The sequence below is a fragment of the Abrus precatorius genome, unplaced genomic scaffold (assembly GCF_003935025.1).
Source record: "Abrus precatorius isolate BTA unplaced genomic scaffold, Abrus_2018 Scaffold8, whole genome shotgun sequence".
Lineage (NCBI taxonomy): Eukaryota > Viridiplantae > Streptophyta > Magnoliopsida > Fabales > Fabaceae > Abrus > Abrus precatorius.
The window spans coordinates 38,762,970-38,835,058 of record NW_020874428.1 but is presented as its reverse complement, the minus strand read 5'-3'; the positions used below and the strand labels follow the sequence as shown (position 1 = coordinate 38,835,058).

The 72,089-nt window shown below is 30.4% G+C and overlaps 1 protein-coding gene across 1 annotated transcript; it reads right to left on the bottom strand.

Moving 5' to 3' along the window:
• Window positions 1-19,108: 19,108 nt before the first annotated feature.
• LOC113846094 (KH domain-containing protein At5g56140-like) lies at window positions 19,109-28,997 on the bottom strand. The gene is made up of 7 exons (XM_027473988.1): window positions 28,733-28,997; window positions 27,829-27,914; window positions 21,503-21,648; window positions 20,582-20,701; window positions 20,384-20,500; window positions 19,823-19,966; window positions 19,109-19,736 (listed from the first exon to the last, which is right to left on the bottom strand). The coding sequence occupies exons 1-7, from the start codon at window positions 28,843-28,845 to the stop codon at window positions 19,587-19,589; spliced, it is 876 nt and encodes a 291-aa protein (XP_027329789.1). The 5' UTR covers window positions 28,846-28,997; the 3' UTR covers window positions 19,109-19,586.
• Window positions 28,998-72,089: the final 43,092 nt, after the last annotated feature.

Sequence of the window (72,089 nt, the reverse complement as noted above, 5' to 3'; positions counted from 1 at the left end):
ATAATTATATTAATAAAAAATATTTGTACTGATTTTATATTTTTATATATAATATGTGTATTTTAATTTATATTTAGAAACTAATTGTAAGTTCACAAAATAACTAAATTTTTTCATTAGGAAGCACTTTTATTTGTATTTGTAATTGAATGTTATCATAAATATTTTCAAAAGCATTAAAATTTATATTCCAATCTGAAAATTTTGATTAATCATATAGTTAGAATATGAAATTTTAATAAATAAATATAATTTGATATGTTAATATAAAAAATATTTTTATAACATTTTAAATACTAACTTTTATTTTTCTTAGAATTAAAGTCTTTTAATAGTTATAAAGATTTAGACTTCATACTTATAAAATTTTAAAACAAATGATATATATAGAAATTAAATATAACATTTGAACTTAATTCAAAGTTAAAACGTTATATTTTCTTGACTTATTCATTCATTATAATATAAAATTATTAAATATGAAAATAGAACAGTTAAATCATATTCATTTTCATTGTTATGATAGTTAATAATTTTTAATTTATTTTAATTATTATAATTAATTAGTTTTAATTGAAGAATTTTAAATTTATCATCATCATTATAACATTTTATAAAAAAAAATATTGCAACAAAATCATTACGTATAAATATTGTTAATTTTTTAATTTTAAAAATAAAATTTGTCTTCATAATTATTATAATATAAAATATAAATAAAATATTATTTATGTTAATAGGTTATACATAATTATGATATATCAATTCCTATTAAATTATTTTCTAAAAAAATTAAAATAATAGAAAAAGAGAAAAAAAGAGTAGTTAAAATTTTTTAATTAAGATTTAGGTAAAAACTAAAAGAGAAGAATTGTTGTATTTAATATAAAAATTAATCTTTATATTAATTAAATTTACAAATGTTGATATAATATAAAATTAATGAATCACTTATAAGATTTGTCTAAGAACAATGTTTTGTGACATTTTACTTTTTAGATTCTACATAATATTAAAAGTATTTATGCAATACTGCAATAAAAATGATTCAATTTTCTAAACCTTCCATTATTGCCTTTTGTTCATCATTTTTTTACTTCATCCTCCTCAAGTCGCAACCTAAAAGAAAATATCAAATATAAATTACTAATCTAAAAAATTTGAACAATACATTATAAATTTATAATTTATACATTAATTTTCTCTTTCTTTTAAGTAAATTTGGTATTTCCGTGGTTAGAGGATATAGGTGAACAACTTATTGCCAAATTATTTTCTTTTATTTTTACATTTGTATTGTCTAAATTTTCTTCCTTCTCAATTTGAAAATATCAAACAATGAAAATAAAGTTATTCATCATTGTATTATAAACATTATAAATGAAAGTGATGAAACTTCAATTTAATCTTATATATTACTTTCACTATCGACTTCACAATTTTATTTACAGTGAAACTTTATCTTCTAGGACTTTTAAAGCAAGTACTCATTTTTATTTGAACAATATATGAAGTGCCAATAATCTTTAAAAGTTGTGGAGACAACTTTTACACATCACCATCACCTTTAAAAAAATTATCACATAAAAATAATTGTATGTTTTAATATATTTTATTTATATAATCAATTATTTGATTAGATTTTTTAGGAAGTTAGAAATTAACACATTTATTTACAATTTCAGATGTTACAATAAGATCTTTTAACTTTACTTATGCTAATTGTTCAACAACTTCATCAAATAAGACAAATATAGTTGAATCCGTGGAATATTTAACATCAAGCTCAAGACAAAACCTGTAATATATATAAATTAAGGTCATAATATATAATTCAATTTATTTTAATATGAAAATTTAAAAATTAGAATATATAGTGATAAATTAATTACCTTGTCATTGATACTCAACGTCTTTATAACATAATTCACATTTAAAATTTGTAATTGTGAAAGAAACTTTCTTCTTGTAATATGGAAAAGAAATATAATACAAACTATTTTTAAGCATTACATCGTTCACAGTTGTAATACAACCAATTATGACATTTTGAAAATTAATTAAAAAATTAGTTTAAAAATTAAATAAGAAGAACAAAGTATAAGAGAGATTAAATTTATCATATCACTCTTTAATTTTGCCATTGTCAAGATTTCATATATGTTTTTGAAATTTTTTAACTTAGGAAGAATAGTAGATCTTGTATCATCAACATTGTGAGCAATATGCATATTATTAAAATTCCTTCAATAAAGTGATCATGAATAGTTGAAAATATGGTTAAAATAAAAAGTAAAGAATTAGTAATAATTAATGTAACAAAGAGATTTTAAATAATTTTAATACCTGAATGAATCTATAAAATGAGTAACTTCTGGTATGTCAATATTGACATAATTCTTTGTTGATCTTGATGTGAAAATATAAATATTACCTATAATATATACACTCATATTTTTAATAATTAAATATCACATATATTTGCACTTTTGTTTTCTATTCTTTTGTTGTTGAGTTCATATCGTTAAGAAAAGTCCATTTATCTTCGTTGAAACTTTTTGTTCTCTTACAATATCATGGAAAACATAAAAGTAAATAATTACTTGTGATAAATATAAGAAAATAATAATAGATTTGATACAAATTAATCAATTAAAAATAAGATTCAATACATTATATCATTTAAAAATAATACGACTTTATGCTTACTCAAAATAATAAATTAAAATATATAACACAATTTAGTGAAACAAAATAAAAAATATCAAACTTGAAAATACATATACTTACATGGATAGGACATGGTTACAAAATACAAAGAAAAAATATGACAATAAAAAAAAGGTGAGTAAAGTTTCAAAAGTTGTGTAAATATGATTTATATAAGTAGAGAAAAAATCTTTCCTGAAGATATATGAAAAGTTAATAAATAAAAAATTAATATAATAAAAGTTATCTTTTCATTCAAAATTTACTTTAATAATATAATATACAATATAAAACAATAATTCACATTCAAAGTATATTTTAATTTTTGAAATATATATTGAACTATATATTATATTAAACTAATTAATAAAATTATTTAAATATGTAAACTTGTCTTTTCATTAGAAATGTAATTTAAAAATATATAGTATAAACTAATAATTTTACAAATATTTTAATTTTTGAGATATATATTGAACTATATATTATATTAAACTAATTACTAAAATAATTTAAATATGTAAACTTGCCTTTTCATTAGAAATTTAATTTAATAATATATAATATAAACTAATAATTTTACAAATGTATTTTTTTATTCAAATTACATTTTAATATTTGAAGTAAATATTGAAATATAAATTAAATTAAAATAATTAATAAAATAATTTAAATATATAAATATTTTATAAAAAATTAATTTAATAATATATAATATAAAATAATAATTTTATAGGTGTAATTTTTTAATTCAACATATATAATATAATCATAAATTCTAATAAATTCTTCTTAAATATATTTCATAATAAGTATAAATCATATATAAATTTAATTTATAAATTTTAAAAAATGTTGTAGTTAATTTTAATAAATAGATGCAGTTAATATGAGTGACTTTATAGGTTCTGAATTAATTCTTTAAATTCATCAATTCTAATAAAAATTCTTTAAATACAATTCAAAGATAAATAAGTATGAATAAAATATAATTTCAATTCATAAGTTATACGTTGCAAATTTTAATGTATAGAGTAATAAGTGAGTGCACATAAGAGTGACTTTATAGGTTCTGAATTTTAATGCATAGAGTAATAAGTAAATAGAGTCACATATATAAAGATGACTTTATATGTTTGAAAATTTAATGCATAGAATAATAATTAGGTGTAGTCAATTTTACATATACACATATAGAAGATATAGATATAGATTAGTTAGTACTCATGAATGTTTACCAAAAAAAGTTGGATATTTCACATAGAATAAATAATACTATAAAAGAGAGTGAGTTTTTAAGACAAAACTAATTTTCAATATATTTATAAATTTAGTTTTTATAGTAAAACTAATTTATTGTACTACAACATTGCATTAAATTATTGCATTTTAAAAGATTTTAATAATCTTTATTAATTATATTATATGTTATATAAACTTTTATAAAACATTTATTATTTTTTAATTTATTTTTAATAAACAGAGTTAATGATAAAAGTTTAAATTAAAACCTATAAAAATAAATATTAATAATATTAAATAATAATAAACTATTATGTAATAATATTTTAAAAAAATTTAAAATAAATTTAAATATAAAATGATAATAATTAATTTAAAAAAAATATTTTTTTAATGTTTAATCTTAATTATAAGAATTAATGTTAATAAAGAAATATTAGTTGTAAAACATAATTATGAAAAAAAATTTGTTAACTGAAATGGTGAAGGCCTGATAAGGCAATGACATAAAGTAGTGTCTCCATGCATAATATGGATTTGAATGAATAAAAAATACTTTAGTTTCTAAAAGTGAATTTAAAACACTAATTTCGTTAAAAAAATATGGTGAACCAAAAATCAGTTTAACATGCACCTAACTTTTTAAAACCAATTTAAAATTACTTATGGATTGAAATTGCATACTTGGATTTTTTGCCTAACTCTACAAGAAAGAGAGAAGATTCCATTAATGTCAGGTCTGTTATATATATATATATATTCTTTTAAAGATGATGTAGTCATTTAACTATGATTTCTTTATATTGTGAATGCGATGTTGTATGTTGATAATGGTATGAAATGACTTGGATTTATGTATGTGTGAGCTGTAAAGTTCAATAAAGAGCCGTGAGTTGCAGGGTTGTGTAATGGTTTTATTAAATGTGATTAGTAGTGTGGATTATAATCAATCATTAAGTGTGTTATGTATGTAATAACCAAAGGATTATAGCCTCATTCGTGGGAAAGATTGGGAGTTTTGGGTGCAGTGTGTCTCGTTTAGGCGAGGTAGTTCTCACTCAAGCAAAATTGAATCGTGTTGAATTAGACATTCTGGAGTGTTCTCGCTTAAGCGAGATCAGATAGGACTGTCTCAATTGTCCTCTCGCTCAGGCGAGGAGTCGTAGGGAAAATAAGGAGCTTTCTGGATCCATTCTCGCTCAAGCCAGAATGCTACTTGCTCAAGCAAAAAGTTTCTCGCTTAAACAAAAATAACAGAAAATTTGATAGTTCAATTGTCTGGTTTTCTCTCCCAGGCGAGAGCAGGGCTCGCTCAACCGAGAGTTGGCTTACTCAACCAAGAGCGGTGATAAATCCATATTTTATCAATATTTTAGTATAGTTTTTAGTAGTTTTTCAATAGTAGAGTTGGATAATAAAGCTAAAAATCTCAGAAAAATACAAAAATGTCAAAGCTCTTTAAATAGTTTAGTTATTTTAAATTTTGTACAATTTTTCATATAATTTATTGATTAGAATGAAATTTTGTAGAAAAATCTGAACTGGAAGTTAGGAGGTTGATATTCAAAAGAAGAAAATAGAAGAAAGTGTAAAAAATGGACTTAAAGAGTGAAAATTCTGAAAGTTGTCACTATGGGCGCATAAAGTGATAACTCTGGAGTAGATTCAGCAAAATATGGTGAAAGTGTTCACTATTTCTACTCAAAGTAAACACTTTAGAGGCATAATTGAAGAGAAGAGTTGCGCGTAAACACTCTACACACTTAGAGTGAACACACACACTTATTCAAGCTGGGCATTATCACTTTCTTCATATAAAGTGTTCACTACACAGAGTCATGAACCAAAAAGGATTACGCATATTCACTCTATACACTCATAGTGAACACACGGATGCTAAATTCTAGAAAAACACCACAAAGTAATCACTTTCTTCACTAATAGTGATTACTTCAACCAAGGAATGTTATAGAAAGCCTTTTGCGTGATCACTCTATGCACTCATAGTGATTATGCCAAAAAGGCAAAAAACTTAACAGTAGTTATAACATAGAAAATAGCTTTTATCCAAGAGATCTAACAAAATCATCTCAAAACTTCTTCTAATAACATACCAAATCGTTCCAAACATCGTTTAATAGTTAAAGTAAGCTCCCCTTACCTTAGAACAACGATTTACACCAAATCTACTGAATATTACTTGTTTTAAAGCAAGATCCACCGAAGATTTACTTTACAACAAAATTTCTCCTAAAATATCATCAATTATCTATACGAAAGAGAAGAAAAGAAAAGAATCCTAAATCTAACTTTAAACTTATAGAAACTTGCTTCAAATCCTTCAGAATAGATGTAGAATCTCAGATCTGGCGAGAAATCTAAGTTTAGGAAGGTTTAGTATGAGAGAAAATAGTGATATATAGCCTTGGGTCTCTCTAGAACCTTTGAGAAGTGTGAAGAAGTGAAAATTTCGTGCAAGGACCCTTATTTATAGGCAAAAATCCAGGAAAAAAAAATTGGCACTGTTCACACCTCCTAACTGTTCATGTCGAAATTACTGTTCACTTCTTTTTTTTAAAAAAAAAAAACTCATCTAAATCTATTCCAATACTAAATAATCCTTCAATTAACACTTAACAAGTACAAAATATTATAAATTACTGAATAATAAATTACAGGCCTCGCATAGTCTTGTTAATATTAAAATAGTTGCAATTTGATTAGACTAAACCTTCTTTTATCTTTATTATCTTATTTTAATTTTGTCTTTCATTTTTTTATTATTAACTTTTGTGTTTCATTATCTTTCTTTCTTTTTTAAGATTCTTTTCTTTTTATGCAAATGACGTCAAAGTCTTAGAATATTATAGATGTACACCTAGATAAAGTAGTACTTTAGTAGGAGAAGAAAAGATCAAAGACAAAGATTAGAAGAGCAACAATTGTAAGAATTGGTCATAGAAAAGTAATAATAATCATGTTATAAAGAACTATGTTTAACCAAATGCTTAAGAAACACTCTCTAGCATAACAAGGCCACTAACTAAGGTGAATAATTATTAACTAAAGTTCACACTACTAAATATGGTACAATAGAACCAATTTGGAGGTTCCTAGTAGAAGACCTCAACTTCAACATCTAAATATTTTGAAACATTGTGATACCTTGAAACTAAATGAAGTGTCCTCAAATGATATAAGGTCAAATCTTGACTAAATTATCTTCCTCTTTGGTCCATCATTACTTGAGACCTATTATCTCAAGCTTTTCTAGATAAATACTTCCCACCTAACAAGATAGATTGCCTTAGAAAGCATTTAATTACTTTCTCACATAGGAAGGATAAATTACTATTCATGGCTCAAGGTAGAATCAAAGAGCTAGTAAAGTTATGTCCATATCTTAGTGTTGAGAATTAGTAATGATCCATAATTTTACAATGGGTTAAACCACCAAACCAAGCTATCATTTGATGCTTCTATCATGAAGCCTTCACAAGTAAAAGTCTTGATGATGGATACAACTTAATTGAAGCTATAACTCAAAATCACTATCATTGCTCATCAAAGAAGAATGTCCCTTGGAAAATACCAGTGTATAATGTAACACCTAAATTTTTACGTTCCAAAATAACAATAGATTTTACAAAATAGGGAGAATAAACTTTTTCATTTAAATAAAATCCTCATTAAATGTTCCAAATTATGGAAACGGTTACAAGTTCCATTCACCTTTTCACTGAGACAGAGCTGATTATCTTGATTACCTGAAAAATGAATGTAAGGGTGAGTACTCTACACTACTCGTTACACAAACAAACATAGAGTCTCACCTTGCACCTATTTTACATCATTTCTAACACAATTCATAAAATATATTCACAGACAGCAATACTACTCCATTCAATTTAATTCAAACACCGATGCACTCACGGCATCAAACAGTTTACACACACAAAATTAACAAACAATAATCTTGTGCACTCACTACACGCCAGCCACGCTCACGATGGCACTATGATCACATATTTTCACTATGGATGGTCGTCGATTACCCCTGCCTCACGGATATCACGTGTCGCTCAACAAAGGTAGTGGTTAGAGGTTTAATCAGGAAGAGAGTATGTGACCTGTGGTGTACCCGCTCCTACTCTCGGCACCACCACTCCTTCTTTCCCAAGGTATTTTTACCGTCTCCATCTTCCACACCCCTAGTGTATCATTGAACTATTTACAGCACGTTACACCAACGTTAATCACGCCTCATTCACACACATTGCAATATTCATTCTTAGTATATGGCATAAAACCCACAGTCATGCATAATACACGGTACTAGGCCCTCATTTGTTTTACAGTACACGACACAAAGCCTATATTTATTCATATTACACGGCCCTTGGACCCACACTTGTTCACAATATTCATTCAAATATACGACACAAGTGCCCATACGCATTCATAATACTCGGCATATATGCCCTCATTCTATTACACGATATTTATTATATAATCCATATTCATCAGTTTCGGGTAAACACACATTCTTTGATCCACGCACATAATATTCACATTTCACGGCACATGGTCCACATCATATTTCACAACCATTCCCATTAACACATATTTCCTACCTTCTAACTCAGCCGCATCACAACATTCAACGAAATAAATGACTAATCACACATATTGAGGTAGGGTAGAGTCCCTCTTTACCTTAGATTGAAGACCCACACTCGAATTCAACCACGGAAGTGCTCTCTACGTGAATTTTGGCCTAAATGAATGGAAGAACTCCATGAGAATTCAAGGAAACCGAGAAACAGAGAAAAAGGATGAAAAATGAAAACCTTAAGCATTAAAACTTACCTTCAAGCGTTCCCCACACGGATTCAACCTTCAATCTAGCTCTCGAACTGGCTTTAGAGGCAATTTAATTGGTAGAATAGAGTTTTGGGTCAAGAGAATTGAAGAGATTTGGAAGGGAAATAGGGAAATGAAATTCCAATCCCTAAACCCCTTTTTGAAACTCCTCTGGTCGCGACACTCTCGCTATAGGGACACACTCTCAGAGAAAATGGAAACAATCTCAGTCTTATAGCATCTTCACTTACTCCATTCATTCTTATAGTATCACATAACTGCAAAAAATTTGAAATATGCAGATTATGATCCTCAGAAATTCCACAAAAAAATTGGTCTTGTTGCACTAAATGTAGCAAAGCTGGCTTAATTTTAAAATGATTAACTTGAATGGTTGGTCTAACTATGGAAGAGTTATAGCCCTGTATGTTTGGAATTGCATAGTTGATAAATGCAGATTTTACTAATATTTTACCTTAGTTTTTAATACATTTGATATGAAAAACATGATGGAAAAAGCTAGAAAACTCATAAAAATAATAGAATGTTCAATTCATTTCCAAATAGTTTAATTGTTTAGATTTTGTAAATTTTCTATATAAAAAGTACTTATTAGAACCTATTTTGCAGGAAACTCTAAGTTAAGTTCATAAGGTTGGAAGATCAAGAGAAAAAGTAGAAGAAAATAGCAATTTTGGAGACAAAGAACAAGGTTTGGTTAAGCAAGATGTTGGGCGTGATCACTATTTCTTGGAAAAGTAATTGTTCTAGAGCCTAATATTGAAGGTTAACCTGTGCATTATCACTTTTTCTCACAAAAGTGACAACGCCCATGAAGAGTGCTCACTTTTGTTCAAAAGAGTGAGCATTCTAGTGTGCATAATCACTATCGCTGGCAAGAGTAAGCGTTCCATAGAGTTCCTCAACATAGCAATCTGTGCGTGATCACTATCGCTGGCAAGAGTGAGCGTTCCAGTGTGCGTGATCACTATCGCTGGCAAGAGTGAGTGTTCCAGAGAGTTTCCTAGCATAGCAAGATGCGCGTGATCACTTTCATTCACAAAAGTAAACACACGGCCTCTGCGTAGTTACTTTAGTGCAGAAGAGTGATAACGCACGAAAGGCAATGATTATATAAATAAGAAATTAGCTCAGAAACTTTGGATCTTTTCTCATTTTTTCATTTTACACCTTAGGAGAGTTAGAGAGGGAGATTGGGGGTGACTTCCAAGCTTTGGACCTTGAGAAATCAGACTAGAGATTGGACTTATGAAGAAATTCTGCAGCTCCTCTTCTTCTACTCTTTCTTTCTCTTTTTCTTCTATGAATATGTTCTGATTTCTTTTTCTTATGGATTGATGGATTCGATTTTGATATTGTAAATTGATTGTAGATCTGGATTTTAAAATCTTGATTGTATTGAACGTATAATTCTTTCCTTAATGCAATTCTTGAATTTATTATTCAATTGAATTGAACCTAGAGGATTTTCATCAATGGAAGTTGAGTTAATTTCTCATGTCTAAATTGAATGTCAAGGTTATGGATATCTTAGAGATAAGAATTTGTGATCTTGTGATCTTATAATTTCCAATGCCTAATGCAATATTTGATTGATTTACACCTAAAGAATTAGGGTAGTTAATTAAATATTAGGATCATTGAGGCAAGGGATTGTCCTTTGGTTAAATAAGTAAAATTGATCATCAATCAATTAAGGAACTTACTTCAGTTTTGCAATTGATGAAGAGGTGAAATCAATCCTAACTTCATTCACACATTGTTTCATTAATAAAATTCGTAACTCTATTTTGCTGTTATTTTTTGGTTTCTGCACTTTATTGCTTTTGTTTTAAATGCTTCAAAACACTCCAAATTTTGTTTAGCTCAACTAGTTATTGATTTGTGAAGTGGTAATTGATAGAACTAATCCCTGAACACGATACTTGGGACTCAAACTGAATTCTAAATTTTATTACTTGCTACAACTACCTAGTACACTTGCTAGTTAGTGTTCTCTTAGCTTTGTGACAATAGTCTCCTAATGTTCTCATCCTATGTTGCTCTCCCATTTCTATTTCTGGAGTTGACTGTCTTAAAGGTGGAGGTATTCCTTTTAAAATAGGAGTATTCTAAATCTCTGGAGAATGGACAACCTTTAATTCACTATCACTTCCTAAGAAATTTTCTACTCTAGCCTCTCTTCTTAATCTTCTTAAGGTTATGTCTATGTCAGGATCAAAGATCATAGTTGATTTATTTTTATTTTTGCTACGCATATACAATAAAAAAAATAGATATAGCAGAAGAAAATAGAAAATTGCACTAATTTACAGTATATAAATGCAAACTAACTACTTATAACAATACAAAATCAATTAAAAATCAAAATTGCACAAATATAGAATTAACTATTCAACTTATTGCAAACAGATAAATTCTAAATGTAGTCTAAAATTGCAGAAACTTTTAAAGAAACAAATGCTCAATCTAATTACTTTCTTGTTACTACTGATATTGAAAACAAATATTCCCCGGCAACAGCGCCAAAAACTTGTCACACTTCTAAAGAGAAGTAGATTTGACTAGCAAGTGTACTAGTGTTGATATAGCAAATTATAAAAATGATAGAACTGTATTAGAGTCCCAAGTATCGATCTTAGGGAATAAAAGTATTCAATTACCACTTCACAAGGCCACAATTAGTTAAGCTCACGATTTTCAGGAGGAGTTTGAAATTAAAATTGGCAAATGTTGAACTCAGAAGAAAAACAGAACAATTAACATGCAAATGTGTGATTAACAGATGTGAGAAACATAGCTAGGGAGTTATTTAACCAAAACTTCAATGTTGAATTAATAAAGTTCTGAACTTGTTAGTAATTGGAAAGAATGACAATCAGTTTCACGTTGTATTATTCAAAGGTTAATTCCTTAACTTAGTGAACCTAACATTCAATCAAATCACTCTAATTCCTTAGATCTGGTTCAATTCAATGTTGCTTCAAGTGTAAGAAACCAGAAGATTGCAAGATCAAGTTCTCTTATTCCTAAGAAAGCTATAACCTGGTAATTGATTTAGATCTGAGAAACAAATCCAATTTCTATTGATAAGAGTTTCTCTGTAATTAGTTAATCAAATTTCTATTTAATCACTATGTAAAGTGCAGAATCAATCATTCAATCCATTCCAAAACTCAAAAGTCAAATCCAGAATCGATTCAACACATTCGTTTTGAATCCACAATCCCTAACTATGAAGAAATTACGCAACCATTACAGCAGAGAAAGAAAAAAAAAGAGAAGAGGAGAAAGAACGCAGAAAAGTCATCTTCAATCGATCTTCAATTTGATTCCTCTAGGTTGAAGCTCGATGTTCATCCCCAATCTCTCTCTCAGACTCTCTCCACACTAGAAAATTAAGTGGAAATGAAAAATGAACAAAAAATCCAAAAATCTGAGCGGTTTTGCAATTTATAAGTTTTTCCACCTTCTGCGCGTTATCACTTTTCTTCACAAGAGTAGCCACGCAGAAACTTATATGGTGTTCTGGAAGACTGGAATAATCACTTTTATTCATAAAAGTGGTAATGCTAGAAGTCGAGTTGTGCGCGTGTTCAATTTTATGAGTAAAAGTGGCCACGTGTAAGTTGCAAAGCTGAAGGTCTTTCTGGAACATTCACTTTTGTTGGCGAGAGTGATCATGTGCTACTCGCTTTGTATGGATCTTCTCTGGAACATCCACTTTCACCAGCGAAAGTGGTAACGTGCTATTATGCTGAGTTTGAAGTCCTCTTGAAAGGCTCATTTTGTCAGCAAAAGTGGCAACGCCCATCATGCAATGTTTGGAACTTCTCTGGAACGCTTACTTTCACCAGCAAAAGTGACAACGCGCATTGTGTTCTTCTAAGAAACTCTCTGGAACACTCACTTTCACTGACAATAGTGATCATGCCCAGCTCAAACTCCATAAATCTTGTTCTTTGAGTCCAGACTTGCTACTTTTCCTCTATCTTTCTATTGATCTTCCATCTTTATGAACTTTGCTCAGAATTTTCTACAAAAACATGCTTGAATTATTAATTTCTATACAGAAAATATACAAATGCTAAAATAACTATGTATTTAAAGAAAACCTTCAATTATTCTATTTTTATAAGTTTTTCTACTTTTTCCAACATATTTTCCTTATCAAATGGATTAAAACTATATTAAAATAATAGTAAAAATATGGATTCATCATGCCCCGACTTCCCACAGTTACTGTACATAATTCGCGGCTGTGGGCAGTCCTTCACCATGTGTGGCCTGTCACACTTGAAACATTTGATCGGTCCTCTGAAAGAACCTGATCTCGAGCCACTCCCACTACTCTTCTCTTGAGACGAACTTCCTCTTGACTGTGAATTGCTCAAGGCCGAATATGGCCCCTTAGAAAATCTAGGGGTCTCCTATCTTGTCTCACTGGGCCAGCTCCCCTAGTGTCCACTCTCTTCCCCTTGAGTTAGCTTCGAAGATTCTGCTTTTGCTTACCAGGGTGGGCAAGTTCGTCAACTAGAACACACTAACTGCAGCTCAGATGTCTAGCCTCAGCTCGTGCTTAAACTGAGCACACAAGTCCTCCTCACCATCCCCATGCTGATAGTGAGGTCAATACTTCATCAACTCTTGGAACTTTGCTGCATATTCCTCCACTATCATGCTTCCTTGCTTCAGCTTAAGGAATTCATAGGCTTTCTGCTTTTTCAGATCCTGGGGAAAGTAATTCCCTAGGAAAATCGCTTTGAAGGTCTCCCACTGGATGTAGCCACCCTCTTGTGGCAATGTCTAACCGACAAATCTCCACCAGTCTTCCGCTTCTCTACACAATAAGTAAGTGGCATAAGCGACCTTGTGCTCCTCACGGCACCCCATAGCGTTGAAGACCTTCTCTACATCCGCCACCCAGCTCTGGGCTCCCTCAGGGTTAAACCCTCCTTCAAACTTTGGGGGATCGTGCCTAGTAAAGGCAGACAACCCTCGGTATGGGATCCCAGAGGCCTCCAGCATTTGAGCTATGCACTTCATGGGATCATTGGTGCCTCTAGTCCATCTACCTCTACCAGCCATGTTTAATCTAAGCTAATCACAAATCAGCAAACCACATTCTGACACATTAAATCAATTTATACATTTATAATTCAAGTAAGCAAAACAATCGACACTTAACTTGGATGTTTCAACTTGATACCCCAGTCCGGTTTGAATGAACTGCTCTGATACCAAAATTGTAACACATAAATTTTTATCCAAAATAACAATAGATTTCACAAAATAGGGAGAATAAACTTTTTCATTTAAATAAAATCCACATTAAATGTTTTAAATTATGGAAAGGATTACAAGTTCATATCAAATAACTACTATAGGACCTATTCAAATACAACAGTTTCAAAATAATATTTTAAGTCCTATAGCAGTTCCATCCACCCCTTCACTGAGACCGGTGTTGATCGTCTTGATTACCTGAAAAATGAATGTAAAGGTGAGTATTCTGCACTACTCATTACACAAACAAACATAGAGTCTCACATTGCACCTATTTTACATCATTTCTAACACAATTCATAAAATATATTAACAGGCAGCAATACTACTCCGTTCAATTTAATTCAAACACCGATGCACTCACGACATCAAACAGTTTACACACACAAAATTAACAAATAATAATCTCGTATACTCACTATATGTCAGTCACGCTTACGGTGGCACTGTGATCACATATTTTCACTATGGATAGTCGCCGATTACTCCTATCTCACGGATATCACGTGGGCAGTCACAAGTCGCTCAGCAAAGGTAGTGGTCAGAGGTCTAGTCAGGAAGAAAGTGTAAGTGTGTGACCAGTGGTGTACCTGCTTCCATTGTCGGTATCACCACCATTTCCTCTTCCCCAAGGTATTTTTACCGTCCTCATCTTCCACATCCTTAGTGTATCATTGAACTATTTACAGCATGTTACACCGACATTAATCACGCCTCATTCACACACATTGCAATATTCATTCTTAGTATATGGCATAAAGCCCACAGTCATGCATAATACACGATACTAGGCCCTCATTTGTTTTACAGTACACGACACAAAGCCTATATTTATTCATATTACACGGCGCTTGGACCCACACTTGTTCACAATATTCATTCAAATATACGGCACAAGTGCCCATACCCATTCACAATACTCGGCATATATGCCCTCATTCTATTACACGACATTTATTATATAATCCACATTCATCAGTTTCGAGTAAACACACATTCTTTCATCCACACACATAATATTCACATTTCACGGCACATGGTCCACATCATATTTCACAACCATTCCCATTAACACATATTTCCTACCTTCTAACTCAGCCGCATCACAACATTCAACGAAATAAATGACTAATCACACATATTGAGGTAGGGTAGAGTCCTCCTTTACCTTGAATTGAAGACCTACACTCGAATTCAACCACGGAAGTGCTCTCTACACGAATTTCGGCCTAAATGCATGGAAGAACTTCATGAGAATTCAAGGAAACCGAGAAACAGAGAAAGGGAATGAAAAATGAAAACCTTAACCATTAAAACTCACCTTCAAGCATTCCTCACACGGATTCAACCTTCAATCTAGCTCCCGAACGGCTTTGGAGGCAATTTAATCGGTAGAATAGAGTTTTTGATTGAGAGAATCGAAGAGATTTGGAAGAGAAATAGGGAAATGAAATTCCAATCCCTAAACCCCTTTTTAAAACTCCTCTGGTCGCGACACTCTCGCTACAGCGATAATCTCTCATTGCAGCAACGCCTCTTGTCCCTACAGCGAAAATCTTAGACGAATTTGCAACCTAATTTCTGCAGAATCTCGCTACAGTGAGACTGCACCCAGAAATGTACCACAAACTGTTCCTTTGTCGCTACAGCGAGACACTCTCGCTAGCAACAAAGCGACAGTTTCACACCTTCCTCCCAGGGCCCTCTCGTATAGTGAGACATATCTCCCTGCAACGAGAACACTCTGCACCAGAACACGTAGCCAAAAATTCAGTTCAATCCCAATCATCTACAATTATAAATACACTACACAGAAAAGTCAACCTAAATACTTATATTAATCAACTATATTACAAAATTCGGGACATTACATATGATGTTGATACTCTCACTCTTACAGTTGCAAAGGTTGATGCCTTGTAGCATATACTACTAACAACTTTGTAGGATTTGTGGTGTAGAAAATGTGGCTATAACTTGCCAATTAAGTATTGATATTTATCATAGTCTAGAAGTAGGACAAGTTAATGTTATGAATGACTTTTTGAATGCTTTCAATTCTAGTTATAAGAATTAACCTAATGTCGTTATAGAGACAAATGGAATTAGAGTAGAGAAATTTTAGACTTCCTCTAGGATTTTATCAACCTAAAAATTGCATACTAGAAAGCATGATGGAGATGTTTGTTGCAAGCCAAATAAAGCAAAATGAGAAATTTGAATAAACAGGACAAATTTTATGTGAAGTCATTCTACAATTGGCATCTATAATAGACCTTTTAGTCACACACAGCAAGATGTTAGAGATTTAGATAACACAAGTTAATGCTTCTTCTAAACTACTTGACATGTTTCTTAGACAATATGAGACCAACCTTATTAAGCATTGCAATGAAGTCATATTAAGAAGTGGTAAATAGTCGATTCTCCAAAAGCAATATATGAAGTATAAGTGAAAAAAGAGGTAGAGAACATTAATATGTCATCAAAACATGATGAGAATGAACAAGGATTTAAAGAAAAGAGTGAAGAACATATATACACTCCACCAAAAGCATACAAGTCACTAATATAATTTCTTTGAAGGTTGACCCAAGATAAGTTATATTAGTATTTTGATAAGTTCCTAAATATGCTTGAGAAGCTCTACATCAATGTGTCATTCTTTAAAGTCTTAAAATAGATGTCTACATACTCTAAGTTCTTGAAGGACATCGTGTTCAACAAAAGAAAAATAGAAGTGAGATAGTGTCACCAACTAAAGAGTGTAGTGCAATTATTCATAATAAACTACCTCTAAAACTTAAGGATTCAAATAATTTTTTGATCATTGTTGAATTTATAATTATGAACTTTGACAATGTTTTATGTAACCTTAGAGTTAGTGTCAACTTAATGTCTTTCTCTTTGTATAAGAAGCTGAATATAGGTTAATTAAACCCACCACAATTTTCTTGCAATTGAGAGATCATTCTGTCAAATATTTCATGAGTATTTTGAAAGATGTTTTCATCAAAATAGAAAAATTATTCATTTTTATTGATATTGTGGTCTTAGAGATGGAGGAAGGCACTCAAACTCCCATCATTTTAAATAAACCTTTCTTAGTTACAAGAGCCATTATTGATATAAAAGAATGACAAGCTTTCTTTTACTGTTAGTAATGAAAGCATTGATTTTAATTTATCTTGTTCTATTAAACATTCTTCTATTGAGAATTCTTGTTACAAGGTTGATCTATTGCATCAAGTGGTGGAATAATAAGCTCCAAAATGCTTGGTTGAAGACCTACTTAATTTGGTTTTTATTGGTATTAATCCAAAAGATGACCTTGATGATAAAGTTGCTTAGTATGCTTATTTATCGGAGATAACTTTGCAAATTTCACCTAAGCATGCCGAGGTTGATAATAGAACATGGGTCAAAGGGATATGATTAGAGAGAGGAAAACACATTACAAGAATCTTTTTTATCTAAAATTTCAACCATTTTGAACCAAATTAAACATCTAAACTACTATGTCCAAGATGATTTTGTAGAGAGAAGTATTGAATGGTTGTGTTTTTCTCCACACTTATGCTTCAACTCTCAATGCAAAGACTAAATCTCAATGAAAAATTCATGCATGACTTTGGCTTAGAAAGGACCATAGTCATGGTCCCCCATATACTATAAAGCAATGGAGTAAGGTTATAAGAACATTTAAAGTTAATGGCTAAAGGTTGAAATATTATAATAAAAATTTGTGAAAAAAATGAATGCTTTGTAATTTTATTAATCTTGTTATGGTTTATTTACTTACAAGGGTCAAACTTAAGATCTTAAATAATTACTTTGTGTGAGACAACTCATGACTTAATTATTTTTATTTGAATCATTTTAAATTTTTATTTTTATTTTAGTTTATTACTCTTAATTTCAATTATGTTGGCACATGAATTTAGAGAATGTCCTATTTAACTTTTAAAACAAAAAATTATAAATAATAGAAATAAAGAAGCATCAATAAGATTCATTGATAGCATGAGTAATTTACCCTAAAAATAATTGCATTTGCCTTTTTATTACATTTATGTCATGTATCTTTTATTTTTATTTTATTTGCATTATTATTTTAAGATTGTTTTCATGTATATTTTGCTACCACTAGGTAATAAACATTAGATAGACCAATTGATGTAATAAACCTTATGCATTTTTAATTGGTTTACTATTTCTTCACTATAAATCTAATTTTGTGATTTTTTATTTAGAAAAATACTCACTTTTAGAAAATTAAAATAAATAATTGATGAAATTAAATTTAGAAATAAAAATTGTATACTTTATAAATATTGAAAATAAAAAAATTATGAATAATCAAGTGCAGCTTCTAGATCAAAGAATTGCAGAAAAAAAATATTCAGTAAATCAGTCAAACTATTTTAAACCAAATTGGTTATTAAGAGGTTATTTGGAATGAGAATTTGAAAGAAAAAGGAGAACAGATTTTTTATTTTAAATAAATATATTTAAAATTAATAGTTTATTTAAAACAAAAAATATAAATCAATATATCAACTTAAACTTATTACATTAGTCATACATTTATCATCATCATAAATTATTTTTCATTTTTCAATATAAAATTAAAAGAATATACTCTCATTTGTTTTACTTCAAAATTTAAATACTCCTTTGAGACTAGGAAAATGTGCAAACCGCTAGAAGTAGAACACTATTTGTTTCTCTTTGATGATAATTGTCTCTAAGCTAGTACACTTCGGCGTTTACACACTTGGTTAATAAGTCAAGGAATTGGCTTTTGTTTTAATAATGTTTTGAATTTGATAAATGCTACCTATAGAAAGCCCAAGTAAATTATTAAGGAATTAAACTGGTGTTTGCATTAGTTTCAGGCATGTGCCAATTTTTGCTTGAGCGCAAGCAAAAGTCTAAACTTGGGGATAAAAGAATCACGTAAAGGAACGACACCTCAGACTTGTATGAAAACTATTTGATCCCCCAAAAAAGGCATTTTCACAAATTTATAATCTACATTAGATACTACAAAATGTCACCCATACACGCATTGAAGTAGATATAATCTGCCTCACAATCTGGGCACAAACCATAACATATCCTCACAGAATTCCAAAACCATATCAAAACTGTCATTGCAAGCTTAAATATAACCCATAATATAGACAGGTTTGGTGAATATCTAACCAAACCTCCTAACCAACACAAAAAAGCAAATTCACCAAACTCAATTGGGACTTTTACTACGTGCTACCACCTTCTTTAAACCTCCACCAAACTCAATGTAAACACACTGCACATAGAACAAGTTAGAACTGGCACTATGGTGCCAGTGCCCCGATGGCAGTTTAGGGCATTCGTTGACAGCATCACCTGTGACATGGTAGGTGCTGTTGTAGAAAATTAACACAAGCTCCAAAAGCCTTCTTACCCTTTAGAACTATTTACCCCCTGGTCTTGGCCCTCTTCATACCAAGGCTGTTATGGAAGGGTGAAACAGAACCAGACATAGGAGAACCCTCCTCGCGAAGAGTTCCATTGAGCATAGCCAGCTCTCGAAGCTGCTGCTTCTTGTAGAAATCCTGAGATTCATCCTGAAACATTAAACATCAAACAATTAGAACAATATCCCTATAAAGTCCACTACCAATCTCAATTAATAGAATTCACAAGAACATACCACCGGCTTGAGCAAATCTTCAAGTATTTCTCGTGCCTGCATCAAGCGAGCATCTACTATTTCAACAGGTAATTCTGCCTCAACTAAAATGTGGAGGGGTTCATTCAGATGCTCATACCCAGGTTTCCCTCTCATCAACTCCTCCTACAAATATATTAGAACTTGTTCACTAGAACTCCGCAACTATCCAATTAAAATCTACAGAACATTACACAATGGATTTACTAGGCTGGTTGGTCATCAGACCATGGAAAGATATAACTACAACATTTACTGGACATACATTCAGACAATCCAGGGTGCTATACCAATTAATCAAATCATTTTTGTAAAGATCAATGGAACATGACAAGAACCTCAAGAAAGTCATGGATATCTGGATAAAATATATGGGGATATATTAACCAGATGTTGGAGTACAAACACAATGATTTGACATATGGAAAATCAAGATAAAATTATCTTCTCAATGGATTTCAAATTTTCAACATCTTTGAACTGTAATTTAATCTGGTACAAATGATCACGCTAATGGCTACAATAGACGATGTTTATTCTTACCTTAGTTGGATCCTTAATGCTACCTCGGCCCCTGATCAAGACACGACATTCAGTACTTGCTTCTACACGCTTTAAAGAGTTCCCTCTAGGGCCTAGGAGACGACCAACAAAGTTATACTGCAATAAACCAATGCCAATATTAGATCCTGCTATTAAGAAAATTTTGGTATCTTGGAGCAGAGACACGATCTTCCATACATTAGGATATGTATCCACAGGTATATCCACTCTGACTGTCTTTTTAACAATAAGACCAGACGAGCTGCCTTGTGGACTCAGCCAGTTTTGGGTAGATGAAGACTGTAACAAGCCTGGCATCTGCATGTTTAATTCCAACATCAATTACAAGAGATAGGGGGCGTCTATTTACAGGCATGCAGATGAAATTATTGTTGTATCTGAGGCCACCGGGAGATCACCAAAAGGGACTAGTCACTACACTAGCTGCTTAAAATTCAAAATAAGTTGATAACACAGAGAAAAATTACCACATGCAGAGAGTACCTATCAACAGCCATACAAAATGCACATGTCCTGACTATGACAAATAAGGAGGATCAGTGTGCAAGAAAATGATGTGCTAAATGAAGTTTGGAATTGCAATTTAACTCAAACCATGAAGGGATTAGGATAATTAACAAGTAACAACCAATTTTGGTAACTTAGCTAAGAAGTTTATTCCTCAAACCTCATAAAACTTACTGTTTCACTTTCCTCGTAATAGGCAAACACCTAAGTGGCTAGTATTAGCATTCTACCATGTAACAGAATCAAGATTCACATGCTAATATATTCAGATTTATCTAGCTGTGACTATTCATCACATCTGTGATTTGGTAGAAAACTGTAAAGGCAGTTAAGTATTGACATCTGATTTATCTTGATACAAAAGGATGAGATCCACTAGCAGGATTATGGAAACAGAAGTTAAGCTATAGATTAATTGTCAGAGCTTGATGTTAGGTTTGCACTACCTGTCACAAACAATTAGATCTACAATCACTAGAACAAATGTCATGAGTGTTAGCATGAGATGTAAAATTGAGTCAGAAATACTTCTAAAATACAGAATTAGATGGAAATGAATTAATAAGTTATGTTAATGGTTAGTATCCGTACTTCTGATTGAAATCGTGATGCCCATCCGTTCACATCGGCACCTCCATTTGAAAATATTCCTCCAGTAGCCAGGGGGCTAGGATGTTCAAGCCCACTTTGACCTAAAACTGATGCATTCCCCAACAGCGTGGTTACACGCAAAATTTCTGCTCCAAAAATGTCAATTTTCAAGAATAAGATGTACCAGTCAGCATTTGTTAACATGTTAGCAGTCACTACATAATCGATGCAACACGGATGTTTGCTGAGTCAGTAAAATCTAATACTACCCTTATGACACATGTTCCACCTTTTAATTGTAGTACTCTGAATAGTAAGGGAAAAAAATGCAATAAGTGTCATCTAATCTAATACTTAAAGAAAAAGATAACACACACACACACATATCTATATAAAACTTTTTTAAGTCATTTAGAAAAACACTGAAACAGGTACCTTCAACAAAACCAAACATTTAGTTTCAAAACATCTTTCAAAACTGAATGATATCTAAGAGCTTGTTTTACATGGAAACATTTCAAGAGCTTAAACAATTATTTTTGTAAGCACACACCTTTAGAATAACATGAAGTAGCAATCACATATACCAGCTGGAAAATTTTCTTTTTGTTGCTTGCTCATAGGAAAACAATTATTAATAACAAATAAAATCCTAGAACCTATACAAACAAACTAAATTCTACCAAAACCAAAATAGCAGAACCCTCTATCCCATTCAGATAAGAAAAAGAGTAATGGCATCTAATTTTGTCAATTCCTTAACAAGTAATACATCAACTTAAGAAACAAACCTTACACTAAATTAATAAGCATTTTAAAATATTGATTTGCAAATTATCAAAGCAATAATAAACATCTGATCCAATTTGGGTTCATTCGGAAGTTGAAGGGGAAGGACAGGAAGAAATGAAGAAAATGATGGGGGAGGAAAGGAAAGAGTATTTGAGGTTAAGTAATAAATTTTATTCCATTTGTGGATGTTTAAAATCTGTGAAATTAAAGAAACTCAAATGCTCATAGAAATTTAATAGGCGAGGATTTTGTCAGCTTGCATGATAATCTCTGTTTGCTCTCCACATTTTAGAAACTCCAGAAAAATAACATTTTCTTAAATCCTTCTCCTTTTTTCTCAAACCTCCTCTATCTCATAATGATAGAAACAGATCATTTGTTATGAGATGAATGAGAAGGTTTGTCATGATGTTTAAGAGCCTCAATTCATGCACCTGATGAATCACTCCAGAAGAATTTAACCAAATTTTTGCTTTAAATTACTTTCAATTGAGATCGAAAAACCAACACAGATTTCCTGCCACTGGTTTTGCTCATACTCAATTATTAAAAGTTATTTGACTTTCATAAAACTAAGCGTTATGAGATGAATGGTAAGGATATTAGGTCTGTTAAGGCCCTTTACAAGGCTATTAGGAGCAAATAAGCAGTCTTTCAATCAATTGAACCAAGAGTTCAGATTGGAAGATTTAAAGGGTTATTAACCTAGAGTCCCAGTACAAATGTTATTCCACTTAAAATCTTTACCCTTTCTAACTAATTACATTCTGTTGTAGTTGGTATCACCGTTTCCACTAAGGCAACTACAAGTTCACACGTTTCACTTCAAGAGCTAAAAAGCTATCTGTTACAATTCCACGAAGAATGCCTCACAAGAGAAGACAGAAAGAACAGATCAAGAAGAGAGGGATAGAGGAGAGAAAAAAACAAGATATCTCTGTTGAAGAATAAGAACAAGGACAAAACTCCACCGTGGTGGCCCCTTTCACAACCCATGGCTAGGCTCAGTACAACACATCCACTGTACAACATACCCCACTATTTAATCTGTACCCACCGTCAATCCAACCGCTGCAAGCTCTGCCTTACTAACTGACTGACTACTGGTCAGTTGCCTAACTACTACTAACTACTTTTCTCATCTGTTCCTTCTTGAATGCACCTTCCAGTACCCTCTCTTTATTGCACTGGGGCCTAACCCCATCCAAACCTACACCCCCCACCACCCCCCCCCCAATGAAAAAGAGAAGGGAAATAGGTTTAACAGCTGACCTCACAGAATTAGACCTGTCAATATTTTCATCAAATCCTTCACATGAACTCTTCCATACCATTGCTTCCTATGCTTGCTACATTCTAATGTCTTTCCACAATTCTCCAATCTCAACAAACTTAAAAAGGTTTATTAACAAATCCATATATTAATGAGTAAATATATTCACATATGTACATATAAGTGCACAATACTCTTCACAATTTAGTGTAACATGAGAATATACAGTCATCCTTTTTATTACCTTTGTAGCATAGTAAACATAATATGTATTTACAGATTTTCATATATAATTAACACTAGTACAAGTCTACCACAACACTCAAGCCAAGTGAAATTCAATAGTTGGCTTTCACACTATTTGCTGGTATAAAATCTTACAGCTCTCAGAATAACCAATTTTATCAATGGCCATGGCATACAAACAAAAACTGCCATACAATTATGGTGGATGCCATGGCGGCTTATGGCAGAAACATGGCGGTCATAATAAAGTAGTATAACATATATATCATATCTACAAAAATAAATTAAAAAAAAAAAGCACTACAATATATAGAAAAACACTACAGGTCCCATTTTACTGGGCAATGTGGAAAAAAGGATAATACCATGGCTGGAAAATGATGGAAAAGAGAACACAGCCTTTGGAGAAGATGCAGACTGAGTGAGAAACAGAGGACTGTTTGAAGAAGAAAAACAAAGGACCAAACGAAGCAAAATAGACAAAGAAAAACAGGCCCCTCCATCACAGTCCCGGAAAACAGCCAGAAAGAAAGTCTTCTCCGGCAAAAATGGTGAAGTAGAAGATGTTGGCTTCAGAGAGAAGGAAGAAAAACAGAGCACGAGAGAGAATAGGTATAGTACCCTGTAGAAGGACGCTTGCTCGAGAAGAGAAGGAAAATTTTTTCAGTGGGACAAGAAGTCCATTTTGCCCTTAAAAAAGGCCCAAACAACACTGTAGCAGGGCAGAATCATACTCTCGCTCCCTTTCTTTCTCCATCAAGCTTCAAAAACGAGCACCCACACCAAAAATTCATCTGTGATTAGGGCACAACCTCCACAACAAAAAGAACACTCCACAACAGCAAGTATTTTGCAGTCAACCACTGCTCCACACCAGTGCGACAGTGGCCCTATTGATAAGTATGCTTTAGGGTTCTTGGGTCACTTTGGACCAGGTTGGGTTAGAGGCCCATTTCAATTTTTTCCTCAATAACTAACATTTTCCGCCATGGCCGCAAGGCACATAATGGCTGCCATGGTACCACCATTATAATCCCGCCATTTTCCACCATGCTTGTAGTGGTTTGGGCGACAACCCCACCAACATCTGCCATGGCGCTGCTAGCTATTATTTGACAACACTGAGAATAACTTTTAACATTAAACAGAAAAGTTTCAAACTTCAACTGACCAACAAACACTTGGATTTGCTTCCCAAATTGTGTCCAAACCATATGACAAAACTGGAATAAAAATTTATATACTTTTGATTAATCTTCCATCAAGAAAAGACCAGTTACTTGAGTGCAGTCATCAATGGAAGAAACTGACCATTTGCTACTAGAAATGCTAGACATAGAGGCTGGGCCCCATACATCAGGATGAGTAAGATCAAAAGTGACACGATGGTGCTTAAACAAGTGAGCAACAAACATCAAAACAAGGGATTCAACCAACTTTTTGGAAAATAAAGATCAAACCATAGAGATCAATAGTGTAAAGGGGGGGGGGGGTGGTTATAAAAGACACTTATGCTGATGCCAAACTTGGGCACCAGAAGCTTTTGCAGTCAAATGATGACTGGAAATTGACCACACCACACTAGAACCATCTTCATCACACATGGGAAGGAGATAGTACAAACCCCCACCCCCCAATGCTCTGTAGCAACTCTAATAGTCCTCCCCATGGCAAGGTCCTAAAAGAAAAAATGAACGTGAAAGAAGGTTACAGTATGATTTAAATCTCAGGTATGTTGTTGGATAGAAACGAAGTTGATGGAAAGCTGGGGTCTTGAGGAACATGCACAAAATTGGTTAGTGGTGCGGAGCAATGTATATTAATGTCTCCACAACCTGCAACTGATGTACAAGTGCCATTAACCATTGCTGTGGTACGATTACCAGAAGGAGCTTGAAAAGATGAAAACTAAGGTCAAATGGTCAGTCACACCAGAGTCCATCCCCCATGAATTTTTAGAAACAGTAAATGAAGCCCTAAGGGATGAAAACAAAATCTCTTATTAGTCATGAATACAAGTACCAAAAGGCTTACCAAGGGTTTGAAGGTGCTCCATTTCCTCATTGCTAAGAGCTTCATGTTCATTTCTCACCTTTACAAGACTAGTTTAAGTATGATGCAATCTTCAGAATCCTCCTGCACAACTCAGATCCGGTCTTTCCATTGGAGTTGAAAGCATGTTGCTTCCATTTAAGCTGCTTTCTTACAATGAGTGCAGCAAAGATTATCTTTGTTAAGCCTAGAGGAGAAAGAGTTACATAGTTTGGTAGTCTTCCTTGTGGCCAAGGCAGACCTATTGAAGAATTTTTCACCAAGCATTACAGCTTTATGGATTTCTTCCACACAAACTGTGTAAAACACCTCGGAGAGTGGTAGTAGCTTCTCCTTGCCCAAAGTTTGAACCTATACAGGATCATGTTCAGGATTCAGTGTCCTTACTACCCTCCGCCTTCAGATTTTGCTACTGAGCCAACTTGAACCATGAGCCATCCAAGGTTCCATAGTAATTAGTGTTTAAAAAATTTTAGCCTTCAAGGTCCGGTGCTAAGGAATAAGGATACAATTGACTTTTAACTTGGGTGCCATTTTCTTCTCAATCTTCTCACCAAACAAACGAGAAAATAACTTGCCATTTTTTCCTCTTTCTCTCAAACCAAACACCATCAACTAAACACTTTTTCTCTCCTTTGTTTTCTCTTCTATTTAATTTCTCTTCTCTCCATTTTCTTTCCTCTCATTTCATCTCCATTGCAATACAGAGGCTTAGGGTTTGTGAGAGAGAGACTTAGGATTTAAATAGTGAACTATCACAATGGATGCAGCTTGAGCTATGACCCATAAAAACAGAGAAAGCTGCGGGTAAATAAAATGGGACAAGAACCAAGCGGAATGGTAGCCGAGAAAATGGCACATGGAGCTCACATGCCAGCTAAGGAAAAGGCATGTGTGGGCACATGTAGAGGATTCCAGCAAAAAGGCTTCAGGGGCGGGCCTGTCCAGCAGTTCTGATGCAGTATGAGCCTATGAGGAGAGGAGAGGTTCTGGAGATCATGTGGCAAAAGGGACTGAGCATGAGCACACAATGAAAGCATGCAAATGGATAAGGAAGTTGTAACAATGGCTAGGGTTGGCTCACTATGAAAGCTGGGTACTCAAAACGAGTCAGCAATGAAGGTCAAGTTAGCAGAAACAGAGACTCACAAAACAAGAGCTTTAATACCATGTTGGGAGGTAAATTTCTAAATATTATTTGATAATTTGAAATAATAAATGGGCACTGCATTGTATACCTTAAGAAAGACAATTACTTTCATAATATAAGCTAAAATTATGGTAACTATCAATATTTCTTAATTTACAATAATTACAGTATGTTACAAGTTACACATTATAGTATGAATCTACCAAAACACATTTCATGACATGTCTGCATATAATACAATTCATGTTGAAAACAAATTGACACATACTTGATTAAATTGGGTGCAAGGAAGAATACATTTTTTTGTGCTTCCTTACATGCAACACAAGTCCAATAACATTATTAGTTTTCTTGGGATTATAAACCATCAAGACACAAACGACTACTTGTTTGAAAGTAATTATACAGTTTCTTGAAATTAAAATCCAGTCCAATACCATTTGAAAAATTAAAATGAAAAATATTTGAACTGATTTATTGATATTTGATACAAACTTGTTCCAATTTTCTTTTAAAGCAAAAGTGTTGAGCCCTGTAAAATACCTTGTATTGAACTTACATAAATAATTTAATCATGAAAAAATAAGAGCATCAGCAAATCATCAAATACGTCTGCGTTAAGACATGACAAATTTAACAGGTAATTGATTAATTAACTTCACAATTTGATAGATGCTTTGATATCCATAGATAACTAGGGAATAGGAGGAAAGCAATCTGATTTTGTCGTACAGAAAATTGAAGCATGGGGGGAGATGGAGAAGTAGGAACTTAAAGTTTATTTTAACCACTAGTTTGGGAAACGAATCTAACCTTGGTTTAACAATCGATAGCTGTGAGGAAGCACAGCCATGAAAGGACTAAGCTTGTGACGTTCTCCCAATAACTCTGTCAGATATCTGAAAATAAAAGCAACAAACCACACATTGAGAGCAGGACATTGTAGCCATTAGTAAACAGTAGTCACAAAAAGCAAATGTACATCATAATAAAATTATCAAGGGTCCATATTTACCCGTTTATTTTAAATTTAGTAAACCAAAACAAAAATTATGAAAAGAAAAAAAAAACAAAGACAAGGAAGGTGGACCATGAATTTAAGCAAAACAAAAATTATGACCAAAAAAAAAAAAAACAGACAAGGAAGGTGGGTGTGTGAGAGTCCTTTCACACATGATCAATTAGCAATAATGAAGTAAGGCCATCTCTCAAAGTAAAGCACTGAACAACAAGATCACCTCATTCCCACAAAGATCAGGCTGATAAAAGCCAATCAGAGAACATTCAAGTATTCAACACACAACCAAATCCATCATCCACCAAAACCCTCTCCCACATTTTTCACTCACACCAATTTCGTATCATCAAGGATCTGCTCTTCCGATCAAGTCCACTCAAGCGTCAGATCAGGTCACAAAAATAACCATCCCACCAATCAAACACGAAATCCAACTACACAACAAGCATATTAAGTAAACACACTGTAACCCTTCGACTATTCAAAAAAACAAAACACAAAAGCCCTATCTCCCCCTTCCTAAAAGAAAAACCCTCATTCCACATCCAAAGCATCGAATCAATCCATAGATGTTAAATAACAACACAGGATCACGAAAATTAAGTAAAAAAAATAAAAGAAGAATCTTTAAAAGCATTAATGAAAATAAATGGCAATAAGTGAAGATCCAACAGAGAGAAAGGGAGAGAGTATATATACTTGTCCTGTTCAACGAGAGCAGTGGAGCGAAGACCGGAGAGGTGAGGAGAGGGAGGCGCTGACGGCGACGGCGGAAAAGCCATGTACCTGCCGGCGCCGGAGGATGACATCATCGATCTCTCTCGGCCACGGCCTCTACTAACAACAACTACCCTTTCTTTCTGATGGGAATCACTGAATCGAGAGGGTGTGGAGAGAGACAGAGAGGGTTGTGTTGTATCGTGAAGGTTTGTTAGTGAGAGAAAGAAGGGTAAGAAGTAGTAAAGAGTGTAAGTTTTAGAGAGAGAGAAAGAGTGTTATGCGAGTGATGGAGATGGGTCCCACACAGGTAGACGTGCTGTCCCTCTAATTCAGCCAGCCACACCCTTCGTCGGTGGCATTATTACTACACACTTTTTTCTCTTTTTTCTAAGTCTATTTAATCATATATCACTTTTAATGTGTTCAAAAATATACAATAAAACTCTATACACAGTAAGTTTTGATAAATTTTAGAAAATTTAATGAATTAAAAATCATAAATATTTTGTATTTTAAATATATTTCCAAATTGAATAAAAAATAATAAATAATAATTTTTTATTAAATATAGCATAATTTTTTTTTATTTATTTATTTAGATAAAAAATTACATCAACTAAATAATTTAGTGATTTTTTTAAAATTATTTAGTAAACTTTCTAATTCATCCTTTGTTAGTAATTTTATTTGCTTCTAGAATATTTAATTAGTGTAAATATAATTTTGATAAAAGCAAAAAAGTATTTAAAAAGTTATTTTATATGAAGTAATAAATAAGAAAAAATTTATCTTTATTCAAAAATATTTACGGTATAGATTCATTGAATCTTCCAACTTTTAATAAAAAATTATTATATATAAATTATTATCATATATTTAAATTTAGACAATAAAAATAATAAATTATTTTGTTAATCAGTTTTAATTGATAAACAAAAGAACATATTTAAAGTCTTAAAGAATTATCAGGATCGGTGGTGTTACGATCCGGTTAAAATTAAGAATCTGATTCAAGACCATTTTAAATGTATTTTTACTCTCTTGATAAAAATAGCTTTCAATCTCATATTTCTTTTAATAAAATTGATAAAGTTTATTTGGATAATATTAATAAAGTTATCTCTTTAGAAGAAATTAAAATTACTTTATTTAGCATGAAAAACTACAAATATCCTGATTTAGAAGAATTGTATGTCTTATTTTTTTAAATTCAAATAAAATATTCTTTATCATCATATATTTAAATTTATAAATGAGGTTTGTTAATCTTTCTATAATTGCTAATGTAAACTATACTATTTTAATCTTCATTCCTAAAGGTTAAAATCTTGAAAATATTTTTTAATATAGACTATTTTTTTTATACAATGTTATTTATAAAATTATCAATAAAAATCAATGTAGTTTTGTCCCTAATAATCAAAGAATTGATAATATAATTATTTTTCAATAATTGATCCATTCCTTTGATAATATAAAAAGGAAAATTAAATACATAATTTTAAAACTTGATCTAAATAAAGCTTAGCTAGAGATTCACTAGAGAAACTTAGGTTTTAGAAAATTTTGGACTAACTTTGTTATTGAATATATCTCTTCCTTTTCTTTTCAAATTAATTATAATAGTGAGATAGTTTTCTTCCTTCTAAGGGTATTCGTCAAAGAGACTTTCTATCTTTCTATATTTTTATTTTTTGTTTAGAAAGGTTAGTTCATTATATTTAGTTTATGATTAATAATGGTGAGTGACACCTTTTAACTCTGGAAAGGAAGATTGAGATTTCACACATTTTTTATACACATAATCTTTTTCTAGTTACATAAGCTTCCAGGGATCAAATTAAAATTATTCAATCCATGATGAACCTTTTGTGTAAGGTTTCTAGCCAACAGATAAATTATGATAAATTCTCAACTTTTTTTTTTAATACTAGCTTAGATGCAATGAAGTTATTTAGTTGTTCTTTCTTTTTTTTTTCTTTTTTTTTTGCCTCATTGATGATAAAAAAAATACATATTAAAAATAACTTTTTACAAATTAATTTGTATATTTAAGATACTTTTTAAAATATTTTTATAAGAAATACTTATTAGTGATTTTTTAGTTAAACTATATAAAAAGAAAATTGTTAACTAATATCTTAAAAATATTGATTAAAGAATTATTAAATATTAAATTTTATTATAAAATCATGTTAAAATGAGAATAGGTGTATTCTTATAATTTTTAACATAATACTTTTATACTCTATTCCTTATATTAGCATTTTTATAAAAAAATATTTTTAAATTTATTAATCATTAAATTTATACTTTTATTTATCATTTAGTTAATAAAAAACTCATATATCACACATATAAAAATATTTTTTTGTTTTTTTATTTTTATACATTCTTCTATATCATGTAATATATATCATATATATATATATATATAATTATTTTTTATTTTAATATATTTTAACATATTTTTTAATAAATTAATAATTTTTAATTTTTAATTAATATACTTAAAATAATAAAAAATTATAATATATACACTTCTAATACAATTTTTTATGTATTTTAGTATAAATTTTAATAAAAACATATTATTTTAAATTTTGCTAACTATGTCAGTCCCACAAAAGCTTTAAAGGTAGAAGAACATTTAGATGACTCTCACAAAATAGAATATGAGAATAAAATTGATAAAGAAATATCACCCATTACTAAATGATTCAAGTTGGTGTGAAAGAAAGGACAATTAATAAAATCATATTAGAAACCTTGTCAAAGGAGGAGTTTCAAATGAACCTCTTTACAAATTTTGATATAAACTCTATTTTTGTAACATTTTTGAGAAGTTTGAAGGATAAAAAATAAATAAAACTTTTCTTGTAAGTTAGCTATTTCTTTAAAAGTTTTGAGAAGCTCTCTTATTTGATTTTTTAAAATTTTGAAAAGATAAGTTGTTTTTAACTTACAAGAGAAGTTTTATTTATTTTTTATATTAAATTTTTTTATAAAGATTTTTTTATAAGTTAACTCAAATAAAGGAATACTATGCTACAAATGCAAAAATCTAGAAGTATTAAAGTTGATTATCCAAACCTAAGAAAGGAGAAAAGTGATGTTGGAAAAATAAAAAAGCAAAGATGATCAATATTGAAAGACCTAGATAACACTTCTTTTAATAGTGAGAGTGGAGAATTTGAGAAAGCATATCTTCTTATTGATAGTTAGAAATGTATAGTTAGACAATAAGGTAAATATTAAACAATTTTAATTAGAACACTCTTATGAGCTTCTTTAAAAGATCCAAAGGCTTTTATTTTTAAATACAATGAGCTTTAAAGGAAATATAAACACTTATCTTCAAATCACAAGTTTAAAGATAATGAAATTGAAAAATAATAACAATGATATTTTAATAAAACAAGCTTCCCAAAAATAAAGATCCCTTTCTATAAAATAATCATATGATGAAATCATATGCTTAAAGTCATTATACTTCTAAAAAAAGGTTGATGAGATTACAAAGGATCTTGCAAATTTTTTTTCAATAAAAATGCTAATTTAGACAAAAATTTAAATAATCAAAGGTATTTCAACTACCAAAATAAAAAAAGGATTTAACAAAAATAAGAAGTTTCCTATAGAGATCATAATTCTTATTACCTGTTATATACTTCAACGGTAGATTTTTTTTTTAATTGTTATTAATTTTTTTTAGAAACATATTTTGAATAAAATTACAATCAAAATATTGAATTAAAAGAAAGTTTTAATTTTCTTAAAGAAGTGAAAAAGAGTTTTTTTTTTTTTTTTTTACTTATACACGTGTAGTAACTTAAAAAAGTTCTTGTTTAATTTATAGAAAAATCTAAAATACTTATAAGCTAGTAGAAAATTTGAATATTAAATCATTACTCTTTTTCTTTTATTGAGGTAAGGAAATAAATCAAAAGAATCCAAGTGTACAATATAGTCATTCAACCACTAACTCTATCTACGTTATAAGTACATAACAAAATAACAATTTAATAAAATAAACAAGAATTTTGTTAACTTCAACTCTTAAAAATAAGTTTAAGCATTTACTGATAAAAAAAATTTATAAAAAAAGTACACAATTATTATATTGAAGTTATAAAAATATAATAAATACATATTTTTCTAATAAAAATTTATTAAAAAATTAATGTTATTTTTAAAAATGTCACCACACATTTTATTAAGTCAATTACTTATTAATCAATGTAAAAGCCTATTGAAAAAAAAAATTTATACTAAAAAAAAGTAAGTTGTCAGTGTTAATATTGCTTTAATTCTAATGCTTTAATTAGTTAGAAAAAAATGACATGCTTGCATATATACATTAAATTTAAATATTGAAACAATGTACAAAAATATTTTAAAATAAGATTGAAATATAATTTTTCATAAATTACTACATCTTTTTGTATGCTTTTTCTTTAATAATACTAATAAATAAATAAATAAATAAAAATAGAGTCAATGTAGACTCTTTAAAATTTGACACTAAATAAAAAATTTATCAAAATACTTATATCAATCAATTGAATACATCTTTATACATACTCTTTATTTTAATTTAGTAACAAGAAAAATTAAAATAAAAAGTCATATAGTAAGTAAAAGTTGATACCAAATAACATAACTACTAAAATTTTATAACTTCAAATATCAAGTTAAAATTTAAAATATTATTAAGAGGTTGAAATCAATTGCTTATTATTACATCTAAAAGTTGCATAAGAATATTAAGTGGTTCTTGAATTTAATTAAAAAAAAAAACTATAAGTTCTTTTTAGAAATATGATCATACAAAAGGTTATAGACTACATTTAATGTTGTTTCTTTATATTCTACAAAAATTGTCAATTGATAATATTTCATGGTAATATTCTTACATTAAAGATTTTAAAGCATGATAATTAATACATAAATTTAAGTATCAAAATTTCTACAATTATATAAATTTAATATCATAATAATTAAACCAAACTTTATATTTTTATTTATTTATTTATTAGTTTAGCAACTTATTCAAAATTAGTTAACTTTTATTATAATTTTTTTTTTTGCATGTTGAGATTACAAATCATATTTTTTCTAAAAAAAACACACTACACAAGTGTTTCTACACTATGTTATAATCTAAGAAAATTTTCTACAAACCTTAAGAAAATTTGCCTTGACATATATTTACATTCTATTCCTTTATACTATTTTTTTTCTTATAAAACTTTTCCTGTTTAGAAAAAATTAATGAATGTTGAAATTTGATGTGAAGCAATTTTTTAAATTTAAATTAAAACTTTTACTTAAATAGATACTTTGTATTCTAATGACAAATTTATTGACTAAAACTTTGCTCATTTTTCCTCTAATTTGTAAACTTCAACACAATTATGCCAAATAATTTTATAAACTATTAAATGTTATTTTATTTATAATTTATATATGTAAATTAGATAAACATCACATTAATGGATCATAAAATGATTTACATAACATAAGTCAATTTTATTATTATTCATATAATTTTTTCTTTAACAAAAATAGAATTTTTTTTATATAAAATTGTCATATAAGATTATCTCTTTTAGTGCCAATAGACATATAAATTTCTACAAGATTAATTAAATGATTATGATATAATATTTCCTTTTCAAAATATGATAAAAAAAAAACAGATCTCTTTTTTAAAATATGATAAAAAAAAATAGACTTGGTACAAAAACATAGGATATACCTATATGAAGCATATATCAAAGCTTTTTAAATTTGATCTTCTTAAAGAATTACAAAAGATTTTTATTGAAAATGATTTATTTGTAAAGCATATTTAAAAGGAAAATAAATGAAAACAACTTTTAAAAAGTAAAAATTGTCTTCACTTCTAGATTTCTTAAATTATTACACATAAATTTATTTAATTTTATCAGTATTCAAAGTCTGATAAGTATAATGTAAGCTTGTTGATGACTATATTAAACTAACTTAGGCATATTACTTTGCTTGTAAAGATGAATAATTTAAGATATTTAACATCTTTTATGCAAAGATACATAATAAACAATAATTTTTTATTCTTGCAAATTCAAAAGTTGAGTCAAATAAGATAAAACTTCTAAAAATTTAATGCTTTTATCTATAACAAAATATAAGAATATAGATGAATTTTTAAAGATAATGAATGAATCATAGCCAATGAAGAAGAACTAAACTAATTTACAAGGATTGGTGTATGCAGTTTGGTTCCTAAACATGAAGGAAAATTCATTATAAGAACAAAATAATATTTTCAAATTAGAAGTAACAAAAATTCTTCTAGTATATGTAACACAACATTGTATAAATGATATAAATGAGTAAATATATCTATTTATCTATATCTATATCTATATCTATCTATATTTATATGTAAAATTATCTACACCTACTTATTATCCCATGCATTAAATTTTGAAGCGTATAAATTCATCTCTATATATGTGACTCTATTTACTTATTACTCTATGCATTAAAATTCGAAACTTATAAAGTCATTTTTACGTGCACCCACTTATTACTTTATGCATTAAAATTTGAAACGTATAACTTATAAATTGAAATTATATTTTATTTATATTTATTTATCTTTAAATTGTATTTAAAGAATTTTTATTAGAATTGATGAATGTATGTAAAGAATTAATTCAGAACCTATAAAGTTACTCATATTAACTGCATCTAATTATTACTCTATATGTAAAATTGACTACACCTACTTATTACCCTATGCATTAAATTTTGAAATATATAAAGTCATCTCTATATATGTGACTCTATTTACTTATTACTCTATGTATTAAAATTCAGAATTTGTAAAGTCACTCTTATGTGCACCCTTATTACTTTATGTATTAAAATTTAAAACATATAACTTATGAATTGAAATTATATTTTATTCATACTTATTTATCTTTAATTGTATTTAAAGAATTTTTATTAGAATTGATGAATTGTATTTAAAGAATTAATTCAGAACCTATAAAGTCACTCATATTAACTGCATCTAATTATTACTCTATATTTATATGTAAAATTGACTACACCTACTTATTACCCCATGCATTAAATTTTGAAGCGTATAAAGTCATCTCTATATATGTGACTCCATTTACTTATTACTCTATGCATTAAAATTCGGAACTTATAAAGTTACTTTTACATGCACCCACTTATTACTTTATGCGTTAAAATTTGAAACGTATAACTTATGAATTGAAATTATATTGTATTTATACTTATTTATCTTTAAATTGTATTTAAAGAATTTTTATTAGAATTAATGAATTATATTTAATGAATTAATTCAAAACCTATAAAGTCACTCATATTAACTGCATCTAAGTATTACTCTCTATATTAAAATTCAAAACGTAAAACTTACCGATTGAAATTATATTTTATTCATACTTATTATCTTTGAATTGTATTTAAAGAATCTTTATTAGATTTGATGAATTGTATTTAAGTTTTTTTTATTAGAATTGATAGTTATATTATGTTACAAATAGCAACATAAATATTTATACTATTAATTGCCTTAAATTATCATTTTTTAAAATTAACTACAATCTTTTTCAAATTTTATGAATTAAAATTATATTTGATTCATACTTATTACGAAATACATTTAAGAAGAATTTATTAGAATTTATGGTTATATTATATATGTTAAATTAAAAAATTAAACTTATAATATTATTACTTTATATTATATAATTAAATTAAATTTTTCATAAATTTTTTACATATTTAAATTATTTTATTAACTAGTTTAATTTAATTTAATTTATATTTCAATTTTACTTCAAATACTAAAATATAATTTAAATAAAAAATACATTTATAAAATTATTACTTTATATTATATATTATTAAATTAAATTTCTAATGAAAAGGTAAGTTTACATATTTAAATTAATTTAGTAATTTATTTAATATAATATATAGTTCAATATATATCTCAAAAATTAAAATATTTATAAAATTATTAGTTTATATTATATATTATTAAATTACATTTCTAATGAAAAGGTAAGTTTATATATTTAAATGATTTGGTGTTGTTTCATCGTCTGCAACAACGTCAAATAGATCTGATTTGAGAACTTAGATATCTAATTTCCGATCTCTATAACCGTATTATCACTTTGGAATTATCACTTAGAATAGATCAGAATTATCACTTTGGAATTGGAGTTTAAATCGCCAAGCTAGTTATCAAGTTCGGGTTATGTATTACGAATTACGAGGGAAGAGCTGAAGAAGGAAACATTGGTTTTCAAATTATGGGGATGACTCTGTCTTTTTCTCTACGCGTGAATTCTGATGCATAATCATAAATTGTGTTACCAATTTTCTTGTTTTGGTTCGTCAATTTAAATCTTTCATCGAAGGACCCAATTGTCTTGTTTCTTTTTTCTTAATTTGAAATGCAAAAAAGAAGTTGGAGAATTTAATGGTGGAACAGAGGTCTAGAGGAAAGGGTAAATTTGGTGGACATATTGAAAAAGTTCTCAACAATTCCACATCTTACTTTTTTACAAATTTTTCACTTGTTACTAGTGTCTCAGCCTTGTGGCGGGTATTTCAATGGTGGGCGAAGGTGGTTGATGTTTTCATACCTCAAAAGCGTGATAAACTAGGACGTCACTTTGGTTTTGTGCGTTTTGTGGATGTGGCAGATGCCAAGAGTTTGGAGGCTAAGCTTAGATCTATTGTCCTTGGCAAAATGCGCTTGTCTATCAACTTAACAAGGCATGCAAGGGAGAAAACTGTGGGTACAAAGGTGTCTGCGGAGGGCAGTGAAATGAGACACTCTTTTGTCACAGGAGCTACAAAGACATCAGGGAATACGTATGCGGACAACCTTAAAGCACCTCGTCTAGTTGAGACACACATAGGGCAGAAGTGGGTGGAAAAGAAGAAACCTTAGGCTCACCTTGAGTTTGAGGTGGATGAGGGGGCGAATTGAGGAGTGTAGAGGTGCTATGGTCGGACGCCTTCATAGAAAACATGATCTGAAAAATATGCGAGGGGCTCTCCTGCAAGAAGGTATGTTGGATATTAATCTCACGATCATGGGTGATAATATGGTGTTTGTGGAATCTGATGCGGGGGAGATTTAGAGGATACAGTATCACTCAACAAATTGTGGTGGGAGAAATGGATCTATGATCTACGAGAGTGGCATCCAAGTATGGTAGCTGCACGAAGGGTGACTTGGGTACGCTGTTATGGGGTCCCTTTGCATGCTTGGAGTGAATTATTCTTCTGTAAGTTAGTTTCCTCGCTTGGTGATTTTATCCAGATAGACCAAGTCACTACAGAAAGACGACGATTGGATTATGAGAGGATACAATTAGGTACTACCATTGTTGAGCTTATCAAGCAAAACATGACAGTGAAAGTCAATGGTTATTTTTACTCAATAGTCATGCTTGAAGAGCATGCCTGTGACGTAGTAGCCGTAATAGAGGAAGGCGTGGCTAACTCTTCTGAGGACGACAATGACTTATCTGAGGTTGGTTCAATAGAGTTGGAAGCATTGAATAACTATTCTAGTGAGGAGGAGTGTGTGCTGCAAGGTGATATCAGAAGTAAGGGTGTTTGGTTGAATTCTGTGATTAGGGGTGAAGTGTCAGCAAAAAAGTGCTTAGTGGATGAGGGTTTAGGGGCTGGTGGTGTGGATGTTATGGGTCTGATGGTGGATATCTGTGATGCTGTGAATGAGCCTTCTGAAAATGTGAAGAAGGGAGTCCCAATAACAAGAGTTGGGTTGAATTTATCAAACCCGTTTAGATTAGATGCATTGATTTGAAAAAATTCAAAATTACGGGATATGAAGACAATTGGGATAGCGCAAGTCGACCCTTTTCAATCCAAAATTGAGAAAGAGAGTGTCAATGTGCGTGCATCCCTTTGGAGGGCAAGCTTTATGAAAGGTAGTTGACGTAATGAAGGAGGGAAGAGACATATGAGTGCAGTTTCCATAGCACCCCTCCAAAAAACATTAGGAATCACAATAAAGAAGCGTCAATGCCATCGCAACTTAGAAGAGAAGTATCGCTAACTAATGAAATCTCAGCTAATGCTTCCAAGAGCTCCTACAACTTGCATCCTTCCAATCCGTCAGTGGAGGTAGGGGAGCGAATGGCTGCTACAGATTGTGATGATGAGGTAATGGCGTTGAGGTTACTAGACATTGGCAAGAAGGTTGGTTTGGTTGTAAATGGGAACGATGAGCAGGTTCAAGAAAAATTAATTGAGATAGAGGTATGTGATAGAATGATTGCGAAAGAACATGAGGTTTGCTTTGATTCTAAATGAAGATTGGCTCATTTAATTGTCAAGGGCTGGGGAGCAAGGTAAAGCAAAAGAAGGTGTGTGAGATTGTTCGCTCTGAAGGTCTGGAGTTCTTAGCTATTCAAGAAACTAAACTTGAGACATGTAATAGTAATTTATGTGCGCGTCTGTGGAGTTCTGTGGATTTTGATTGGTGTGCCTTGCCCACCATTGGAAGAAGTAGGGGTATGCTTTCACTTTAGGATACTTCCAAAGGTAAAATATTTTTCTCCTTTTTTAGTACTGGATTCTTGGGTGTTTGCTTGCAGGTATTGGCTATTGGAAACCTATGTGTTGTGGTGAATGTCTATGCATCATGTAGACTAAGTGAGAAAAGAAAGTTATGGGATGATTTGCTCATGACAAGAAGGGGTTTTGGCAAATTTATATGGTGTATATTGGGTGACTTCAATGCTATGAGAAGGGTGAAAGAGAGGAAGGGTTGTCAGACAGACCATGGTATCTCTGAAATGAATGGCTTCAATAGGAAATGGAACTTGTAGATCTTCCACTTGTGGGTAAAAAATTTACATGGATAAAAGAGGATGCTTCTATGATGAGCAGGCTGGATAGAGTCCTTGTTTCTAGTTCTTGACTTGATTACTGGGGAGATGATTTCATTCAGGTTCTAAGCAGATATATGTATGATCATTGTCCCATTATTCTTAAGCACAAAGTGGTTAATTGGGGTCTAAAGCCGTTTCGATTTAACAATTATTGGTTGACTCATAAAGGAGTTATGGAGGTGGTGGAGGAAGCGTGGAAAAGAGATATTACCCTTCCATGGGCTGCCCAGAGAGCTAGCCAGAGGTTGAGGAATGTTAAGATTGCATTGAAAAAAATGGAATATTAAGGTATTTGAAAATGTTGATAAGGTGATCTTTGATTTGACAATTGAGTTGAGCTTGATTGATGATAAAAATTCTGTGATGGAACTTTTCGATGTGAAGAATGAGCGTCAACAGATATTGGTGGGTGATATTTGGAAGGCTAGCAAGAATAGGGAGAGTCTCATAGCCCAAAAAGCTCGGGTGAGATGGGGGAAGAAGGATGATTTAAATACAAAGTTCTTTCATTTGTATATTAATGGGAGGAGGCAACGAAATAATATACATGCACTTCAAATTAGGGAGAGATGTGTCGAAGAGGTTGATGAGATTAAAGTAGGTGTGGTGTCTTATTTTGCGGCTCATTTTAGTAGTAGAGGTTGACTTTGACCTACTATTGATGTTAATGATTTACCGAGAGTCTCTGTTCTACAGAATGAGGGGTTCGCTAATGCTTTTTCAGAGGAGGAAGTGAGAAAGATGATTTTGGAGTATGAGGGGGATAAAAGTCTGGGGCCTGATGGTTTCAATTTTGTGTTCTTTAAGAGGTTTTGGGGAGTGATCAAGGAAGAAGTGATGGGTATACTTACTAAATTTTGTAGAAATGGGAAACTACCTAGGTCTTTGTTATCTTACTTTGTAGCACTTGTGCCAAAAGTGTCTTGCCCACAACAAATATATGATTTTTGGCCTATCTCATTACTGGGTTGTCTTTATAAGATTGTTTCCAAGCTTTTGGCAAATAGGTTGAAAGGGGTTTTGGATTCAATAATTCCAGAAGAACAATTAGCCTTTATCCCAGAAAGGAACATGTTAGATAGTGTGCTTGTGGCTAATGAAGCAGTTGATTATTTCCGGAGGTATAACAAGAGGTGTTTTGTGTTAAAGCTTGATTATGAGAAGACTTCTGATTCAGTGGAGTTGGGATATCTTTTGTTTATGTTACGTAGCTTTGGATTTTTAGAAAAATGGGTCAGTTGGATGGAAGCTTGTGTGTGTGGGGTAGCCTATCAGCTTTGATTAATGGTTGTCCTACATTGGAGGTTCATATTGAGTAGGGCCTAAAACAAGGGATCCTCTTGCCCCTTTTCTTTTTCTTTTAGTAGCGGAAGGGTTAGGAGTTCTTATGAGAAAGGTAGTGGCTTGTGGGTTGTTCTCTAGTGTGACGATTGGGGTAGGGGAACTGGATATTTCTTTGCTGCAGTTTGCAGATGACATATTGATTATGGGAGAGGCTTCGGTTCAAAACTTGTGGACTTTGAAAGCAGTATTGCGTAGCTTTGAATTAATGTCAGGTATGAAAATTAACTTTCATAAAAGTTGTGTATTGGAGATTAACACTGGTGATGACTTTGAAAACTTGACTGTAGAGTTCCTAGATTGTAAGATTGGTAATTTCCCATTAAAGTATCTCGGCTTACAGTTAGGTATTAACCCGAGAAAGCCTAGTGCATGGAAGGGTGTGTTAGAGGCTCTTAAAAAGAGGTTAGCGTCATGGAAGCATAGGTATTTATCGATTGGAGGCAGGGTGACTTTGATTAATGTCGTTGTTAATTCTATGCCATTGCACGCGTTATCCTTTTTTAAGGTGCCGAAGTTGGTGATAAAGGAGATTTTCACTATCCAATGGAATTTTTTATGGAGGGTGTTAAGGATGGATCTAAAATTTCCTGGGTGAAATGGGAAATGGTATGTAGACCACAGAAGAATAGTGGCTTGGGCATTAGGAATGTGCAGTGGTTTAACTGGGCGTTTCGTGGTAAATGGTTGTGGCGAGGTGTTAATTGTTCTAGTTCATTGTGGGTGCAGGTGTTGAAATCTAGGTATGGAAGATTAGCTTCTTCTATTCAGCATTCTTCAGTCCACAACAAATGTTCTTTGTGGTAGCGTGATTTGCTGGAGGTTATTAATCAAGGAAATTCATGGCTGGATAAGAAGTTTGATAGGAGTGCGGGTGCAGGTTTACACACTCTTTTTTGGAGAGATAAGTGGGTAAGCGGGGTGCGATTGTGTGAAGCATTTTCGCGATTGTTTGCGGTGGCGAGAAATGCTGAATCATGTGTATTGGAGAATGGTCTTCATGATGGCACTAGGTGGGTTTGGGATGTTATTTAGCGAAAAGGACTCTTTCAACATAAGATCTCAAGCTTTAATCTTTTGTTGGAGTTTGTGGATGGGGTTTCTATTAAGTTACTACAAGAAGATAAATGGCTATGGAGGGCAGATTTTTCAGGTTGTTATTCAGTGCAATATGCGTATTCATGACTATTTAAACTTTTTGGTGGTCCTAATAGTGTAGATCAGTGTACGGCAGATGCCTTGCAAAGGCTATGGAGAGGAAAGGTTCCTCTTAAGTGTATGGTATTTTCTTGGTAATTGTTGTTGAATGCACTTTCTTGTAAAGGTTTGCTAATTGATCGTGGTGTTCAAATTGATGATATAACTTGTTGCTTCTGTCATGGTTTAGAGAAACTTCCAACTCATTTATTTTTAATGTGCTCAGTTTTATCTCAAATCTAGTACTTTATTGCGCATTAGCTTGGATTCTCGCTGGTTTTGCCTTCAGATTTATCGACTCACTTGCTTTCTTAGGTTTGTGTTGGCTGTAGTAAAAGAGAAGGGATATGCTTATTAATTGTTTGGGTAAGTACAATGTGGTATTTGTGGTTATATAGAAATAGAATTGTGTTTTTCAATGGTATTTTGGATGAGAAGGAAGTCCTAAATTCTATTATTGTAAGGTCCTAGAAATGACTATCACTTGTTAGTAAGGGAGAAGCTATTTTATTAGCTGATTAGTATTTGAACCCACAAAATTGCATCTGTCTTAACTTTGTATAAATATATATTTGCTTTTTATTTCTATGAGTAAGTAAAATTTTTTTTTTGTGTATATGGATTTTGAGTTCTCCTTTAACTCTCTCTAATAATATATGTTTTGCCTATAAAAAAAAATATATTTAACTGATTTTATTAATTAGTTTAATATAATATATAGTTCCACATATATTTCAAAAATAAAAATATACGTTAATGTGAATTATTGTTTTATATTATATATTATATTATTAAAGTAAATTTCGAATAAAATGATAACTTTTATTATATTAATTTTTTATTTTCTGACTTTTCATATATTTTAAGGAAGGACTTTTTCTGTACTTATATAAGTCATATTTACACAACTTTTGAAAACTTGCTCATCATTCTTTCTGTTGTCATATTTTTTCTTTGTATTTTGCAACCATGTTAGCAGTCAAGAATTACATATCCCCGTAAGTATATGTGTTTTCAAGTTTGATATTTTTTATTTTGTTTCACTAAGCTATGTTATATATTTTAATTTATTTGTTTGAATAAGCATAAAGTATTATTTTTAAATTATATAATGTATTGAATCTTATTTTTAATTGATTAATCTGTATCAAATCTTTTATTATTTTCTTATATTCATCACAAGTAATTATTTACTTTTATATTTTCTATGATGTTGTAAGAGAACAACAAGTTCCAATGAAGATAAATGATTTTTTCTTAACGATCTAAATTTAACAATAGATGAATAGAAAATAAAAGTGCAAATATCACGACTGTGATATTTAATTACAAAAAATATGAACGTATGTATTATAAGTAATATTTATATTTCTACATCAAGATCAACAAAGAATTATGTCAATATTGACATACCAAAAGTTACTCATTTTATAGATTCATTCAGGTATTGAAATTATTTAAAATCTCTTTGTTACGTTACGTTAATTATTACTAATTCTTTACTTTTTATTTTAACCACATTTTCAATGATTCATTATCACTTTGTTGAAGGAATTTTAATAATATGCATATTGCTCACAATGTTGATAATACAAGATCTACTATTTTTCCTAAGTTAGAAAATTTTAAAAACATATATGAAATCTTGACAATGGCAAAATCAAAGAGTGATATGGTAAATTTAATGTCTCTTATATTTTGTTCTTCTTATTTAATTTTTAAACTAATTTTTTAATTAATTTTCAGAATGCCATAATTGGTTGTATTATAATTGTGAACGATGTAATGTTTAAAAATGGTTGGTATTATATTTCTTGCCTCCATTGCAAAAAAAAGTTTCTTTCACAGCTACACATTTTAAATGTGAATCATGTTATAAAGACATAGAGTATCCAATGACAAAGTAATTAATTTATTACTATGTATTCTAATTTTTAGATTTTCATATTAAAATAAATTAAATTATATATTATTACCTTAATTTATATACATTACAGGTTTTGTCTTAAGTTTGATGTTAAAGATTTCACATATTCAACTATATTTGTCTTATTTGATGAAGTTGTTGAACAATTAGCACAAGTAAAGTTAACAAATCTTATTACAACATCTGAAATTGTAAGCAAATGTGTTAATTTCTAACTTCCTAAAAAATCTATCAAATAATTGATTATATAAATAAAATATATTAAAACAGATAACTATTTTTATGTAATAATTTTTGTAAAGGTAACAGTGAAGTGTTAAAGTTACCTCCATAACTTTTAAAGATTATTAACATTTCACATATTGTTCAAATAAAAATGAGTACTTACTTTGAAAGTCGTGAAAGACAAAATTTCACTGCAAATAAAATTGTGAAACCGATATTGAAGATAATATAGAAAATTAAATTGAAGTATTATTACTTTCTTTTATAATATTATAATACAATGATGAATACTTTATTTTTATTGTTTAATATTTACATATTGAGAAGGAAGAAGGTTTAGACAATATAAATGCAAAAACAAAAGAAAATGATTTGGCAATAAGTTGTTCACCTATATTCTAACTATGGAAACATCAAATTTACCAAAAAGAAGGAGAAAATTAATGTATAAATTATAAATTTATAATGCATTATTCAAATTTTTTAAATTAGTAATTTATATTTGATATTTTCTTTTAGGTTGTAACTTGAGGAAGACGAAGCAAAAAATTGTGAACAAAAGGCAATAATGGAAGATTTAGAAGATTGAACTATTTTTATTATAGTATTGTATAAATACTTTTAACATTGTGTAGAGTCTGAAAAATAAAATGTCACCAAACATTTAAGTCTTTTATAAAATAATTTTGTTATTTTATTATATATATGTCTCTTATTTTATTATTATCTATATTATGTATTGACTTTGTTCTTAGACAAATCTTCTATGTAATTCATAAATTTTATATTATATCAAAATATGTAAATTTAATTAATATAAAGATTAATTTTTATATTAAATACAACAATTCTTCTTTTAGTTTCTACCTAGGTCTTAATTGAAAATTTTTAACCACTCTTTTTTTCTCTTCTTTTAGAAAATAATTTAATAGAAATTGATATATCAAAATTATGTATAACCTATTTACATAAACATTATTTTATTTATATTTTATATTATAATAATTATGATGATAAATTTATTTTTTTTAAATTAAAAAATTAACAATATTCATACTTAATGATTTTGTTGCAATATTTTTTTTTATAAAATGCTATAATGATGATGATAAATTTAAAATTCTTCAATTAAAACTAATTAATTATAATAATTGAAATAAATTAAAATTATTAAATATCATAACAATGAAAATAAATATGATTTAACCGTTTTCTTTTCATATTTGATATTTTTATATCATAATGAATGAATAAGTAAAGAAAATATATCATTTTAAATCTGAATTAAGTTCAAATGTTATATTTAATTTCTATATATATCATTTATTTCAAAATTTTATGAGTATGAAGTCTAAATCTTTACAACTATTAAAAGACTTTAAATCCAAGAAAAATAGAAGTTAGTATTTAAAATGTTATAAAAATATTTTTTATATTAACATATCAAATTATATTTATTTATTAGAATTTCATATTTTAACTTATGATTATTTAAAATTTTCAGATTAGAATATAAATTCTAATACTTTTAAAAATTTGTATGATAGCATTCAATTACAAACGCAAAAGAGAGTGCTTCTTAATAGAAAAATTTAGTCATTTTGTGAATTTACAATTAGTTTTTAAAATATAAATCAAAATACAGATATTATACATAAAAATATGAAATCAGTACAAATATTTTTTTATTAATATAATTATTTATTATATTATATATTCTTAAAATTATATTTTTTAATTAAAACAATTAAATCAGGTTCACTAAATATTAACTTCTTTTTGTAGAATTAGATAATGTATGAGAGAGATAGACAAAAAAATATATCTAAAAATAAAAATAAAATCTCTAATTTACTATATATACATCAAAATGGTTAGAACAGATCTATTTTTTTAATGACAATATAATATTTTAATATATTTATATCAAAGTTATATTTATATATTTTTAAAATATTAGAGACTTAATAGTAATATATTTTTTTTGTACTTATTTTTAGTTCAATCCATATGTTTCCTTTTATATAGCATTTTAAATTTATCTTTTAAATTTTATTTAAATTAATATTTGTTCTTTTAATAAAATTTTTAAAATATTATTTCATTATTAAATTAGTTTATAGATATATTTATTTTTATTAATTCTTAAATAAAATAATAAATAATAAACAAATTGTATTAATTATTTTTAAAAATTAAAAAATAAATATATAAGAAAAATTAATAAATTTATTATTTTAATTTTATGATCCAAATAACATAATTTTATTATAGTTAATTAGTTATTAAATAAAATTAATTTATTTATAACGTCAATCAATATTAATTCTTTTAAGTTATAAAAAATATAAAATAATTTAATCATTTGAAAAATAACTCAATTCTATATTTTTTTTATCAAAAAATAAACTTCTAAATTCACTATATATATTACATTATAATTAATTTTTATTTACAATATTTTTTATGGTAATTTTATTTTTATATATAAAAAATTTAATATATTTTTATTTTTAAATATTAACATATAGTTTTGTGTATATTGATATTCGAAGCAGATTTTTAAAATTTTATACATTAGTTGAATAAATACTTTTTTTTATATATATTAGTCTGATGAGTTATTTTTAAAAAATATGATATCATGTTTTAATAATTATATAGTAAAATTTTATTAATAATTTTAAATTATTATTATAAATAGATAGTTTATCATATAAATTTAATTCAACAAATATATAAATAAAAAATTATAAGGCCTTTTATTTAAATTTTATAATGTATATTAACAAATTTATTTATTTAATAATTTATTGTTATAATTATTTATTTAAAATTTTATAATAATAAATGATATATATCATGAAATAATACAAATTTTATTTTTACATTTTAAAAATAAGATATTTGTACGCTCTTTTATTTTATGCTAAGAAATACTAAAATATACATATTTTAAATAATAATTATTTTGAAAAATAAATTTTTTTATTATATTTATATATTTTTTATATTTAAAGTATATATTTTATATTTTAAAATAAATTAATTTAATAAAAAAACAAATGGTGCAACGCACGGGCATATTTTTTAGTATTATATGTAAAATGAACTCCTAATGTTATAGGTTCCTCTAAACTAAAATATGTCTACTATTAGTATGTTAGACTTCACTCTTTTCTCGTGAAAATTAGATTTGTAAAGAATAAGAAGTGTAAGTGGAAAAGGTTCACATGAGTTAATCTTGTCCATTACCTAATCTTAAATTTTGACTAGACCTATTTTTTAGACATTCACTCATTCTAAACTTAAAGAAACCTAGTGATTTATAGGTTCAATTAAGGTTGGGTCTAAGAAAAATGTGGCAAGAAGGAAGAAAACAAAGAAGAAGATGAGACATCGAGGTTGAAAGCTTTACAATTATCTTCTCATAGCTTTTAGAGATTGATATCCAATAAATCCTTAAAAGTTTAGGAAAAGATCAATGGCAAGCAGGTAGTAGTATTTGTAAATTTGGAGAGTCATAACAAATTTTATTTATCTTAAGTTAGTAGAACAATTATAACTGCAAGTGAAGAAGATCCATGGGTTTAGGGTTTAGGTTAGAAATAGAATGATAGAGGAAAGATGCAGAATTTTCATAAATGTGGAATTAGCGATGCAAGGACTACATATTGTTAAAATTTTGTTTATCTTAGAGTTGGAAAAGCTAGAGGTAGTGTTGAGAGTGGATTGGTTATAATGTTTAGGTTCATTTAGGGATAACTACTAAGATAATGACAACTACATGGAGAGAAAATAGGTGTTAAAAGAAAATAAATGGAGACCCAACCCTCTCCAGGACCATAACTTCTTGGAAGAGAGCATTGAAAGCATTACAAGCTAAAGGAGAAGGGTACTTAGTCACCCCAGTAACAGAAGGATCTAAGAAGAAGAGTCATTCAAAGGTCTCAACAAGAACCTAGAACTTGTTGGAAGAATTCAAATATATTTTTCAGTGGCCAAATAGTTACAGTCATTTAAAGGAACAGGACCATGTGATCGTCTTTAAGGAAGGATACAAAATTCATCATCTAAGACTTACAAGTATCATTATTATGCAATAAAGTGAGATTGAGAAGACTATAAATGAAATATTGTAGACAAGAATTATCAAATCGAATACAAGTTTCTTCTGTAGTTCTGCTATATTAGTGAAAAAGAAAGACACAAGTAAAGATTTTATGTAGATTACAAGACTTTAAACTGAATTACTATACTTGATAAATTTTCCATCCTTATCATTGATGAGTTGCTGGATAAATTAAGAGATGCTACAATTTTTTCCAAATTGAATTTGAAATTTGGTGAAACAGATTAGGATAAGAAATGAGGATATCTACAAAACAACATTTAAGACTTATAAGGGGCATTATGAGTTCCTTGTCATGCCTTTTGGGCTCACTAATGCTCCCTCCACTTTTTAAGCTGTCATAAACATGATGCTAAGGCCTTTCCTTAGAATATTTGTTTTTGTATTTTTTAATAACATCCTCATTTATTGCCCCAATCAAGAGATCTATTAGACCTATCTTCAATATATTTTTGAGGTGTTAGGATGGGAACTAATAAGCTATACGTCAACAAGAAAAAAAATTTATTTTGAATAAGATTGGCTTGAATACTTGGGTTATATAATATTAGGAGATGGTGTTGCAGCAGACCGTAATAAAGTGAAAGATGTGCTAGATTGGCCAACTTCCACAAATTTATGATGTTCGAGAGCTAGATTTTCATGGGTAACGAGATATTATAGGAGGTTTATGGAGAATTATGGAAAGATGACCTTTAAATCAACAATTGAAGAAAGATAATTTTACTTGGGGGAAAGAAGGCTCAATTAGCTTTTGAAAAGCTTAAACAAGTCACAGGCACTTAACCAATATTAGTTGTTCCCTCCTTCAACAAGCCATTTGTCAAAAAGGTAGATGCTTCAAGAAAGAAGATTGAAGTAGTCTTGATGTAAGAAAGGAGACCAATAGCTTTTATGAGACAAGTCCTCGTGGAGAAGGCAAAAAATAAGTCATTTTATGAAAGGGAGTAAATAACTATTGTACTTACTGTCCAAAAATAGCGACATTGCCTTTTGGGAATTATTATGCATACAAATTAGTGATCTTTGAAGTATTTGCTGGATTAGAGAGTTGTGGGGATAAACAGAACAAATGGTTAGCAAAACTTCTTAATTTAGATTCTATCAAGTATATAGTTGGGACAAAAAATAGAGTAGCCAACACTTTGTCCAGGAAGCTGCAATATATAACAGTTTTGACCATTTTACTATAGCATGTGGAAGTAACTAGAGTCATCTCTCAAGGATCACCAAAGCAATTTATCAAATTAGAGTGTAGGATGAAATGATTTAATAAATGAATAGAACAAAGTCTAAAACACAAGAAATTAATCAATCAATTAAAACACCTAATTTAAGAATAAGAGGAAAGTAACAACATTCATTTATTAATCCAAAATTAATGATATTTTAATTTGGTGGTTAAAACTTGAATTTAAATGAAACATCAATCCAAACTAAGTGATCACATGAAGACCTTCGTGAATTTGATTAACACAAAATCAATTAAAACATAGAAACCTTAAGAATTTAATCAAAATGTGTTAATTTTTTGTACCACTTAATTACTCTTAATATCTTAAAATTGATTCATACACTTCAACCAAATAATGTTGAATCAATCACTTTTCAAATATAATTAGAATGATTATATTCAATTCATGAAATTAAATAGATTAAAGAGAAGAGAAAAAAAATTGAAATTGAAAACAAACATTGCAAACCGATTCTCAAGAATGTTGCATTTCCTTCTTCCTTGAATTAGATAACGAAACTACTCTTCTATAAGTGGAAGAGCATGAAAATTCAAAGTTGAGGGAATATGAAAGAATATACACAAAGAAAATGAAACTAAATCTATCAATATGTCTATGTTTGCCATTTCGTTCTCTTCTTTTTATAGGTTCAAAATTTAAAAATAGAGTAATAAAAATCCTAAAAATCCTTATCCTAATCCTAATGATAAGTATTGTCTAAAAAATTAGATTACATTAAATTTGAAATTTAAAAAGATATCATACTTTAAGGAAAGAAATATCTTAAATGATAATCACCTAATATTCTAGAATAAATTTGTAACTTGCTTCTTTATTTTAGCCATGACTCTGCATCTGTTTGGCTTAATGATTTGAAGATGAATTAAAATCATGGATGTTATGTTTTAAGCGACATTAGAATGAGTCCAATCGATAATTATGGACCAAGATATTATCCAAAGACTACACACTAGTTAAAATTCGCTTTTGCCTTTGGCTTTTCCAGTTTAAGCCCAAATTCTAGCTATGAATGTTAAGATTTAGCCTATGATTTCTTCGTAAGAGTTGTAAGTCCATCTCTTGACTTTTCTACAAATCAAGAATCACATTAAAATGATGTCTAGAGCTCAATTAGAACCCAAATACTAAATAATGTCAAATTTGTGATATGTTGAAATAATTGAATTAAGACCTATCCAAGATTCAAATAGCAAAAGTGATCCAAATCAATTCAATTATGCAAAATATACCAAATATATATATATATAACAGTGTAGGTTTATGGAAGGATCCTGATTAATAGATATGGGAATTTCAGATCTAAAATGAGATCTAGAAGAAAATGATCTCCTTGCAGAAGTAAAATCAGATCGACTGCTATAAGCATCAATCCTAAAGGAGAATGAATTTCTCCTGTCAAAAGTTATCTCAACTTTCCCAGAATTATCCTGAGAAATATCTTGAATTTGAGAGGCGAGTCTAAGAAGACAAGGCGAAGCCAGGGCTTGTCAGCTGTCCAGCCGATAAACCATGGTTACAAAAATTTCAACATAAATATAAAATATAAAATCCAGATCCAGGAGAACATAGTTATAAACAATAAACAATTATATTCCTACTTCCTCATCAGGCTCTGATACCAGAATTCCCTTGACCATATTGTGAGACACCCTTTGATTTAGCCATTAGAGAGAAAATCTAGAGAGAAGTGCTCTAAGATACTATCTTTGTAAGCTTTTCTCCTGGTTTTAATAAAATCTTGTTTCTGTATATTTTTCTCTTTTCTCTCTCTCAGCTGGTTCTGTTCGGACTATCGTCGTCCAACTTTCTTCCCTTCTCCCTCTACTAGATTTGTGCTGGTTCTACCGCCGTTCTAGTTTCTTATGTTTTAAATTTACATTTTTACATTTTGTATTTTTATATTTCTGCATTTATCATTTAGTAGTCCTGCTACTACCTACTTTCCTTTCTGTTAATATTTTCTGTTCTTGATCCACCAAGGGAATTCTAGTATCTGAGCCTGATGGGGAAGTAGAATATAACTGTTGATTGTTTATAACTATGTTATCTTGGATCTGGATTTTATATTTTATATTTATGTTGAAATTTCTGTAATCATGGTTTATCGGCTGGACAGCTGACAGGCCCTTCGTGTGTGAACGTTATTAGTCATCCCTATCTGTAACAATGCCACGAACTAATGGTCCAGAAATACTGCATAGTTCCTTAATTTTCAGAATATGTTTTTACTGGAAGTATAACAGTTCTTAGTTCTTTTGAATAGGGCTACAGCAGTAAGACCCATGAGGATATGAAGGGCAGTAAGGCTGATTCGACGATGCTATATTCAAAAGAAATAAAGAACATAAGATGCTGGTGGCTATAGTAAAAACAATTCAGATTATTGTTTCTGTAAAAAAAAAAAAAGTCCACAAGTAACCAGATCTAGTTGAAAAAGTTATAAATGATTAACATATATATTTTTATGGAACCAAATGAAGGTGATGAATCAGATATATTTTTATGATTTCTCATCTCTTTCGCTCTTTTTCCCATATATCTTTCCGTTCTGGTTCTAGCTCCTCCTCCTCCTCTCCAACCAAAAATTCACTTTTCAATGACCAGGAGAGACAATCTTCTAAAATCACACCCAAGCATAATCTCTTTGACCAAGAAGTTTGCTTCAAAGAGATTAACCAAAGTATGGATGACTAGACTATTCCAGAAATCCCTCAGGATAAATTATTTGTTCCTGAAGAACAATCCAATAAAAATAGTTCTGATTACATTATCAAGACTGTCGAAAACAATATCCCTTTCGGTAAAGACATAGGAGAAGAATTCCATCTCTTGTCTAAATCCTCCATCAATGACCACAAAAGAAAATATAAGTATCTCCAAATAGGATGTATTCAGGTTGTTATCAAACCATTAATAGACATAGGCATAGATGTTGCTGTCTTAATGTGTCTTAGGGATGTTCGTCACAATAAATTTGATGATTCCCTTATAGGAACAGTAGAAACTAGTCTCAGCCAAGGCCTGATCTACTTTAACTGTTTCCCTAACAAACGGTAAGTCTTTTAAATGTTCATATCCTTGACTCTCTATTTCTTAATATTTGCTTTCATGGTTTAGACATGAAAAAAGGATCTATCCTCGCAGCTTTAATCTATAGGATTCAATATAAGATCATGAACTCTTGTGCTTCTAGAGTCCTTCTTAAACCACAGAAAGGTGAGACTACTTTGTTTATCACTGATGTGACAAAGGCTAATGTCTCTTTACCTAAAATTATTAAGTGGGATGAGGTTACTCTCCCTAAAAAATGGGTTATGGATAAGGCTTCGCCTTGTCTTCCTAGACCCGCCCCTCAAATTCAAGATATTTCTCAGGATAATTCTGGAAAAGTTGAGATAACTTTTGACAGGAGAAACTCATTCTCCTCTAGGATTGATGCTTATAGCAGTCAATCTGATTTTACTTCTGCAAGGAGATCATTTTCTTCTAAATCTCATTTCAGATATGAAATTCCCAGATCTATTAATCATGATCCTTCTATAAACCTACAAGGTTTAGATACTTCTTCTAGGATTTCTAGAACTATTTACCGAACATCTGATAAAGAAGAAGAGAATCAGAGTATCCAATCTCCAACTTATTCCTCCTTTAATGAGTCTTATGATGTTTATCTCATAAATTCATTATTGATAAAGAAACCCTTAGGAAAGATTTCTACTATGAGAAATGGAGATCCCAAAGAGAGTGGTTCTTTCAAAATTACAAGGGTAGAAATAGATTTGATATCCAAGAGAAATTTTATAAATTTCTTGAAAAAGTTGAGAGAAATATTCCATTTTTTGATTGGTTTCATGTTTATACCATTCCAAATAATATTAATTATCCCTGGCAAGAGGATATTATTAGTACTTCCTCTACTAATGTTATCTCCTGGCAAATCAAAGATGGACATATTGTTTAGAGTGAACTGCCTCCAACAACTCAATACCAGTTACCAACCTTGAAAGATAAGAGTGGTAATCCAGTAATTGCTACTCCTTTTAAAGCCAGAAATTTTGATGAACCTATCAATCCCAGCGATATCCAAGGGTTAATGGAACAGGCCAATTATACCAATAAATACCTTCAAGTTTTAGGACACAAGATCTCTGCTAATCCAGCCAAATCTAAAGAGGAAGAAATAGCCTCTTCCTCTCAGGCTCAATTAGAAAAACCTCTTTTTAAACCTTTTAAGATTAATGACAAAGCTAAACAAAAAATCTTAGAGCTTAGGTAGAAAGAAAATTCCAAAGCTATTGAGGATAATCAGAATAAGCTAATTAGTAAAATTACTAGTATGCTCACTACTGTCCCTGATACACCCCAAACCTCTGAAGAGTCTAGTGTCAGACCAAAGACTAGGTCTCTTTCCAAGACTGTTAATGTCATTTCTAAAACTGATTCGGAACAATGTTCTGAAACAGATACTGTTTTAGCAGTTAATCCAGTTTATACAAATAGTAAAAACTGGAAAACCTCTTCTAAACTTTATTATAATAGAGCTACTGCACCTGATTTAGTTTTAGAAGAGAGTCATAACAATCCCATTCAAAGTTTCAATGCTAATGGAATCTATATTTGGAATAGACATTCAAGAATTGGGACTGATACTGTAGAGAATAGTTCCTGTGATAAACTGGAATTGTAGCAACAATATTTTATTTTCCTATATAAGGAGTCCTCGACCATATTGTAAGACACCCTTTGATTTAGCCATTAGAGAGAAAATCTAGAGAGAAGTGCTCTAAGATACTATCTTTAAAAGCTTACAAAGATAGTATCTCAGAGCACTTCTCTCTAGATTTTCTCTCTAATGGCTAAATCAAAGTGTAACATCCTTATTTTTAATTAACATAATAACAGTATAAAATTAGAGAAAATTCTGAATAACAGAAATTTAAATAAGAAAAAAACTTGAATAATAAAACATTAGCCTTTAAAATTGATTAAGAGAACATCAAATAATATGGTCATATTTGTTTTCATAATGTACAGTAGATATCAGTACCTCCAAATATACATAAGAGTTATCAAAATACATTAGGACCATTCATATACATTTTCAAATATTCAAAATAGTACTAGTCCTAATGAGCAGTTTGCCCACCAATGACTAAGTGGCACTAGTATTCCCCATGCCAACCTTCTATCATCGCTAGGTCTTTAGAATCTAGCTCGTCATTTGAGCTAAGGTACAGATCACCCGGATCGGCGGTGACCTGAGTACCCGTAATCTACTGGATCATCCATCGCGATGGTATTCTGGAATGGTTGTGATCATGGTACGTGACCAGATACGTTACTGCTGCTGGAGTTCTCTTAGTGGCAGAAAAGATATAAATTACAAAGGGTATGATGGATTCGATGCACAGACAAATCAAAAGGGATGCTAAAAGCTAACTTCAACTCCATCATAACTACCTCACTAGGTACCTCACTATCATAAACAAAAATTTTAAAGTAACTAAGTCTCTGGAACTCGCCAAATACATCATTTACATTATTTATTACTGAATAATCTACTACTCTCATTCCCTCTATGGGTGTTGTCATCTGGATTCCCTGAAATGGTTACATAAGTATGAGTCTCTATATTCATTACCAAGCATAAATACACAGAGAATTCAATAATACAGATAAAACATTCAACATGCATCATATAACAATTCAGTTATGAATCCAAATTATGTTTATCTCTATTTATCCTTTCGATACTCATTTCCATATTCAATTCCATTCTCAATTACACTATCATTTTCACTGCCCCTGGGATCCCTCGAGGTCTTCCTTAGCATAGATAGTCACTGGATAGCCACAGCTACACGGATATAACATGTGCCGACCTGACCCCTTTTAGCAAAAGTATGGTCAAGAGTATTAGTCAGAAAATAAGTGTGAGGCCTATTGTACTCCTACTCTCATTTGTGTTGCGCAATTCAAGAGGAGCATCCACCACCCTCATTTCTCCAAGACTTCTCAGTCTTCTCCATCTTTCGCACTCCCAGTATACCTATGAACTATCTATACTCGTCTTTATCATATTCCCTTTATCTATATTTTTCCATTTCATCTCTATATTTTCCATTCTCTGTTTACTAATATTTTATTTACACTTTTATCTCTTTATTTTACTCTAGTTTCATTATTATATCATACATCATTCAATTATTGCCAAGAGTTAGTCCTCTCGGACTTAGTCCACCACATACATGCATATACACTCAAATCAATGATCATACACTTCATCAAACACTACAAAACATGCTTCAAACATAACAAAAACACGTTCTCATCCAAAATACACTCAAAATCATGCATTTCATCACAACCTTTTCATGAATACAAACATAACAATTTATTGGTAAGAAAATAGAGCTCTCCTTACCTTGAAATAAAGGTTTAGTAAAGGGTTTTTGATGATTCTTACTCAAAACGTGAGGTTCTTTCTAAATATCACAAGAGACCTCATTTAGAGAAGGAGAATCAAGAAAATAACAAAAAGAATGGAGAACTAAGCTTCAAAAACTTACCAAAGAGTAAGAAAGTGATCTTTGAGACTTTGATCGGAGAAAAGTTGGGGTTTTTCAAGGATTTGCTGAGAAAATGAGGAGAAAAGTAAGAGAGAACGCATGGGAGTCCTGACTTGGATTATAATCCAAGTTTCTTAACTTGGAAACCCTTAAATACTCCTCAACTTTTGACATTCTCACTATAACGAGCCAATTCTCGCTACAACGAGTAATTTTTGCTACGACGAGACATTCTCTCACTATAGCGAAAAAATCAGACAAAATTGCACTTTGTTGTCTGTCATTCTAGCTACAGCGAGAAGATCCTTGCTACAACGAGAGAGCACGAGAATGCCTGATTTTGATGCTGATTTCTCGCTACAGCAAGACATATCTCACCACAGCGAGACACATCTCGCTACAGCAAAAAATCCTGCAACTCATCCATCTAAAACTTTCTTAATTTCAAGTAACATGCATTAATAACTCACATCAAGTATAAAATTAATAATTAATAAAGTATGGATGTTACGCAAAGGGTGCCTCAATATGGTCGATGACTCTTTATATAGGAAAATAAAATACTGTTTCTACAGTTCCGATTTATTACAGGAACTATTCTCTACAGTATCAATCACAATTCTTGAATGTCTATTCCAAAACAATCGTCTTCATTTTGGTCGGCTTCTTTAGTGTTTATTTTAAAATTTTGCTTTGTAGAAGATTCTGCTTCATCCTAACTCTGAAGGAGAAAGAGAACATCTTTTAGATTTTGTTTCATTTTTTCTTTGGAGTCACAACCTAACAAGAAGGCTGCAATCTTGGACTTCTGATTCAAGAATTGGAATGTTGCTGGATCAGATGGTTTTAATAATTTTGGATTATTTCCAAAAAATTCAGCAACTCCTGGTGGTTTTGTTTTGGGAGGAAGAATCAGTCTTTTTCAAAGATTCTTTGGGAGTTCCAGATTGCTGAGTTGATGACTCAATACTTTGGATTGTCTTTTGAGTAGATGACTCAATGGGGTAGATGACCCAGAAGATGTTGAATCGGCAGATGCAGATTTTGATTTTGATTTATTTAGAGTCAGGGCAAGCCTAACTCTCCCTTTATTGTATGTGTTACCCCTGGATAGGGTTATCGCCTTCCTAGGCATGCTATTTATCCTGTAAGAATTCATAAGTGAGATAATCAGGAAGAGAATTAGATGTGCCATTGAGATATTCAATATCAAAATAAAAAACACTTAAAATTGCTTGCCATCTAGCAAAGATTTGTTTAGAGGCAAGGTTTTTAACATTTTTTCGCAAAATTTCTTTAGTAGACTTACAGTCTACCCTCATAAGAAATTTTTGGTTTAGTAAATCAGATTGAAATTTTGAAATGCATAAAATAATTGCCAAAACTTCTTTTTTAATAGTTGAATAATTCTGTTGTGCAGAATTCCAATGTTTCAAAGTATATGCAATGATATGTTTATGAGATTTAACTCTTTGTTTGAGAATGCCACCATAAACTATGTCAGAGGCATCAGTTTCAACAATTTTGAAAGCTTGAGGAATGGGAAGGTAGAGACAATTTATCTCTTTAACTTTGGTTTTGATTTCCCTAACCACATTGGTATGAATATCGGTCCAGGAAGGAGGATTCTTTTTAAGCCGATCATGCAAGGACTTAACAATATTATTAATATGAGGAATAAAATCTCATACATAATTGAGACATCCTAAAAACCTTTGTAATTGGGTTTTATCAAGGATTCTATCAGGAAACTTATTAGCAAAATCAATAGATCTGGAAAATATTGTGACGAAGGAATCTAATATTAGTTTGGAAAAGATTGATTTTTGACTTGGATATAGCAAGGCCATTCTGTTTGACAACATTAATAAAAACATTTATATGTTTGAAATGCTGATCAATAGAATGAGAAAAAAATTAATACATCATCAATGTAGACAATGACAAATTTGGAATAAGGATTGAATATTTCATTCATAATCTTCTGGAATTCAGAAGGAGCATTTTTGAGACCAAAGGGCATTACATTCCATTCGTATTGCCCAAAAGGAACAGTGAAAGCAGTTTTGTACCTATCTTCTTCACAGATTTGGATTTGCCAAAATCCAGATTTTATATCAAATTTTGAAAAGATTTTGGCAAAGTTAAGTCAGTTAAGAATATCTTTTTTGTTGGGAATAGGGTATCTAATCCATTGAAGAGCTTGGTTAAGAGGTTTATAATTTATAACTAATCTAGGAGTACCTCTTTCTAATTCTGCCTATTTGTTAACATAAAAGGTAGAGCCAGACCGGGGGCTCTTACTTCTCCTAATAAGTTTTTTGTCTAAGAGATCTTTAATCTCTTTTTGACAATATTGAAGGAGTTCCTCATTCATCTGAATGGGCCTTGCTTTAGTAGGAATTTGACTTTCTTTAAAGTCTGGCTCATAAGAAAGACTTACAATATGTTTTTTCCTGTTCCAAAATGCATTTGAGAGGTCAGAACAGATAGAAGATTGAATAAACTTTGAAAGAGATTGAATTTTTTTTGAAGTGATGAATTCTTCAGTTGCTTGTCAATATTAGCAAAAGAAACTTCTTCTTTTAGGAAATTAATTTGATTAATCTTATTCTGAATAAGATTAATATTTCTGGTAAAAGGTTTACTGAAAAATTTAAAAGTTATCTGCTTACCTAGGTGATAAGTAGAAATTCCTTTTTTTGAAATTTGAAGAGAGAAAAGAGCTTTAATAAAAGGAGTTCCCAAAATGACTTCATTTTTCATATTTTTAACAAGGAGAAAGTTTGTTTCAATCTTAAAACCTTAATTTTCAATAACCGCTTTAGATAATTTGTAATTAATCTTAATCCTCGAACCACTAGCAGTGCTGAGTTTTTCAAAAGTTTTTTTAAAATATTTAGTAGGAATTAGTCCTTCTAAAATACAGTTTGAATCAGCACCTGTGTCAAAGAGGGCTAAAGTATCAAGAACAAAATCCTCAACAATGATTTTGGTATTTATGTAAAATTTTTGAATTTTGACTTTATTGATCAAATTCATAAAAATTTCTTCTGGATCCTCAGAATCAATTTTCTTTTTAGAATCATTCTTTTCAAGAGTTTTTTCTTCCGCAACCTCAGACTCATTGTCATTTTCTAGTTGTGAAAGAATGACTTGATGAATTTGTTGTTGTTCTTTGATCTCACTAATCTCCTTTTTGAGATTATTAATCTGAATTTGAAGATCTTGAATAGTAGTTGGTTTAATACTAGAATTGTTTTCTAGTCTTTTGAAAATACTTATAATATCAAATTTATTCGTACCAAATATTTCTTTTGGTTTTTGTTTTATTTCTAAAACATCTTTAAATTTACTAAGAAATTCTTTTCTTTCTTGAGGATCAGAAATAGAATTAATTGCTTCAAAAAGAAGATCTTGTTCTTTTGTTAAAACATTGATTTCAGGGGTTTCATCACTATCAGAGGAGGAAACTTGATTGTCTTGCTGGATCTGATTAATATTTTCATTGGTTTCTTTAGCAGAATCTTCATCATAAGATTCAATAAGAAGATTATTAATCTGATCCTCAATCGAAGGATTAAGATTAAGATTGCTAATCTTTTTCTTGAGCCTACAGTATTTACTGATATGGCCACGTTTACCACAATTGTAACATGTTATCCTTGTTCTAGGTTTTTTAGGGATATTGCTGGAGATGACTTCTTCCCCATACTTCTTTGGAGGTTTTCTATTGTATTTCCTTTTGTAAGGTTTTTTGTGGGACTCAACCGTTTCTTTCTTATGAGTCTGTTTTTTCTTTTTGATAGAGCAAGGAGAAAGACCAAATTGTTCACAAAAAGAACCTAAATCTTTCTTTGGCAAGTTGCTTATGGATTTTGTCTTCTTGACAAACCTTCAAAGCATTTTTGACTATAATGGCATTAAGCTGGCCATAACTAAAACTGTCATAGGGACTATCTCCATTGACAGAATGATTTCGGAGCAACTTCCTGATGCGGTATATACCCTATTATACTGAATAGCCCAACACTTCCTTGGAGATCCTTCTTTATGGAAAGAAAGATCTGGTGAGTTATTATCCAATCTCAAATGCAGAAACTTAGGTGATTACAAAATTTACAAAGATACTTTCATGTCTAGAATTTACACTAGAGAAGATTGTAATGGATTGATAGGTTCATCAGAATTTTTGGCTTTAAAAGGAGTAGTAATTACTGGATTACCACTCTTATCTTTCAAGGTTGGTAACTGGTATTGAGTTGTTGGAGGCAGTTCATTCTGAACAATCTGTCCATCGTTGATCTGTCAGGAGATAACATTAGCAGAGGAAGTACTAATAATATCCTCTTGTCAGGGATAATTAATATTATTTTGAATGGTATAAACATGAAACCAATAAAAAAATGGAATATTTTTCTCAACTTTTTTGAGAAATTTATAAAATTTCTCTTGGACATCAAATCTATTTTTACCTTTATAATTTTGTATATATAAGAAAGGATCTTCTTACATAAATGTAAGTCTAAAAACTCTTACACTCAATTTGAGCCTTCCATTTAATTTACATTTAACAGGTTATAGTTTATTATTTTATTGGCCGTTAGATGTAAGTTAAATAAAAGACTCAGATTAAATGTAAAAATTTTTAGACTTACATCGGTGTAAAAAAATTAGCTAAAATGTTTTAAATTTGTCCAATTCATCACTTGAGTTATGGTTAAAGTACCTAATTTACTAAAATTTAGCTAAAATGTTTCATACAAAAAAAATCAATGCCTTCTAAAAAAAAGTATATTTTTTCTACAATTTTTAGTTCTAGTTCAAAAGGTTAAGAAATTACACACTTCATAATCATGCCTAAGAACTACGTACAGTCTTGAGTTTTTAAATGCCTTCATATCATAACATATAATCAAAGCATTAACTCGTTTTCTACTTTAGTCATATAACATTACCTTTTTAAATTGATAGTAAAAGATTATGACACAAACTCTTAAAGTAAAATATTACAATTGTATTATTTTAATCTAAAATTATGGAAGATACTAAAATTATACTTTCTTAATTTGGAAGTTATAAATAAGAAATAAAAAAATAATATAAATTAGAATCTTAATTCCCTTTTCATAAATCTAAATAAGAAATCATTATATGGCCAAATATTTTAGATTTATTAGAATCATTTTGATTAGAATTGACCTAAATATTAAAGGCATTATAAATATATATAATAAAAAATGTCTTAAATAATATAACATAATAAATCATTAAATTTTATTTTTTTGAAAATATTTCTCTAAACTGAAATCAATTTTACTTAATGATTTTAAACCAACATTAATCCACCTAACTTTTTCTCCACAAACAAGTGTTATCACTTTAAAATTTTATAAAAATGAAATAATATAATGATAATTTATCTTTTAGTTATATGCACATGAATAATTAATAATTAATTTGAACAAAGACATGATAACCAATGACAACGTGAATTGAAAAACTAAATTCAAATTCCTTTAATATGACTAAAAAGAATTGATATCCAACAATGTTGTCTAGATCAAGGTTGTCACTTATTAGCTTTAAATATACATACACAACCTTATATGTTGTATTCTAAGCTATGTTAGGCTTCTATATACCAAAATATGTACCAAATTAAACTATGGATACAGATTCACTCCAGTTACTGTGAGAATTAGATGTCTAATTCTTTTTTTACTTAAGCAAATCATGGCTTACTAAAGCAATTTTATCTTTTTTTTGCCTAAGCGTACTTAAACCGCTTAAGCAAATTTAAGCTTAAGTAAGTGATGCATGTTTGGAATGTGTCTTGCACTGAAAGAACTGGAAGGGGTACCAATCCTTACTTAAGCTAATACTTATACGCTTAAGCAAGTTTATTACGCTCTTAAGTGAACCAATAATGACTTAAGTGAAAAATGGACAAAGAGCATATATTTCAAAATTTTGAATTCGCTTAAGCGAGACTAAAATAGCTTAAGCAAAACATTGTTAGCTTAAGCAAAAATTGGACGAAGAACATGTCATTTCAAGCTATTAAACTAGTTTAAGCAAATTATAAATGACTGAAGTGAATGTGGAATCGCTTAAGTGCCTTTACTTTGACTTTAGCAAAAAATGGAAAGAAACTAATGATGACCATTTTGTGTGAAAAGGCTTAAGCAAGATGTGGTGCGCTTAAGTGACTTCGAAGAGCTTAAGCAAATTTGGATGGGCTTAAGCAAATAATGAGAAAATTTGAAAAAACAACAAGTTAAATAGATAGAAATGGATACACCAAATAAGTTTACAATATACATTAATAACTTTTACAACATTTAGAACATTTGCGCTTTTACATACATGTCTTTCTACAAGAGTGAACAAAATGAAAAAGGTACAACAAATTAATTAAGATTGATCAAGGATTGAACATCAAAAGGTCCCTACAAAAAAATAAATCCATAAAAAATTATACAATAAAGAAGAAAATGTTTTAAATTTTATTTTCAAGTTTAATGATCTTACGATAAACAATGTAGTAAAACTAAATTAGTTGTTGAAAGTTTGAGGAGGATGATAAGATGAAGATGCTAAATAATTTATGTCACAAGGTTCAAAGGGGATGGGTTAATATTCTTAAAATATTGACCAAATAAAAGTTGTATGGTTAATAATGATGCAAAAATTGATTAATTCATTGGTAAATGGATTGATTATAAACCTCAACTTGTTTGTTTTGTGATTGATCTTTTATTGGAGCATTTTTTTTCCTTTTTCCTTGTAAAGTTCAACCCAATTTTTGAATCATCTATACCTATTCCTCTTTTTGTTTGGTCGATGCTGGAAACCCTTTGGTTGTGTACCATCATTGATCACCAACATAGAGGCATCACAGTAAGTGTGACTCTCAACATGTTGTGCTGGTAATCAAAGTGTGCAATTTGACGACACTTAACATTTAAACTTTCATCCACTAAGTGAGAGTATTCTTCTGAACTAGATATCTCTGATGTTAGTCTAATCATTTTAGAAGTAAGTTTAGGATTTCATCAATCTCTCTTCCTTTGACATTGTGTATAATACTAGAACAACCTTCTTTTGTCCATCTCTTTAGGATTTATTTTTCAAGAATAGCCCTAACATTGTTTGCTTCAAAAACTTTCAGTGCATGGGACAAAATATACCAAATGTTTCAAATTTGTTAAAACTAAAAGATAAAAAGTTTAAGAGATGATCAAATTATACTTTATATTATTTCTCTTGGTTGACCGTAGTGATGACATATTCAAAGATATTGAGAGATTCAATCTTTTCTAAAATGCAACAACCCAAGAATGAAGTAAGTTCTTATTGGAATAGGGTAAATATAGTACATGTGTAAAATATGCCCATTTGTATTATGGAAGACATCTCATATCTCAACATTGTTAACTTATGGCGGGACTCATACTTATAAATTAGTTTATTGTAATGTTTGTCTTCAACAACACGCTCAATGTGTGCAAATAATTGTTTAATGCTAACATCAGGCTTCATACAAGCTTTAAATCACAATTTAAACTTTCACTTATTTAAGTACTTTGCATTCCAGGGATAAAACTTCTTTCATGTAATATGATGCCCATTTTTTCTTTATGACATAAAGTGAGTTCATCCAATTATTGTCATGGACATTATACTTTTGATTGATGTTGGTTCAAGCTTCCTCATAGTCACTCAAGATATCAAAGTCATACATGCATTTTTTGAAATGTCTTAAATAACTTACACCCTTCACTAAATTACCAAGGTGTTTTATCTCATTTTGCATTAAGTGCCATGTCCACAAGGCATGATGTGTCTCAAACATGACATCATGAAGGGCCTTAACTATGGCTTGATCTTGGTAAGTAAACATAGTTAATGGTTTTTTATAATTGTGTGCTTCTAAGAATTTTTTAAAACAATCATTTAAAAGAATAAGTCGTTTCATCGTACAACAAAGCTCCACCAAATATCACAACACTTTTATAATGGTTAAAACCTGAGAATAATGCAAGAGACCATTTAGGTGATTAGTGTAGTATGTAGTATCCAAAAAAACTACTTCACCAAATATAGTTTAAAACCATTTTCGCATTAGCTCAAAATACATTTGCTATTTGTTAAGAGTGATAGTCGGTCAATTTTGGGTGAGTTTGGGTCTAAAATTAGCTAATTATAGTTAATTGAATTGCTTAAAAAAGATACTCAACTTTATCTAATTTTTTTTGTTTAATTCAAATTCGGGCCTATCGAGTAGCCCAATAAGTCGATTAGGTGTAACACCTTGAATTTTATAATATCGTTTGATTATTAATGTAAGTGTTTATGTGAATTTTCATTTATTTGTATGTTTGATGTATATATGTATGTGTATATATATATATATATAGATGACAATACATGTATATATGATGATGTAGACTTGTATGAATGTGTGAATACGAGTACGAGCATGTGTATTGGTTTGTGGCGGAACTGGAATTATTGTATATGATTGGGACTGAACTAAAAATAGGCTAAGTATGAACTGTAGAGGCATTCTCGCTGTAACGAGAAAATTCTTGCTTTAGCGAGAGTGTCCTGGACGTGAATGGTGCGACTGTTGCGTTCTCGTTGTAGCGAGAAGGCAACAGAGAGGGGTGCATTTTGAGTTGCAGTCTTGCTATAACGAGAGTGTCTCGTTGTAGCTAGATTTTGCAGAAACCAAAGTGCAGTTTCCTCTGATATTTTTGTTGTAGCAAGAGACAGTTTTGCTGTAGCGAGTCTCTCGCTACAGTGAGGATATCTCGCTGTAACGAGAGTGTCACGACTAGAGGGGTATTTAAAGGATTTAAGGTTTGGAGAAACTCATTTCTACTCTTCTATCTTCATTTCCCTTTTGATTCTCTCAACTAAAAATCCTATTTTATCGATTAAATTGCCTCTAAAGCCGTTTTAAAGCTAGATTGAAGGTTGGATTCACGTTTGAGGTGTTTGGAGGTAAGTTTTAATGGTTAAGGTTTCAGTTTCTCAACCCCATTCTGAGTTTTCTCAGTTTTCCTTACTTTTCATGGGATTCTTCCATATATTTAGGATGAAATTCGTGTGGGAAACACCTTCATTGTTGATTTTGTGTGGGTCTTCATTTCGAGGTAAAGGAAGACTCTACCCTATCTCATTTTGCTAGAGATTCGTTTATTATGCTATGTATGGCAATATGATTGAATTAAGATGTGGAAACGAGTATGTTGATGGGTATTTTGTGCTGGATATGATGTATTCCATGTTGGTTGATGTTGTGTGTGAGGGGGTGACTTGATTGTGGTAGGGTTTGTGTAAAAATCTAATGTTTGTGTATAATGTGATTGAGAATGTGAATGAAATATGTGTAGATATGTCATTGATTGATAATGTATGATATGAAATGATGGTAAAGTGTATGATGGCATGTCAAATGTGAATGTGAATGTAGATGTGATTGTGTTTGAATATGTTGGAAAGTCGTGAATGGTTCAACGATACACTAAGGGTATGGAAGATAGGGTGGTAGACATACCTTAGGGAATAGAGGGTGGTGGTGGCACCAACAGTGAGCGTGGGTGCACCACAAGCCACACATTCTCTTCTTGACTCGTCCTCTAACTAACACTTTTGCTGAGGGGCTCGTGACCGGTGTGAAACTGTGATCACAGTGTCATAGTGAGCGTGGCTACGTACAGTGAGTACACGTGTGTTTGGGATATTTATTCGTATAATGAGTGCACCTGTTTGTGAATTGAAATGAAAGGTTACTTGTGGTTGTGAATGCTAGATTTAAATTGTGTTAGAAAACATGTGAAATGTGTAAGGTGAGACTCTATGCTTACTTGTGTGTGTTGGATAGTATAGAGTACTCACCCTTACATTTATTTTTAGGTGACCAAGATGATCAGCACTGGATTCAGTGAAGGGTGGATGATATTGCTATAGGACTTATATTTATTTTTAAAATATGATGTAATTGAATTAATCCTATAGTAGTTATTTGATATAAATTTGTAAACTCTTCTTATTTTAAAACACTTTGATGAAACCGTGTGTTGGGAATTATTTAAATGAAAATTTTTATTTTTCCCATTTTGCAAAAATTATTTATTAAAGTTAAGGTGTTACATTGAGTCTATACTTTGTTTTCAATAAAAATTCAATAAAATTATTTACATTGGCTTAAAAAAATTCAATAAAAATTACTATTGTTAAAATATTGTTTTTTTTTCCCCTTAAGCTCTATACTGAGCTTTATTAAAAATTTGAGAACAGAAAACGATTTGTATAATTTTGTTATTGATGATTGCAGTATTTTCCAATTTTCAAACACACGTACGTATATATAGGGATGAAATCAGTACCCACCCAATACATACATCCACTGATAGTGTTAATATAGCAATGAACCTTCATCTACACATTTAAAAAGTAAAAAGTACACTCAATTTTACTACTCATCTACACATCCACATACATCTTCAGTCAGTTTTGGGTACCGACAATTTTGTAACTTTATATCCGTTGCCAACCTTATTTAACCATTTCAATTCAGAAAATTGATTCTACTTACCCGAAACTCATTAATATCCATTTTTTATTGGGCGGGTTGTTTGGATTCATACGGATCAAAATGGATTGGTCGGATCTACACAACCCTACTATTTGTTCATCGACACCCATATGATAAGCATGAAAAAATGATGAATTTTCTAACAACTATTATTGAAAATATTGCATTACATAACCAACTTCACAATAAACCATACTTCGTTGTCTTTTTGCCTTCAGATAATTTTTTGCATCCAACCTAGTGTATCTAATATTAGCTCTATGGCCTATAAGTATTCTAGCAAGTCCAAATAAGGACTTTTGTTTTCAAATCAGTTTCTTGAGTCATCTCAATCTCATAAGCTTAAACTTCACTTATCTTATGATATGAAGCAAGCATGTAAGTTGTCTCCTTAAGTTGTAATGGATGATTATGATCTTTTATAAACTCATAAATTACACATTTTTCTTTTTTTATACAAAAACAATTTAATTCTTGTGTAATAAAAATTATTGTCTAAACTTCATGTTTAGTAACTTAAAATCTCATTTAATTCCATTTTGAAGACCATCTTTACAACATATCTATAGGAAGTGATAGCACCATCTTCCTTTCTCTTATTAAAATATTGCTTTCTAACTCGAAATTATGTCCTACTATTATATTTAGTCCAAAAATCACATGCTTCTTCTACATTTTCAAATTCTAACCCTATTCTTGGCTTCCATTCCACACTGTTTGTAGTCAGGTTTTCTAACAAAACAAAAAGTGAAGCATATTTTCACCATATATCATTTATTACATCATTACCCATAAACAAATTAAAAAAAATTAAAATGAAAAATAATACGTGGCAAGGGAGATGCTTGGTGCATGAAGTAACCATAGTTTAACAATGCCAATGAACATCCAAGTGAGTGTATCTTGATGAAATTTTGTTGCTCTTAATCTCTTTTGTACCATTGAAGTATATTTTGTAGAGAAAGGGTTTAAGGAGTTAAATGAAGTTTTTCTTTAAGCGTACGCCAAACACATGAAGTAACGAGACTCAAGGCCACCTAAGACATTTTTCTCTTCTTTTCCACTCTTGATCGCCACCTTCTTCCTTTGCCTCAACATTTTAGCCCTCTCTCAAGCTCCACTTAGACTATGTTTGATATAGGTAACTTGTAGCTTATTTAGGAGGTTGTAGCTTATTGACTTGGTCAATATGCTAGTAAAGCTGTTTGTCAAATACAAAATGAAAGGAGATTGCAACTTTTGAAAACTAGCTTTTCAAAAGCTGTTTAAAGTAGAATTTAGCGTTTAAAAGCTAACTATCGATATTGCTATTACATTTTTACCCTTTATTTAAAAAAGAACAACTTACATGTTATTCAATTACAACTTAATACACGTGTTTATCTAAACTTTTTTGTTCACTTCACATTCATAACTGTCGTAGTCATTTTTCTTTTCTCTATTTTTTTTTTCATTTCTCTCTTCTATCCAAATGTATTTCATATTAAAAAAATATTTAATTTAAAATATTTCATGTTCAAATATATATAAAGAGGAATGTTATTTTTCTATATAATCCTATAATTAATTGATCGTAAATAAATAAAATAAGTGATAATTAATTTTAATATTATGTTAATATATATTACATGTCCTTTTAATTCATTTAACACAAATTAGCTAGTTGCACAACTAGTTTGCCAAACAATTTTAATTTTATAAGTTACTTATACATTTATAAGTTTTTTGCTACAAGTTCACAATTAGAAGCTAGAAACTCACACCTATCACCTTATTTTACCAAACTTAACCTTAAGTTTGAGTGAGTTTGTGAGTGAAAGTTAGAGAGAAAATCATTTTCTTGGAACCCTCTTTTGGTTGCCTTTTTGTAGCATTAAGGAGAAGTTTTGAAACAATTTTGGACTATCATTTGGAGCCCAAGGGGAAGATTTTTGTAGTTACCATTCTCTTATTTATCACCCATTTTAGTGCAAGTCTTCAATAGGGAAAAAAAGGATGATTTTTTTTTCATGTTATGATAATTTTCTTGGCTAGGAAAGGTCCTACCTTTAAGCCCCTCATGAGTTATTGTAGGAAATATAAATACATAGTTTTACCTGTCTTGCTCGATTCTATATAAACATTGAATGGCTTAAGATGTGCCACTACCTATAATAACATTATTTTAGAATATTCTGATGATGTGCATGGATATTTTATTATGTGCATGGCTGGAACTGCATGAGAAAGTGTAGGGAGTGCATCTTCGTACATGAGAAATGATTGCTTAGTGAAAACAAGTGGTTAAAGAGAAAGTTGTAATGCCCCAAATTTTATGATAATATTTTAATTATTAATATAAATATGTGAATTGATGTTTGAATGTGCATTTGACTGTGTTATGATGTGAATACGTGTGGATTGACTAAGAATATTTGACTAGTGGTTGATGTAACACCCTCTTCTCATTTTTCTGTAAATTATGTTTATGTAATATTGAGTTGCATTAGATGCATTTATATGTGAGTTTGGAGGATTTTAGAGGAACTTTAGTGCAGTAGATCTCGCTCAGGCAAGATTAAGCATGCAGAAATATCTTGCTACAGAGTTATCTTGCTCAAGCGAGATGATTCTCGCTCAAGCAAGATAAGATAAATGTCACCCAATTGTTACTTCGCCTAGGCGAGAGTGATCTCGCTCAGGTGAGCTGAGAATATTGCCTAGGTGAGATGGGTCGCTCAGGCGAAGACCCACAGGAGAAATGACATGCTCTCTGGACACCATCTTGCTCAAGCGAGATGAAGCTCGCTCAAGCGAGCATATCAGAAAATAGTGTGTGAGACCATTATCTACATATCTCGCTCAGGCGAGATGCTTGTTGCTCAAGCGAGATGTCGTCGCTCAACCGAGCTGTCCCTCGCTCAAGCGAGAATGCGCGGAGTTGAGGGGTATTTAAGAGATTTCTCGCATGAGAAATTCATTGTATTATAAACTCATGTATCTTTTTCAAGTTTTCTCTAAACTCTCTCTTCCTTGTACTTAGATAAAAGCTTCAGAAACTTTGAATTCTCTTCATAATCACGCTTGGACATTGAAGCTAAGTAATTTTAAGTAAGTTTCTTCGGATTAAACTTGAGTTTTTCCAATCATTTTTCATAGTCTTGTTTTTTATGGATATCTCTTGGTGTTCAGGAGAACTTCTAATAGTTGACTCCCTACCTTTCCAATATATCTCTTTGAGCTTATCTTCGAGGTAAGGAGAGTTGTATATTATCTTTCTATTATAGTATTTATATGTGCTCATAGAGCATTGTTATGTGAATATGGTATGAAAATAGATGAGTATGATATGTGGTGTTGAGTATGGTTGAAAAGATGTTTGTTTGCTTGTTTGGAATGTTTGGTTGCTTGGATGGAGTGGTTGATATATGTGTATATGTATTACGTGATGCGTACTTGCTGTGGAAGATGATTGAATTTGTTAAATGATTATTATGAGTAAAATGGTATATAGGAATGACATTGATATGAAATAGACTAAATAGAATTAGTCTAGAAGTGCTTTAGTAAGCACGATCTTATGAGTAAGAAAGAGAATAATTTTGAGAATGACTATAAGAGTCGGATTTAATCTAGTGTGAATAGTTACAGAGATACACTGGGGGTATAGAGTCCAGAGACGATGAGAATCTGGGGAAAACATAGGGTGGTGAGCGACATTCGAGTATGTGTATACACTCATTCTGAGAGCGAATGCGTCACATGGCCTTACACTCGTTTCCTGACTAAACTCCTGATTATGCCTTTACTAAGGGACCCGATTATTGTACATGTTGTATCTGTGTGCATGGGCTAACCCACGACTATTTAGCTAATTGAGTAAGACCTCAAGAAGTGCTGGAGGCATCAGTATCTGTCATCACAGTGCACTAGAAGTGCGTGTTGGAACGAGAGAAAGGAAAATAAATGATAAATTATAAATGTTATGTGTGATGTGAATATGTTTGTAAATATGAATTCGTGAAATTGAATGTGTTTCCTTTATGCTAAAATTATGATTTTATGCTAATAATTGTAAAAAGGGATAGAACAAACGTTCATCCTTACTAATAATTTTAGAGAATCAGGATGATGGAGCCTCAGGGAAGAGTTAGACTAGTAGATGGTTTTGTATATTTTAGATTAAATTATATATTTAATTAGTATCAAAGAGTAAATTATTTTAAATTTGTTGTACTTATAGAAGATGAACCTAGGATTTTTGTTATGATAGAAATGTATTACTCTTGCAGTATCCCTTTTGAGTTCCTTAGGAATAGAATACACCAAACTCTATGTGTATATATGTATAGAAATACTGTTAAGAGTCTGGCAACCCTCACGTACCTATTCACCTACCATGATCACGACTCTCTTGAAAGACTGTCCAGATGGACGTTTGAGCATGTCACTAGCACAGAGGTCAGAGTTGATTCAGACGATTTCTACCTAAGATCAGACGAGGATCTAGATTCAGAAGACTAAGCTGAGATAGAAAGTTGGCACAGAGTTGATGAATAGCACTGATCTTCAGTGTTGATTCATGATTTAAGACTGCTCTGGGACTTTTATTAGTTCATGTCATGTAAATAGTATTTTGAGACTCATATTTTGGATAAGTGGTTTGTAAATTATTACACTGGATCTATAGAATGTATGTACAGTCTTTCAATTTATGAATTTTGATTATATTTATAAAGAATTTAAAATTTTTTCCATACTATTTATACTCATCTAGAATGGAAAAATTTATACATAGTAATATATTGTTAACGAAAAACTTCAGTAATTAGTCATAATAAAGCCTATTATACGCAAATCTTGTATTTTATATCAAATTATAAAATATAATATATACATTGTACAGATTTCTAAGAATAAGGTGTTACAGTTGAATTGGATTGATTGAAGAAATAAAATAAGTGTGTGTTGTAGAGGCATTCTTGTTGTAGCGAAAGGATTCTCGCTATAGTGAGAAGGTACTCAGAGAAGGGTGCAATTCTGTTGCGTTCTCGCTGTAGCGAGAAGGTAATAAAGAATGGCGCATTTCTGAGTTGCAGTCTTGTTGTAGTGAGAGGGTCTCGTTGTAGCG

Bases quoted from the DNA above. Each gene is read 5' to 3' on its own strand.
- LOC113846094 (XM_027473988.1), bottom strand. From the start codon at position 28,845: ATGATGTCATCCTCCGGCGCCGGCAGGTACATGGCTTTTCCGCCGTCG. The intron at 21,649-27,828 runs GTTAGATTCGTT...TTTTTGGAGCAG, and splicing joins CTATCGATTGTTAAACCAAG to AAATTTTGCGTGTAACCACG. The intron at 19,967-20,383 runs GTAAGAATAAAC...ATATATTTGTAG, and splicing joins GCATTAAGGATCCAACTAAG to GAGGAGTTGATGAGAGGGAA.